This window comes from Mauremys reevesii, linkage group 2 (assembly GCF_016161935.1).
Source record: "Mauremys reevesii isolate NIE-2019 linkage group 2, ASM1616193v1, whole genome shotgun sequence".
Lineage (NCBI taxonomy): Eukaryota > Metazoa > Chordata > Testudines > Geoemydidae > Mauremys > Mauremys reevesii.
The window spans coordinates 219,031,160-219,092,107 of record NC_052624.1 but is presented as its reverse complement, the minus strand read 5'-3'; the positions used below and the strand labels follow the sequence as shown (position 1 = coordinate 219,092,107).

The window sequence follows — 60,948 nt, the reverse complement described above, 5'->3', positions numbered from 1 at the left end:
CAATGGGAGGGCTTCTGCCATCAGCATAGGTAATCCACCTCCCCGAGAGGCGGTAGCTAGGTTGACCTAGCTTCTTCTTCTGACCTAGCACAGTCTTCACTGGCAGTTACCTCGGTATAGCTACCTTTTGAAGGGGTGTGGATTTTTCACACCCATGAAAGACATAGTTATCCTGATGTAAGTTTCTAGTGTAGACCAGCCCTGAGTGAACGTTGCACTCTAGTGTTCACAGAGTAAATTCAAGGTTACAATCCAGGGATTGAGATATTTCACTTTTGCTGAAGAAAATGTAGTAAGACGCTTTAGCATATGATTAGTGCACATAATTGGACAATTAAAATTATAAAAGTAGACAAGTCATTATGCTCAGATTAATTATAGCACAAAATTCTGTAGGAAATAGCTGGGAAATTTTAACAGAAGTCTTAGCTAATACATTAGGGTCTAGCTTGTTCATACTGTTGAGCACTCACTCGAACAGGGAGTCCCACTGGCTTCGGTAGCACGGTAGCAACTTGTGTAAGTGCTTGCCAACATAAGGATTGGACAATCCTGCCTTAAAGAAGTCATGATACTTCATTGAAGATTAATAAGTCTCTCTGTCAAAAGAGGACTCCAGAACACAGAAATCTATGACAGATATTAATTGAAGGGGATGCATTACACACAAATTCTGATTCACTTCTTCATGTTGAGTAACACCTTACCTCATTTACTTCAACAGGAGCACTCATGGAGTAAGGTGCTATTTCATCCTGACAACCAGAACCTGGACAGAATGATACAACATTTTAAGATATATGTAGCTGTGTCCAGGTTTGACAGTATGATGAATGGAAGTGAGATTATATCGGAGGAGTTTGCATGGTCTATATTAGCAAATTGGAAGGCAAAAGGGAATCGGCAGATGTACTTATATTATCTGGATTTTTAAAAGAAATTGTTTGAACTATATCACAATAATATAGATCTACAAAGTAAAAAAATAAAGTACCCTGGTAAAGGTAATTACTCTCGTTTTCCTAACTTTAGATCAATTTGTATCAGTTAAAGGTGACAAAGTTCCAGAATGGTAACAATCTGGGGCATAGAAAGGATTAGCACTAGATCCACTTTAATTTGTCACATATACAGTAGATGCTTAGAGAAATGTAGGTTTAAGACATCAGTAAATCACTGGGTCAGGGGCAACTTAATTTTGGGGAGACTGGCCTTGGATTAAAGTATTTCTGAAAAAAACCCACTCTTGTCATTCTTATGTATAATAAATTTACCTGCTTGTAGGTGTATGAGCCCTTGTCTTGTTGTTCTAGGGCAGGGACAATAGGAGAAGCGGGTTCAGCTCTAAAATGGGTGCACATTTGGGTAGCAAAGCGAGCTAGTTACAATCCTTATGCTTCTGGTCTGCACAAGCGCACTAGACAAGAGTAAGTGCAGAGGCTCATGCACTTTTGGAAACTGAATTGTGCCCTTTAGATACTGGGCCATTCTAGAGACAGTATGAAGCCTCACAGTGCAAAGCTGGCAGAATGTGGGAGCATTGTGCTTCCCTTCTCAAACTTCTCAGTGCATAGGAGTAATGCACAGGCTGCATCATTCATTAGGATGCTACAGCCAGCATTCATCAGGACATTACACAGCCCTGGTAGGGCCACAGTCCTCCCTCTTCTCCTGGGTCAATGGGTACCCCAGGGTACACAGTGTGGGTAATTCATAGAGATCTATGAATTCTGAAAGTGTACCAGGATGTGTTGTGGAGGGAATCTAGTGTAAGACTGGGTCAGAAGTCATTCTTGAGCTTTCCCCAAGCCATGTTGTGTTTGTCTGCTCTCCATCTGCCAGTACAAAAAAAGCAAACATAATTATGTGATGTATTAGCAGGCATGTTGTAAGCACGAGAAGTAATTCTTCCACTCTACCCTGCACTGCTTAAATCTCAACTGGATTATTGTGCCCAGTTCTGGGTGCCAAATTTCAGGAAAGTTGTGTACAAATTGGAGAAAATCCGGAGAAGGTTAAAGATCTAGAAAACATGACCGATGAGGGAAGATTGAAAAAGTTGGGTTTGTTTGGTCTGGAGAAGAAGAGACTGAGAGGGGACATGATAACAGTTTTCAAATACATAAAAGGTTGTTACAAGGAGGAGGGATAAAAATAGTTCTCCTTAATCTCTGAGGATAGGACAAGAAGCAATGGGCTTAAATTGCAGGAAGGGCAGTTTAGGTTGGACATTTGGAAAAACTTCCTGTCAAGGTGATTAAACATTGGAATAAATTGCCTAGGGAGGTTGTATAATCTCCATCATTGGAGATTTTTATTGGCAGCTTAGACAAACCTGTCAGGGATGGTCTAGGTAATACTTAGTCCTGCCTTGAGTGCAGGGGACTGGACTAGATGACATCTCAGGGTCTCTTCTGGTCCTATGATTCTGTGAATTCATTTATCCTTTGCTCACAGAAAGCTAGATTTTCTGATACTCATTGGTAATGCCAGATCCATTACAGTTTCAGGTTGGAAAATCTACTTTATTGGCAAAAATAATTATTTTGTTTATATAAATAATGTTTACAACTGGCAAAGAAATCCCTAAATTTCCCTTAATTCATCTCACATTCTTACCCAGACTATCATTAAAATGAATTGATTACATACTGTATGTGCCTCTAAATCTTTCCACTGATATTTTCTAATAGAATAATAGAGAGAATATATTCAGTATACTGTATATTAAAGTTGGAGTTATATTAAAAATGTAGGGCTTAACTGTTCAAGATGCTGGGAGCTCTTAATGCGCATCAAAGCAAGTGACAGTTGAAGAAGCTTAGCACTAGAGATAGTAAAAGCAAATAAATAAGAAAAGAGAAAATAACTTTATTAAAAAATTGGAAGTGTTGACGTTGGTTCTCTTTCTCCAGATTTTAAATGCAGCAATTTTTTTTTTTTCATTAAACTGTTTTTTGAAATTTTTTTACTATTTCAAGTTTCGGTTCCAACCTGCTCTCCACTGAGTGCAACAAAACACCACCCAGGGTCTTCTTGTTCTCCCTCCCTGCCCTGCCTTTTTTTCTTCCTTTTTCCACTCTAAATTTTTTTAAACTTCCTCAGCTTTTTAAAGAATTGCAGAGGGCAAGTTAATAGTTTTTCATTTTTGCCACTCTAACCTTTCCCAAAGTAGAAGTTATGAATACTGAGAGAGGAAAAGGAAAAAAGAAATAGGACTCACTGGACAATGTTCATTTTATTGTGCTTAGTGGTGAAAAAGGAGGAGTGGTGGACAAAAATAAAACCAGTATAACCATACCCCCAAATTGGAAATTTATATAACAAAAAACATTGCCTTCAAAATGAATGGAAAGTACAATTTACAATGAAATTAGTTTTTTCAGTTTGATATTAAAATCCCCCTAGGAAACAAAAATAAAAAACATTCTAAAAAAAAAAAAGTAAAGAAAAGAAAAAACTGTTTGACAAAACTTTATTTTGGTGGGAATTGTTTTTCCCTCAGTCACAAGCTACTAATCAGCTCTATTCAGCACTGAAAGAGATTAAGCTCAAAAGGACCCTCAGCAAGTTAAAGTGGCAGAAAAGAGTAAACATTGGTAGCAGACTACTACAACCTTTCCTAATTCTAACACAAGAATATAGCTTCTAGGGCCAGAACGGACCACTGTGATCACCAAGTTTGACCTCCGGTATAACACACACCATAAAACCTCCTCAAAATAATTCCTAGAACCAGGGCCAGCTCCAGGCACCAGCATTCCAAGCTGGTGCTTAGGGCGGCAATCTTCAAGGGGCAGCAGTCCCTGTTTTGCCCCCAACAGCGTGCCGAATTGCCGCCGCGGACAGCGGGGGCAGTCCGTGTGCCCTTAGGGCGGCAGGCTCGTTTCCATGGCGGCGGCAATTCGGCAACAGCTTCTATGTTTAGCTGCGGCTTCAGCTAAACATAGAAGCTGCCGCTGAATTGCCGCCGCCGTGGAAACGCACCTGTCCTCACGGTGCGGGATCGAAGTCCGCGGCTCCCCCGTCGACTCCACCACCGCCGTTCACGGTGGTGGAGTTCCGGAGTCAATGGGAGCACGTTCGGAGTTCGATATATTGCGTCTAGATGAGACGCGATAAATCGAACTCCGAGAAGTCGGTCGCTACCCGTCGATCCGGGCGGGTAGTATGGACGTACCCTAAGAGCACACGGATGGCCCCCGCCATCCGTGGCGGCAATTCGGCACGCTGCTTGGGGCGGTGAAAACTGTAGAGCCAGTCCTGCCTAGAACGTGTCTTTTAGCAAAACATCCAGTCTTGATTTTAAAATTGTCAGTTATGGAGATTCCATAATGAACCTTGGGTCAGTTGTTCCAATGGTTAGTTAGTTCCACTATTAAAAATTTAGACCTTATTTCCAGTCTGAATTTGTCTATAAGTCAGCATTAACGTGGGTACCTATGGCATCAAAATTTAATTTTTATTGTTGCCAACTTTACTGACAGTATTATTGTGTGTGTGAATTATTAGCCTAAGGGACTGTATGGTATTTTGTATACTTCCATTTTGCCTCTGGTAGGAAAATGCCATTACCAATAAATTCATGTAATATTAGAAGGTATCAGAAACCAAACTCAGTTATTGCACAATGTTGCAATGTCACTAAACTAGATTTAACTGAGCCATTGTAATAAAAGGCTGCTTAGATATCATCCATTCAGATGATCACAGTAGGAAAGATTTTCCTTCAAGCTTAATTTTTGATTGTTTATTCTGAATTATCCTTATATAAATGCAACAATATTTGATTAGATTCAGTGGTTCCTATATTTATTATCCACATATATATCATCCACTCTTAGCTGACAAGGTGTCACGTTTATATAATCAGTGACTGTCAGCTTCTTGTGAACTGGAGCTTTTCTATTGAGCTGTGAGTAAAGAAACAGTAGTGAGCCATTGGATGTTATTAGTCACCAAAGTATACAAACTTTATCCGTTCCTGTATCTTATTGCTAGGTATAATTAGAGTGTAACCATGTTATATATTTAGTTTTTATAGGAAAATGATCTTAAAGAATCTGCCTATTTCTACTTTTTCCTTGCCCAACCCTACATATAGTTGTTGTAGTGAATGTTTCTCAATTCTGAGTTATAAGATATTTTTTATGCAAGTGAGGACAAAAAGAATGCAAGTCGTATGCCCTGCAGCTTTGTCCACCTGAAATAAAGAAAGCCTATGATTAAAAAAAATGCTGGGTGTCTGCCACAAATTTAAAAATAAGTCACATTTTCCTTAAGCAAAAATTAATTCAGTTCTGCAGAGAAAATTCACCATTTTTGCAATACCAAGTTGAACAAATGTATGCAATACATAGGAAACCAGCCAATTGGCCACTGCTACCCATGTTAATTAGGAAACAACATAAGACTGGTTAGCTTTGTTTTTGTATTCTAACATAGTTATCACAACTTAAGCCATACTAATTGGGATCTTTACTGAAGATAAAACAGGAAAGAAAATGTTTCCAACTTTTACAGCCAAACTTGTTTCATATAGGACTTTCTCCACTTGTTCTCACTTTCTGATAATCACTCTGATATATTGTCTTCAAAATTATTGCCTCCTTCCTCCCAGATAAAAAAAAAAGTTTTTAATAGCTGCTTTAAATTCAGGAAAAGCAAACATCTCCACAACTTCCAGTGTTTTTTCTGTAGTGTTGGCTGCCCCATGCTTAGATCTTCCTGGAACATATTTGTGGACTAGCCATCTAGGAAAAACAGTTGATGAAAAAAAAAATATGTTAACAGTACCAGCACCAGTACCTAGCATTATAGAAATTTTCCTTAAAATACAGATAATTCCCAATAAGTCACTTTGCAAATTATTTATAGATAGGCTTTGAAGAATTCAATTATTTTTAAATAGTTTTGATTAGATCAATGCTTATTTTGAAGCACTTTTTTCTGGTTTTGTCTATTTATGTTTTCACAGTTGCACAAAATGGTGTGTTTTAAGCCTTTTTAAAAATTTATTTAATTGTTCACAGTTGCAAGGGTTAGGTCAATAATTATTTAATGACAGTTGTTGAGATTCAAAAAGTTAAAGCTTTATAAGCCTTAACACAAATTGTCAACCTCATAGGTCAAAATATATAAAGTAAATATCCTTCAATCAAACTAATAACTTCTCAAGCAGCATTTCCCTCCTTTGTGTATCTGTAATTTTTTTCATTGTTGATGGGAATATTTTTTGGTAGTTTGTGGTTGTATGGTGAAATTGACATTTATCAACATTTACTGATAAAAATCTAATTCTTCCAAGCCTATGTATAGAGCTAGGAAAATCAAATTATGTTTGATTTTCTGGGCCATTTTGGATGGATTAACTAAGTTCTTGTAAGACTGAATCTATATTCAAACTTTGAGAGACTCATAAACACAATTATCTATTATGTTTGCATTTGTTATAAAAGCTTTTTGAGACTGGGTAATTGACCCCTATGGAGACATTCTTCTCCAAGAGATATTCCTTTCCCGTATGTTTTACTCAGATAAATGAAGTCCAATGGGAATGACCTGTTGTCTTTTGGACATTAGATTTTTACTTTAATGGCCCCACTGGTTCCTCTAAAAAAAGGGCTAATCCACTTAAACTTCAACCAACTTGATCTGTTGGATAACCATAAATGACCCCAATTAGCTTGCTGAAACCAGATTTCCTGTTCTTTTCTAACATCCTTCAACAGTTTTATGACCCTTAAAACAGAAGATGAATCTGATGGAGGTTAAAACTTCTTTTATAAGGCCTCCTTTTAATGAGTAAATACACATACAGAGTTTAAGTTTGATGTTGTAATCTAATAGCTGGCCCAAAGAGAAGATAGAGAATCTATTGTTATCAAATATGGAAGATCTCCTTAAGTTCTTTCAAATTTAGATTTGTAAAGCTGAGGAAAGACATTTTTATCCTAGTGAGTGCTGTACTTTTTGGTTTTAGTGCCTGACATCTGAAGAAATGTGTCTATCACATCAGTACACTGTGAACAAAGGGTATTTATGGTCTGCACACACTATTCAAAAAGGGATTGACTGAAAGGGTAGAGGAGCAGGTGAACTGGGTATTCAGGCAAGAGTTAAATGGCTAGAATTTTTATCTTCATTCAACAGATTGTGCTGCTGCTAACCTTCTCCTGAAGGCATTTCCATTTTAGCTAAGATTTATTGTTTCATGGAATGAATCCACTAACTACACTTTCTTATTTATCTCCATGTGTCTAAAATATTAAGTTCTAACCCTCAAGGCTGAATTAAAAACATATGGTAATAATAGCTGGAAGCAACAATAAAATTATGTATTAAGTTAGAATGCTAATGCAAATGCTAGAGTAGCCTAGATATTAAACAAACATTTTTGCATAATTTCTGTAGGAATGTATACATTGAAGCATTGTTGGATTAAAGTGATCTTTTAATAAATGCTGTACATCACCTGTCACAATACTAAATGGCCCAAACTATGTTGTTTTATAATTGGGAATCTTTACTTCACACACATTTTTTCACATTCAGGATTAGAGGTGTGTGGGCGGGGAGGCGGAGGGTCAAACAAAATATATGTATCTAAAATGCTCTGACACTATATTAACCCTGCAGCTCCTTTCTTTCTATCGCGTGATAGTGTAGGTGTCTCAGAGCAAGAGACGCAGTGCAGGGCTACTAACAGACATTATTCAAAAACTTCTTAATCATTCAGCCTGAAACAATAACAATATTGCAAGCACATCAAACAGGACCTCCAGTAATATGCACCACACATATAGGATAATGCATCAGAACTGAAGTTTGTGTTTTTGGAATTATAATCCTCCATGAATGGCAGATAATGTTGGCAAACATGGAAGATGGGAATGGATAGCATTTAGCACATGGCAGGGATAATTGATTTTGATTCTGTATAATACTGTGCTGTTTCCCTCTCTCCAGCTGTTTACATTCATGTATATGGTATCAGTCAAGATCCTGAAAGGTACAGAAGTGCTAACTTCCAGTAGTAAGTGTGATAGCTTATACCATCAGTTTGATATAAACCCTTAACTATAGTGTAACAATCTTGGGGTTCATTAAATAACAAAGTAGTGAATGAGAAAGGAATAAAACTTCAGTAAAACAAACTGGAGAGCATCTCTGGTGAACTGCTGCACACAGCCATGTGGTGCTCCCAACCCCCTCCTCCAAGGCACATTTCCAAATTCACACACATTCTCAACATAATCTCTTACAAGGGAGCATCTCCAAATCACAATCTTTCATAAAGATATCTCAACCTATAGACTGCAGTTTGTATTATTCCACCACATACAACTTGTACTCAGAGCTCTTTGAAACGGTAACACTAACCAGATCATTCACGTGCCAGGAATTTGTGTTACTTTGTGTTTTTATTGCAGTTCATTCAGCTGCTAAAAATATTTAGTACCACCCTGAGCGAAGGAAAATCAAAACTCATTTACAACAACCAACCCCACTCCGCTTTTAACCAGGGACAGCAGGATATTGAGTGAAACTGCAACCATAAAACTGTTGGAAAGAGATTGAGTGAGCAAACAGCAGCAGCTTGGGAGTGATGAAAGTAGCAACATCAATGTAAGAATACTATCAAGGTAGCAAACTTCAAAACATATTAGAAGAAGCTAAGTGTTTGAAATTTTATGTCCTCAGAATTATTGAAGTGAGGTGGACAGGTATTGGGCATATGCAGTTACAGCATGGGTCTGACTTGATTTATTCAGGTGGTGAGAGGTACAAAAAGAGTTGCAATAATGTTAAAGAAAAACCTAGCCAATAGTACAAATTTGGCTGTTATCTGATAGACAATGGTGGGTGAGAACGCTTCAATCAATATTTGCATGCTAACGTTTACACCCCCACAACAGGTGGAAGAGAAGATGTGTTGGACACTTTTAATGATGAATTGAAAAAAGTTTTTTTTTAAAGCAGAGATATGTTGATAGTGATGGGTGACTTCAACACAAAGATAGGAAAAGGTTGAGTAGCTGACATAGCTGGAGACCATGGATTAGGATGTAGGAATGAAAGAGGAGACAGATGGATTGAATTTGCAAACAGGAAAGATCTAGTCATCTGAAATATGTGGTTTCAGCATCGCCTGAAAAGATTGTATATAAATGTGAAGGGATGTACAAACCCCTATCATGGAGATGAATGGGTTAAAGAGCTACTTTGGTCCATGTAGCACCACCCCACCACACTTGCAAGTCATACATGATTTGAGGAGAAGCCTAGGCGGGAGTAGAAGTGGTCAGAAGCAGGCATCCAGTGAAGTGAACTGATGTAGGCTTTTAGCTCTTTAGAGGAAGCATTACTGGAGGTCCAGCTACCTGGGGCACCTACCTGACTTCCAAAGGGAAGACTGATTCTAGACACTTATGAGGTCTGGAATTCATTATTTTTTATTTTATTATATCTTGCTTTGCCTTGAGTGAGGAAACTTGTAGGAAGCAATCCAGGGGAGCAGGGTACAGAGCACAGGACCCTGGATTAGAACCTGAGGAGAGAGCTCTGGATTGGAACCAAAGGAGAGGGTGGGCCTGAGTTCCCCGACCATTCCCTGGTTGGAGCAGAAAGTGAAGAGACTGCCACAGATACAGGGGAATATGGACTAGGAAGACCCTATAACTCAGAGTCATGAGTCTGGGACCTTGGTCTAGTGAGGTCTGGAACCCCTTGCCTGACAATGAAGATATCCATTGTGGGAATCTTTCTATGTCCTGAAAAAGGTGAACACAATTAGTGGCCTGGCTGCAGGATCAAGTCACAGAAGTGGCAGTCCACTGCAGTATCAGAACTACCAGGGTGCATCAGACAGAGAGAGTTGCTATGTCAGCACTAAACACAAGGAGGTCCTCTTGTGGCATGTGAATCCCTTCACAAAATGGTGAAGCCCTGGAAACAAATTGGGACACTAAGGAATCAGATTAGATTTTAATTTTAAATTGATTTCATGAAGCCATTTTTGATGCTAGAATGTTCCCAGCAATAGACTGTAATAGTGATAAACTGTTTGCCATACAGCTGAGTCTGCAGTTTAAAAAGAACTACTTACACTACCTAAAAAAGACGACAGACCGATGTGGACAAACTATGCATGAAATATACTTCCAACGTCTTAATGTCTCCCATGAGTACAACAATGGAGACACCTTAGAGGAAAACTGGAAAGAGTTTAAGACAACAATACATATAGCCACTATGTCGGTATGAAGAGAGAAAGGACGTCATGCCAAGCAGCCCATGGATGACTGATGACAATGTAAGCTAAATGCAACATGAGAATGCAAAGAGAGAAGCGAGGGATAATAAAAGCAACACAAATTCAAAAAGCATGCAAAGAGGTAAAAAATGGCTAGAACAAACACAGGGCCGGCTCTGGCTTTTTTGCTGCCCCAAGCAAAAAACAAAAAAGGGGAGGGGGACTGGAGCAGCAAAGCAAAAAAACAAAACACCACCTGTGGACGCCCGGAGTGGCAAAGCACACACACACATACACAAAACCTGTTGGGTGGCCAGAGCGGCAAAGCAGAAGAAAAAAAAAACCCTGCAGGGCGGCCGGAGCCACGGTGCAGGGGGACTCCCTATGCTGCAGATGTGCAGTGGAGTGCGTGCCCGGTCTAGTGTGGGGAAGGAGCGGGGGAAGAGAGAGAAAGGGGGTGGCCAGGGCTTCAGCAGGGCACTTACCACGTGGCCCCTCCCACCATGCCACCTGCCTGGAGGGCTCTGCGCCGCTCCGGTTGGCTGGGAGGGAAGGACGTAGGCTGCCCTGCCGAGTTTGCTGCACAGGGCTCCCCTCCGCCGCACCGCCGCCCTTTACAGGGTGGCCAGAGGGGCAAACCAAAAAGAAAAAAAAGGGGGGGGGCCGGAATGCCGCCCCTTGGAATCTGCCACCCCAAGCACGAGTTTGCTCAGCTGGTGCCTGGAGCCGGCCCTGAACAAACAGTAACTTGGGGGTGGAAGCCATGGCGTGACCTGCATTCTTGTCTGCTGGCTGTCTGTGTCCAGGCTGTGAGCCACAGCAGCATATAATTTAAGTCACCCAGAGTTGCAGGTCAGGCAGTGATCCAAACCTTACTGGTTTGTGCTGAAGCCCAAAACGTCACATGGGAAACTTGTAGAAAGACGTGAGTAAAGATGAAGCATCTATATTGTGCATAATTACATAGAGACATGGCAAAACTACAGTATTATTTTAACTTTGTGCAACTGTCCGGATGGACATACATATACTTTTAAAAACAGCAGATATTTACCTTTAAGTTCTAATACTGTAATTCCAACCAGCAGGGCAACCTTACTGTTTGCTAAGTGATTCCAAGCCTTTAGCAATAAAAGTTATTTCTAGCTTAATAGGTACAATTCAGTGTATGTGTGTTATGAAGCTGTTGTCTCCCGTAGTTCAACCAGGCCCACTTTCAATAAACCACAAGTTAAATGAACAAGTCATGGCATTGCAGCATCAACAGGATGCTTGGAGCTCTGCTTTGGAGCTGCTCCCAGGAGCACCCTGGTGGGCCTGACCAGTTTGTTTACCTGCCGCGTTGGCAGGTTCAGTCGATCGAGACTCCCACTGGTCATGGTTTGCCGTCCCAAGCCAATGGGGGCGGCGGGAAGCCACAGCCAGCACATCCCTCGCCCACGCTGCTTCCCGCTGCCCCCGTTGGCCTGGGACGGCGAACCGTGGCCAGTGGGAGCCACGATCGGCTGAACCTGCTGATGCAGCAGGTAAACAAACTGACCCAGCCTGCCATGGTGCTTACCCTAGCGAGCCGTGTGCCAGAAGTTGCCGACTCCTGATCTATTGTGTTTCCTCCCTCCTGCCTCAGTCCATGCTGCCTTGTAGAGTGTGCGACTACATTAACAACAGCGTATTATGCTCAGCCGAGTGCTAGTTTATCATTTAGCAGCAAGACATTTCCTGAGAAATATCCCACCCTCTGACTCCACTACCTCAACCAAGCTTCACAATCATTCATTGCTGTGTACAATATTAAACTGTTTAAAATTGTTTAAAACTTATACTGTATATGTATATAATGTCTTGTAGCCCTGAGGATTAATTTGTTGGTCTGTATAAAATGTCTTTTTAATAAAAGTGTGTAGGCCGCATAAATTAATAAAATTATTTACAATAAGCTGTAATGCAAAATACCTAAAAACTTCTAGGCCAGACATCCTGGCCAATTTCCTCTGTAACGCTAAAAGCAACCTTTACAACCCTTACTCATAATAGTAATAATAGAATACAAACCTACGCAAATTGTCTAGGGACCTTTTAAATGTCTGCTAATCTTTCACCTAAATAGGGTGAAAACGGGGGAAATTCTGCCCACAAATTTCACACATATATACCGCAAATGCGTATATATCTGTCATCCATATGCACATAAAAGGTCAACCTATAAAAACAGGTACCCTCACCTTTCCATGGGCAAAAACAAATTTGGGCATAAAAGAAAGGATTTCTCCCTATAAAAAGGGTGACAATCCACCATTAGACAGGCAATACACCCATCTTTCTATCTTCCATCGCCTCACCCTGTCTCCCCCACAAAGGCTGTCAATTACTAATATGTCATAGTGTTCTGTCCTTTCACAGCTGTAAGTATGAACAAATTCTTATTTCTAATTCACTTCTAAGCATTTAGTTTATAAAGGGCTAAAACTCATAACTATACTTCCTCTATCAGAGGTGTAAAATTCACTCTAGTGATAATGCTGCTGCAAAGTGCATTTAGAACTGTAATATTTGTAGCTTTATAATCTCAAACTGCTTTTAACATTTTACATTTACTTATTGTTTCATTAATTTTAAATAAAAGGTCTTAATTGACTAGTTCTGTCTCAGTGTAGTTTTCTGTCATATACCCCAATCTCCTTGTATAAATTCTGTGAAGCCTGATTCAAGACGAACTTTATCTTCTAATCACACATATTGGCAAGCCATACCCATATTATTATTAATATCTATTAATTATTATTATTAATTAATTAAAAATTAATTATTAAATAAAACTAAATTAAGTGAATAAATTCCACTGTCCCTACTAACCCTCCCCAAATCAGGCTACAGTCTTTTGTCTGGCGAAAAAAATTTCCCTGGATCCTAACCCCCCTATTTACATTAATTCTTATGGGGAAATTGAATTCGCTTAACATGATTTAGCATAAAGTCGCATTTTTCAGGAACATAACTACATTGTTAAGAGAGGAGTTACCGTATAATCACACACAACACGAGGTGAGAGAGGAATGGATATGCCTCTACTCTAAGAAACAAATTGCTGCAAAGTTTATCTCAATTTCATTTTATCAAGTTGTTTATTGACACCACCACCCTCCCTGGGAGGGACCTGTGGAACCCCCTTCCCAACCTGATCTTAGGGTACAATTATAAAATGATATATCATGTTCTAAAACATATTAAAATAAATGAAGCTAGTAAAGCTATTAGACCTGTAGGCCTAGCAATATGTTGAGGTCTAGTAGCCATGTTAGTAATTTTGATAGTTAACATGACTGCTTAACTTAAGGTTGTAAGATTTAGGTAAGGATGCAATGTGTAGCATGTAACAAATAAATACATCACAGAAGCTTGAAATAAATGTGTAGGCAATTTTGGGGGGTACATGCAACTATGGAGAAAAAACATGTATGCATTGCAGTTATTGGGAAATGCAGTGACACACTTAGCTTATGCTTGCAAGCAGAACCTTAATTATGGTCCCCTGGAATGACAAACGTGGGCTGAGTCATAAATTAAATCTGGTCCGGATGTGTGTAGGACATAAGGAAAAAGCGTATAAAAGGATGGTCAGACCAGTCCCTAGCGGGGATACCAGGAATGATTGAATGGTGGAAGCCTGAAAACAAACAAGCCCTCTTGTGGTGATCTCCACTTACTTTTTCTTGTATCTTTGCTGCTACCTATCTCTATGAGGATGTAAGTATTCACGATCCAGGGGGACATTTTGCTATAATAGAAAATAAGATAGTAAAAAAGTATGTCAATTATACTTTTCTGTACTAAAACTCAAAATTGGTGGGACCCACCAATTTCATCTTAATTTTTACATAACAGATTCCCTTAGTCAGCAGCTATTTGTGACAAATTGCACCACAAATTAATCCAGTCTACAATGGGTTAGGACCTACTTACCCAAGAGGTCACCTTTCCCTCAACAACCAAATGATGTCCCACAAAAATATTTCACTAAAATCATGCAACTCATCTCCATTCTCACAAGTGTGGGAGATGGCCATTTATTGAACGTGGAACTTTCCATACAAGCTTGAGTATCTGCATTGCTCCTGCATTCAGCCCCAGGAACAAAAATTCAGTGTGGAAAAGATGAACACATGGATCACTGGATAGATACGTCTCATGCAGTGAGGAGCAAAGTTTCCTAGTAAATTAGAGGCAGATATTTGATACCTCTGATACCTGAACTCTTAGGCTTAATGATTAGCTGAATAGGACTATGAGCCTTGAACTGCTTTGATGAACAGGGCCTAAGGATGGGCAGAAGCCCTTTGATACAAAAGGAGGACTGGGTCCCAGTTAGTTCATCAAAACACTTCCCTCACCAGCCACCAATTACCAAAAGGGAGCTTGAGCTAGTTACTCTTCTCATATCTGCCTGTTTCTTCCAGGCTGTCACAGGGTAGCCTCTAGCTAGCCCCACAGGCACTCTTCCTTTCTACATCCCACCTAATGAAAGCTTTCCGCTTCAGATATAGCAGGCAGTTCAAAATAATGCTTTAGATAAACAATGTTACTATTCAAAGATCTATGCTTTGAGCCACAATCTTCTCCTGATCTGAAGATTGCTTCTGTTTCCACCTCCTGTGGGGTCTGTAAGGCAGATGACCCTGACTGTGCTGTTGGTTCCAGCCACAACCCTTTTCTACCTGGATTTCTGCAGAGTAACAGAGATGGGGAAGAGGGATTTTGCTGTTTACCTCACTCACAGCCCAGTGTCTTCCTGGCATCCCACTGTGTGGTGCACTCCAATAAACAAGCATTGGAACATACTGGTGATGTGACATTTTTTCAACAGGAGAGGTATATCTGTGCACCATCTGTAAATTGGGAATACTGGCATCCATTGTATCTCAAAATCTGATTGATTTCAGTGGGAGTCAGATAACTAGTGGGACTTTAAAAATCTAGCCCTTAGGAACTTTTGAAAATCTCACTCTAAAAGATTTGGCCCTGAAGCATTTGTTAGGATGAACAACTTGCTTTCGTTTCCTCACAAAATTGTTACACTAATGTCATACTACTTTATAGCCATTCCCTTTGCAGTGTGTGTGTGAAGCTTGTTGCATCTCTCTACATATCAAATGGAGAAAGAGAGATTGAGAGAACTTTAGGGGCCCTAGGAAGTTTTCTCCACTCCTGAAAACTGTGTGCATTGCCTCTAGCCCTGCAGATGTGAGGTGCATGCTACTGTGCCTATAACCAATACCACTCATGTCTCTGCTGAAGGAGTTTCTAGGAAATGCAGGCTGTCAGGCAAGTGTTCATAAATGTTAAACTCCAAAATGCAGCTATGAATCTATAAAACCTAATCGGAGCATTACTTTCCTTTGATGCGGTATCCCCTAAAAAGATTAAAATGAACGCCTATTATATGGTATGTATAGACTGTAAACAATCACTATTTATAGTCCTTCCTATAGTTCTCATTACTGTAATACAGGGTTCTTAAACTTTTGTACTGGTGACCCCTTTCACATAGCAAGCCTCTGAGTAAGCCTTATACAGTAAAAACACTTTTTTATATATTTAACACCATTATAAATGCTGGAGGTGAAGCGGGGTTGGGGTGGAGGCTGACAGCTCATGACCCTCCCCCCGCCCCCATGTAATAACCTCACGGCCCCCTTAGGGGTCCTGACCCCAGTTTGAGAACCCCTGCTGTAATATCTGAACATATTGCTAGCATTAATAATGCAATGCTGACAATGCTCCTGTTAGGTATGGAGAAATATTATCCCTAGTCTACAGATGGGGACAGTTTAAGCACAAAAAGGTTAAATGAATTGGCCAAGGTCACACAAGAAACTTGTAGCAGAGCCCAGAATATAATTCCAATTTCCTGCCTCAAAACCCTGTCATCTAACTACAGCACCTTTATCAGTTCCAAGACTATAACATCCATTTCCATACAAGAGGAGCACAATGACATGGAGATGGGCATAATTCAGTCCATTGAAAGGATAGAGGTTTTGTTAAAGCATATGACAATATCTTAGTAGAAGATAACTTGTTGGGGTCCAGAATATGGGTATTAGTGGGGTGCAGGGTGAAGGTATGGTAAGAAGAGAAGGAGTAATGAAGGTCAGATTCCTATCTGAGAGTTCTTAAGAGACTGAAGTAAGGACAAAGGGAAAGGTGAAGCAAGAATATATTATTCTATGTCAGGGGTAGGCAACCTATGGCACGTGTGCCGAAGGCGGCACACGAGCTGATTTTCAGTGGCACTCACACTGCCTGGGTCCTGGCCACCGGTCCAGGGGGTTCTGCATTTTAATTTAATTTTAAGTGAAGCTTCTTAAACATTTTAAAAATCTTACTTACTTTACATATAACAATAGTTTAGTTATGTATTATAGATTTATAGAAAGAGACTTTCTAAAAACATTAAAATGTATTACTGGCACACAAAACCTTAAATTAGAGTGAATAAATGAAGACTCGGCACACCACTTCTGAAAGGTTGCCGACCCCTGGTCTATGTAATTGGTTAGAGCCACTAATAAGTGATTATTTCCAAAATGAAAGACTCACAAAGAGATGTAATTAATAAAATAAACTGCACATTTTCCCAGACATCTCCTTTGTAGTAGTGGAAGAAAAAGAATGATCGTTTACCTTAATGTGATCAGACACATTGGACGGAGCTCAGAGAGGACCAACAAAAATGGCTAAATGCTTAGGAGAGTTACATGTGCATAGCTGGGCTAAATAATTAATCTGGGGAAGAGTGTATAATAGTGTAGGAGTATTTTTGAAAAAGGTTTTTAATTAAAGCCATGTAGCTGGTCATTGACTTTAATGGAAATGATGTGTATCAATCTCCTATGTAACAATTTGAGTAACAACAATTTTGTGTAAGTAAAAAAAAAAAATTCTTCATAATCCAGCTTACATTAAGTCAATTGAAAGGCTCAGATTGATTTCAATGGAAGCTGGATTTTAAATCCCAAAAGACTCCTATGAAACTAATAAATCCCAACTTTATGTGAAATATTTTATTTGAGAAGCATGACATCAATTACACTGACATTGACAGGAAAATACTCTTGCTGAAATAATTTTGATCTGGAGAAGGTTTATGAGATTTTGAATGGCTTATACAGGGAAGGAGTAAGCAAAGCATATTTGTGAAACAGGAAACTATTTCTTGCTGCATATTCTCTAAACATTGAGATTAAATGTTAAAAGTGCAAGACAATTGATTTTTTTTTTATTAAAAATAAAGTATAAAAAATGTTCAGGCTGGTGCATGCACAAGAATAAAAATTTGGATGATTTTGGAGGGGCACTTTCTGTGCCCCACCCCATGGCCAGAATAGCTGGCTCCTCCCCACCCATGGCCGCGGGGCCAAAGGAGCTGGCTCTCCTCCTTACCCCCTGGGGCTGGTGGAGCTGGAGCTGGCTCTCCCCTGGCAAACCCAGGGCTTGAGGAGCTGTCATCTCCCATCCAGGGCCAGAGGAGCTTGCTCTCCTGCCCAGCCCTGGAGGAGTTCTGTGCCTCCACTGATTGAGGGGGCCTGTGCCCCTGCTCCCCCCCCCCCCGTGCACATGCCCCTGGTTCAGACATAAAGCACATGCATTCCAGGTACTATTTCTGCTAAGACTCTTTGCCATGTGCTGTTAGGGACATACTGAACAGACTTCATGGTGTATGACTTTAAAAATGAGCTAGAACAAAGACACAGGGCCAGATCCGCAGCCCTTGCAAAGGTCTCTTTGCACAGCTAGAGTGGCCCAGAAGGATCTCAAAAAAGCCCTAATGGGATTCCATTAGTGTGGGAGGCTACTGGGCTAGTGTAAAGCCAGGTACACCAGCTTTATACCACCCACTCACACCTCTGGTTTTCTTCTACTTCCTACCACTGCCAACTCCCTTCCTTCCTGGGTATGGGAGAGGGCAGGAGCAGAGAATCCAGCCTTCACCCAAGCCCTTTGCCTATGGGACTAATCCCGCTGGTGCAATTTATAGCTACCCTGTCCTAAATTATGTCAAAGGCAGTTTCAGCCTCTGGCATACAGAGGATTGACAGAGGCAGAAAGGTGACTTTTAGACAACTTCCTCTGGCAGACCCAATTATGAGTTCCATACAGCTGAGGAGCAGGTCCAAAATATAAACCTCATTGCCAGTCTTATTTTTGTTGAGCTATTTGGTAGCTTTCTTACCACCTGCATAATGCAACTGCACAGCACTATAGCAGATGGCTCCACTTTGCTAAAGAACTGATTAAAAGAGAAACACGTTTTGTTTGACATGAGTGATTGGAAAAAGGTACAAGACAAGTTTTGTGAAGAGATTAAAATGGCTGCAATGCCAGTCACAATTCATTTGCTTAATAGTGAGCATTATAATTGCCAGGAAGAAATAGCACTCCTCACATTAACAAAAAGAAAATAGTCCTACTGCTGGGAAACTGAGACAAATGGTGTACTGGGGATGACTCAGAGGATTGGTAATATGGATCCTTTAACTCATAGGCTATTGATTTGAATATAGCCTAGTTCAAAAACTTGGTTCAAATCTGAGAACTAGGTGGCCTACACTATAGGAATAGAGCTGGAGGTCCTGGACTGATGTCCACAGCACGACCACTGCCTTTATAATCATCACCCTTGTTGACTGCCTCAGTCATGAGACCAAAAGTTAAATAGCCATGGGAGAATCTTTCATCTCTAGAAGGGATCGTCCTAGTCACACTGACTAGGTGAGGTGGAGAAACTTCTACTGCTACGACTCTTGTTGTATGCATTGTTTGAATAAATGGTGAACATCATTGCTCAGTATAGTCAAGTCCTTTCCTTATATGAATGCAAGTTGGCTGGCCGCCTCCTGAGCACCCCCTTGTGGCCTACGGTTGCCTTGCAAGCAGCATGCCTCAGTTGTTCCACTTTTTACTTCCAACTATTTCCCCAAACAGCTGGAGTGGTTCCTCTGAAGGCTTGTCTATACAGACAGAAAAAGAAGAGCCTGAGATTTTCCTCATGGCTCACCTATCCCAGAAAAAATAGGCACCTAGTTTTATTTATTGTTTTTAATCAGGGAAAAAATCTCTCCCCGGCTTTAAGTGAATGTTGCTAAGTGTGATGCTCAAGGGCTCAGGAGCTGTCTTCTTTGCAACCCACCATGACAGGGCCTCTCTCTCTCTAGTCCCTATTTGATTCCAATTTCTTCACAGTGGCCATTATAGGTATGATACCTGCAGCAATGAAAGACATATCAAAAGTCCTGTTCTTTTGCAACCAGTCCTGTATGGCTGTGGAATCCTCCAAAAGCCTGAGCCCTCAGGCTAAAATCCTGAGATTAGGTAGGCTTGGTCCTGTGTTACCACCTGCCACTGATTTGCTCTGGACTTCCTCTTTCAGTTTTCTCTGTCTCCCCTCCCCAAGGCAGATGTTACGTTGCAAGTCCTCAACCAGCCACCAGCAGAGATAGTCTATAAAATACAAGTCAGACATCTGAGTCACACACATTTTGCTATTTACCTCACATCCCCTGGGCAAGTCATGTGACTTGATTTGAAGGGTCAGCTGTGCAGGCGCACACACCATCAAATCCTCTCCTCAATCTACCAGGTCCTTTTAATTCCTACACTGCATTCCAGCCTACCTAACAGCTAATTAGCAGTACTGCACATAATGTCTCTCTGTTCTGCCACTACAGAGCCTTATGGGATCTAAGATTCATCTGCCACTATCCACACACTTTCACTCTTGTTGATAAACTAACTCAGATTGAATCTCCTTCATGGCTTTGAATCTTTGCAAAAGTGTTTTACTTACAGTTTCCATCAGGGATTGGAAATGCCAAAATATTGTGAAGGCAAATGTCCTACAGAGCGAAACCCAACTGTTGTTTCTTAGGCCAAACTCTCAATGCCTTCAAATGAGGAACAAGTGGAAGAGCAAAAATCTCATTAGAAAGCATTTACATGTATGATTTCCAGATCAGTTTTACAGACATGAGGTTTGGATAGGATGCTTCTTCAAACCCGAACTTTTGAATCTCTCTGTCTTTAGCATAGCAGAAGCAGTAATGAGAAGAAATGTAAGGAGGGTGGTTGGAGGAATATGGTGCTGGAGAAAAAATTAGAAGGGGATGAGAAGAACAATAACTAGGCATATAGTTTCAGAAATTGAACTGAAAGGAACCCCAGTGAATTTAAATGAACTGCTAAAGCCCCTCCAGACTTTCCTATCTTTGGTGCTAAAGTTGTGGGCGTCAGAATTGTAATAGCTTCTCAGTGAGCCCTGATACCATTCTGAATGTCCACACCCAATGCATTTTGGGAGATCCCTGACCAAAGCCGCCTGATATAAGTAGCACAAGATTTTCATTTGGATTGGGTTTGGAGCAGTCTGTCAGGGACTGTAAGAGTGTCAAGAGTTTTTCTAGGTTTGATTTTTTGTAAACCACAATCTGTACCCCACTGCTACCTGTTAATTTCTCTACTCAGTCCAATCTGTAGCATTTCACACACTGCATAATTTTAAAAGTATGTCTGCATATTTTTGGATTTTTTGCATATGCAATCTATTTACTATTTACAGGTGGTAAGGAAAGAAATGCTCAACTATCAAATTTTCCTCTTATTTTCCCAACTTGTGTTCAATAGGTCTTTTCAGACAGGAAAATAAGTATCGATCATGATGGCTTGAGATTAAAATAAGCATTAACATTTTCAACAGTTTTAACTGGTTAATCATTTAATCTTATATTTTCCATAGGATGTGACAGGCCAAGTGACAAAAACAGATAAACCAAATACCTTATACTCACATGTTGGTATAGAAAGCCATTACTAATTAAGGCTGTGGCTTTTTTATCTGAAATAAAGTATATGAAATCGAAGTCTAGCTCATGTTTTGCAGTTAGACAATCTAAGAAACTATACTTTTTAGTGCTGAAGAACAGTGACTACAGACATGGACACCCTCTTTGTAGTTACAAGAAGAAATAGAGAGTTAGAAATCTTAGAGATATGATTCCTCCCCCACACCGCTTCCCCAAGACCCATAGAATTAAAATTCTCACATTTTAGAGGCGTGAGCTCCAGAAGGAGTAAATAACCAGTCTCATTTTTAATCACCATTAGGCCTAGAGTTTATCAACACTGAGGCTAATCAAGAAAACTTAAACTGCTTAATTATCAGAAAAATTCTCTTGTCTTATAGACCTAATGTGCCCTGGCCTTCAAAATAATCATTCTCTAAGGAATGAGATCTGTAGCGATCATGTTTTGAATCTGCTGTTTTCTACAGTTTTAAGTTCCCCTCCGTTCAGAGGCTTAGTTTTCTGCAGGCATGGCTTCTTAGTAGTCTGAATTATTGTGATGAATAACTTGCCTACCATGAAAATGACAGATCTCACAAGTCTGTGAGTGTTCTTCTGTTTGTTTCACAGGGAATAGTTGCCTGTCACCTCATTAATGTGTTTTACTTGACTGAATTGCTTACTCAACAGCAGGTATACTGATTTCTAATTGTCATAGTGACTCAAAGCATATGAGGAATTTAATACTCACATTAGATTTCTTCATCTTTCTTATTGCCCATAATGAAGGTAATTGCAAATAATTGAATGAAATGTCCAGCATCATAAAAATTTGGAACATATATTCTGATTGCTGTACAACACAGCCCAAAATATTAATGGAAAATGTACTGCTTAATCCCTATGCCTCAGGGAAATGGAAAGGTATTCTGCAACCCTGAATATGTTAAAAGCTTTCCATTCTCAGTGAAAGCATCAAGCCCAGGCTTCTAATTGCACAGACAAACTAAGAAATTTGGAAAGCCCTCTTGTGTTATTAGCCATTCTTCACTGTTTTGTAACCCTCATGTTCTACTGTTGAGGAGCCTTCTCTAAGGGGCCTCTAAACTTGTCTTGCAATGATTTCCTATCAAAGGAATGTGAGAAACAGGTTTGCATGAACTGGCATTATTATTAAAAAAAAATTGGAGATATACCTATCTCCTAGAACTGAAGGGACCTTGAAAGGTCATTGAGTCCAGCCCCCTGCCTTCCCTGGCAGGACCAATTTTTGCCCCAGATCCTGAAGTGGCCCCCTCAAGGATTAAACTCACAATGCTGGGTTTAGCAGGCCAATGCTCAAACTACTGAGCTATCCTTCCCCTCAATTAGTTCCAGATCAGCATTAACATGACACTCATTTCCAATTAAATACATCAGCCCTTAACTTTTTGGGCTTCTAATCCCTAACTGTCTCTATTTTACTGTCCTAGGCTTTTCTACCTCTCTTTTTGTCTCGTTACTCTCCCCCCCCCTTTTTTATAGCAGGCTGTTTCCTCTATTGGTTGCAGCTGTGAGTGTCTGCCTTCATGACTGGCAGCTGCGTGGGGATGTAATCAAGCTGCTTGCTTGTAAACAGGTGAAACTCTCCTCTCCCTCTGTTTATGTTCTATATTGGGTTTGTAGATCCCATTACAAGCTCCCAAGTTGAAACATTTTGGCTCTAGTGCCTACATTTGGTGGATTCCTCCTATCTTTTTCTCTTATCTCTGATGCTAATCCCAATGTTCAGTTTAGATATCTATATGACTTAGTTGTCATACACAGGCTCTTTTGGGTAATATTTATAAGAGGAACATATTTATTAATCCTCGTTTTTCCCCCTTGGGGAACTATTATTTTCCTTCTCTGCTTAAGACTTGCATTGGTAGCAGAGTGGAGGTGTTGATGAGGATATGATTGGAGACCATCTGTTCAGATAATATGATGAGGGGACCATACATATGCATAATCAGAATTGTCCCTGCTTTCCTCTAAATGATTTTGAAAGCAAGGAAAAAATGTTAATCTTGACACAATGCTTAAAAGAGGAATCTAAAGGATACGTGACATGATCCGATTGAAAAGTCAAGGAGATAATGTTAATAAGAATGGTTTGAAAAAAACTGTGTGAGGATGCGAGAGGCTGAAGAGTTGGAGATGACAGTTTGTCATTGTTTGTCATTGTTATATTTATTCCTATATTTGATCCTAATTGTACTTTTCTCTTGCTATAGTAGGTCATTTTTAAAGGTGTAAACTACAATAAGACATGCTGTGTTGTTGTAGCTGTTTCAGTCCCAGGATATTAGAGAGAAAAGGTTGATGAGGTAATATCTTTTATTGGACCAACTTCACTCACATTGTCTCAGGTAAAGTCTTGAACTTCACTGCATAACCACTTTACTGTATCATCTTTTTAACTAAAATGCATTTCTGTAGATTGTTTTTAAAAGGAAAGGATGAATTTTATAAAATACTATATAGTCAGGTTGCCATTGAAAGTAGTATGATGTATTAAATTAATCACATAATTGAACTAATACCAGGTTCTCTGAAACTATCAGATGTTTTCTTTGGACATGGTATAAAAGAATGAGATGGCACTCTTCAAAAAAACATAATAATTCAAAGAACATAACTAAATAGCCCAGCTCTATTACACTTGTCATTAATCAACAGTTTTACCAAAAAAGCCTTTCAGCTACCAACCATCTGAACAGAATTCTGTATCAATTATTGTGTCATTTTGAACCACTGCCTTTCTAAGAACCTCACTCCTCCCATCTATATTTAATGCTGCCTATCATTGTAGCCTGCTCCAAAAGTAGGTATCAGGTTATTAGCATGTGAGAGACTATGTAAATGAAGTGGCGTAATGTTAGTATGGAACTGTGTACACAAATGCTTGGGTTAAGTTTTTGAGCATGCCCAGATGTTTCCAGAAGCCTGAGGATATTCAGAAAGAGCTGATTACTTGTACAAGTAATATAAATACAATTTATCTTCTGATAAACCATCTCTCTGGATTTCTTGTCAACTGTTGCATCTTGTTGCTACCTTGAAAGCTAAATTTCTTCAGGTGTGAAAGTCAACATCTTGTTGGGAGCAATCTTGGACACACTTCAGCATTCTTTCTATTAGTCTCTATGGCAACTGTAATATGGCATGAAACTCTCTGCTGAGTGATGGCTTGTCTTCACCATGGGGGTAAGTTGACCAAAGTTACAGTACTCCAGCTATGTGAATAACATAGTTAGAGTTGTAGCTTAGGTCAACTTACCCAAGTCCCTTCACTGTGCGGTGTCGACAGGAGACGCTCTCCAGTCAACTTCCCTTACTGTTTTCAGAGAGTTGGAGTACTGGGGTCGACCAGAGAGTGCCCTGCCATTGATTTAGCGGTTCTTCACTAGACCTGCTAAATTGATCCCTGCTGCATCAATTGCAGCAGGGTCGATCTCCCCATAGTGAAGACCAGCTACGAGTCTGACTGCTAACATCTCTTGTTTCTGTGACTCATGGGGGAAATGAAAACAAGATGAGACTCCTTCTTAGAAGTAGTTCTTCAATTTTCCTCTTATACCTGGAGGTAAAAGTTGTCAGGGTTCAGAAAGGTTCCAGGATCCATAGCAAGATATGTCTTTAGAACATATCAAAATATGTTGAACAGACTTTAAGGTACTGTACTTCCTGGAGAAAAAGACTGGAAAAAATAGTTATAAAACAGTGAATATTCTTTCTAAATAGGGAAAGGATTAGTGAGGCCCTCCCCTAACCTTGTCACGGGTCTACCATTTGAAGATCCACAGTATGGCTACTCTTCTGATGGCAGAATGTATCACATGTATCTTAGGTCTGGTCTATACTATGCGTTTAAACCGATTTTAGGAGCGTTAAACTGATTTAACGCCGCACCCATCCACACTACGAGGCCCTTTATATCGATATAAAGGCCTCTTTAAACCGATTTCTGTACTCCTCCCCGACGAGAGGAGTAGCGCTAATATCGGTATTACCATATCGGATTAGGGTTAGTGTAGCCGCAAATCGACGGTATTGGCCTCCGGGCGGTATCCCACAATGCACCACTGACCGTTCTGGACAGCAATCTGAACTCGAATGCACTGGCCAGGTACACAGGAAAAGCCCCGCGAACTTTTGAATTTCATTTCCTGCTTGCCCAGCGTGGAGAGCTCATCAGCACAGGTGACCACGCAGAGCTCATCAGCACAGTTAACAATGCAGTCTCCTGAGAATCGAAAAAGAGCTCCAGCATGGACTGCACGGGAGGTACTGGATCAGATCGCTATATGGGGAGAGGATTCAGTGCTAACAGAACTGTGTTCCAGAAGACGAAATGAAAAAGTATTTGAAAGAATTTCCAAGGCTATGATGGAAAAAGGTCACAGCAGGGACTCAGTGCAGTGCAGAGTGAAAGTTAAGGAGGTCAGACAAGCCTACCAGAAAACCAAAGAAGCAAATGGAAGGTCCGGTGCAGGGCCAAAAATATGCCGCTTCTACGCTGAGCTGCATGCAATTTTAGGGGGCTGCGCCACAACTACCTCACCCCTGTCCGTGGATTCCGAGGTGGGGGTTGTAATCTCAGCCATGGCTGAGGATTATGCAGACGGGGAAGATGATGATGAAGAAGAGGAGCACGAGCTTGCAGAGAGCACACAGCACTCCGTTAGCCCCAACAGCCAGGAGCTTTTTCTGACCCAGACGGAATTACCCTCCCAGCCCTCCCAAGCCACTATCCCAGACAATGAAGCCATGGAAGGGACCTCTGGTGAGTGTACCTTTGTAAATATAAAACATGGTTTAAAAGCAAGCGTTTTTTAATGATTGATTTGCCCTGAGGACTTGGGATGCATTTGCGGCCAGTAAAGTTACTTAGAAAAGTTTGTTAATGTGTCTGGGGATTGAGCGAAAATCCTCCGGGGACATCTCCATGAAGTGCTCCTGGAGGTACTCCAAAAGCCTTTGCAGAAGGTTTCTGGGCAAGGCAGCCTTGTTCCGTCCACCATGGTAGGACACTTTATCATGCCATGCATGTAGCAAGTAATCGGGTATCATTGCATGACAAAGCATAGCTGCGTATGGTCCCGGTGATTGCTGGCATTCAAGAAACATCCGTTCTTTATCTCGCTGTGTTATCCTCAGCAGAGTGATATCGTTCAGGGTAACCTGGTTGAAAATCAGGAATTTAATTAAGGGGACAGAGATGCCCATTTTCCTACTGGGTTCATGGCCTGCTGCTTAAAAAAAATCCTTCCTTGCACGTAGCCAAGCGCGGGGAGGAGAGGAGTGAAATAGCGATGAGCTTTTTCGCGTTTGGCTAGCAGGGATCTTCCTAGCTACTAGCCACGCGGTGGGGAGGAGGGAAGAGGGGTGATTAGCAGTGACCTTTCATGATACCAGCCATGCGGTGGGGGGAGGGGTAAAGCACTGTATATATGAAGGCTGAAGAAGCCGAAAGACAGTGGTTTACCATGGCCACATGCAAGCTGAATTCTGATGCCCGGACTTGCGTCTGTGAGATCTGTAACACCAGAGCCGCAGGCACTCAATATTAAGATGCAAAATGCGACCTTGTAGTGAAATCACATGTGCTATGTAAGGTGAATAGTGCTGTTCACTGTGAAAGAGTATAACCATTGTTCTGTAAAATGTATCTTTTTAAATACTTCTCTCCCTTTTTTCCCTCCCTCATGCAACTGCAAATTTTTCAAGCATTCCTACTCCGTCCCGAAGGCTATCTCAGATAAGGCGGCGGAAAAAAAAGACGCGAGAAGAAATGTTTTCCGAAATCATGGAAGTGACCCACAATGAAAGAGCGCATCTGAATGAGTGGAAGGACGTGGTAGCAAAGTACAGGAAAGATGCCAGTGACCGTGAGGACAGGAGGGACGCTCGAGATGAGAGGTGGCGGCACGAAGATCAGCGGTGGCGGGATGCAACTCTGGGGCTGCTTCGTGATCAAACTGACATACTCCGGCGTCTGGTGGAGCTTCATGAATGGCAGCAGGATCACAGAGTGCCGCTGCAGACCCTGTATAACCACCCTCCCCCCTCACCATGTTCCTTAGCCTCCTCACCCAGACGTGTAAGAACGCGTGGGGGGAGGCTCCATGCACCCGCCCACTCCACCCCCGTGGACAGCCCAACCAAAAGGCTGTCATTAATGTGAAATTTTTGTAGTGGACTTTTCCTTCCCTCCTATCCTCCTCCCAAACCACACCCGGGCTACCTTCTCAGTTCTCTCCCTCTTTTTATAATGAATTAATAAAGAATACATGATTTTTAAATGATAGTGACTTTATTTCCTTAAGCAAGCTGTAATCAAAGGGGGAGGGTGGGTTGCTTACAGGGAATGAGTCAATCAAGGGGGGTGGGGGTTCATCAAGGGGAAAAAAAACACAGCAGTCACACCCTACCCTGGCCAGTGATGAAGCTCGTTTTCAAAGCTTCTCTGATGCGCACCGCTTCCTGGTGTGCTCTTCTAATCTCTCTGGTGTCTGGCTGTGCGTAATCAGTGGCCAGGTGATTTGCCTCAGCCTCCCACCCCACCATAAAGGTCTCCCCATTACTCTCACAGAGATTGTGGAGAACACAGCAAGCAGCAATAACAAAGGGGACACTGGTTTGGCTGAGGTCTGAGCGAGTCAGTAATGTGCGCCATCGCGCCTTTAAATGGCCAAAGGCACATTCTACCACCATTCTGCACTTGCTCAGCCTGTAGTTGAACAGCTCCTGACCACTGTCCAGGCTGCCTGTGTATGGCTTCATGAGCCATGGCATCAAGGGGTAGGCTGGGTCCCCCAGGATAACGACAGGCATTTCAACATCCCCAACTGTTATTTTCTGGTCTGGGAAGTAATTCCCTTGCTGCAGCCGTTTAAACAGAGTAGTGCTTCTGAAGACACGACCGTCATGAACCCTTCCCGGCCATCCCACGTGGATGTTGGTGAAACGTCCCTTGTGATCCACCAGTGCTTGCAGCACCATTGAAAAGTAACCCTTGCATTTAAGGAACTGGGTGCCCTGGTGCTCCGGTGCCAAGATAGGGATATGGGTTCCATCTACCGCCCCCCATAGTTAGGGAATTCCATTGCAGCAAAGCCATCCACTATGGCCTGCACGTTTCCCAGAGTCACAACCTTTCGTAGCAGCAGCTTAATGATTGCTTTGGCTACTTGCATCACAGCAGCCCCCACAGTTGATTTGCCCACTCCAAATTGATTCCCGACTGACCGGTAGCTGTCTGGCGTTGCAAGCTTCCAGAGAGCTATTGCCACTCGCTTCTCCACTGTGAGGGCTGCTCTCATCTTGGTATTCTGGCGTTTCAGGGCAGGGGAAAGCAAGTCACTAAGTTCCATGAAAGTGCCCTTACGCATGCAAAAGTTTCGCAGCCACTGTGAATCGTCCCACACCTGCAAAACTATGCGGTCCCACCAGTCTGTGCTTGTTTCCTGGGCCCAAAATTGGCGTTCAACAGCTAGAACCTGCCCCATTACCATCAGGATCTCCAAAGTGCAGGGGGCCGTGGTTTGAAGAATTCTGTGTCCATGTCCTCATCACTCTCATCGCCGCACTGCCATAGCCGCCTCCTCCTCGCCTGGCTTTGCAGGTCCTGGTTCAGCATAGACTACACGAGAATGCGCGAGGTGTTTAAAATGTCTACGATTGCGGTATTGAGCTGAGAAGGGTCCATGCTTGCTGTGCTATGGCGTCTGCACAGTTCACCCAGGAAAAAAGGTGCGAAACAGTTGTCTGCTGCTTTCACGGAGGGAGGGGTGAGGCTGTACCCAGAACCACCCGCAACAATGATTTTTGCCCCATCAGGCACTGGTACCTCAACCCAGAATTCCAAGGGGCGGGGGAGACTGCAGGAACTATGGGATAGCTATGGGATAGCTACCCACAGTGCAACACTCCGGAAATCAACGCTAGCCTCTGACCATGAACGCACACCGTCGAATTAATGTGCGTTGTGTGGCCGCGTGCACTCGACTTTATACAATCTGTTTTACAAAACCGGTTTCTGTAAAATCGGAATAATCCCATAGTGTAGACGTACCCTTAGCTGGTACACTCAGCCATGCTATATTGTCTGTGGTATGTCAAGCCACAGTAACAAATTTCTAACGTAAATACTAATCATCTGAGTTATTCTGGATAATTTGCCTCTACAAACAAATACCAGGTTGACTTTTTGTTTCTTTAGATAACAGGGTTGCTCTTTGGATACCCTGTCTAACTAGAAACAATTTATCTGAAAATTTAACCTTATTTCAGGCTACGGCCCAACAAAGAGGCATCATTAATTAAGGTTACTAATGATGAAGTTCTGGTTTTAGCAATTTATCAATACTCGTCCTATTAGACATCAGTACCATATCTGATAGGCCAGAAAAAATGCCAAACTTGAGATTATCTTGTAGGTAATTTCAGCCTACAGGCTTAATGCTTGCCTGAGTCAAATACCACTGTCCCAGATGGATCAGATTTATTACTTTTATGGGATTTTTCTCAAGCATTAGAAGTACACTATAATTTATCAGGATGCCCTTTGGTTATCTATTTCAGAGTTAGTATTTTATACCGCTTCTTCTGGGTATGTCATGAACAACCTTGATATCTGTAATTTGTGATTTCTGTACCTTGCTGCTTATAGAACATCATATCATATTTGATGGCTGTCCTTGAATGTTGTTAGTGTGAATAATTCAATAAATAGTATGCTTAAAGTCAAATTCTTATAACACTCGATGTAAAAGGTATTTCTCTACAAAATAGACAGAATTAATTTGAAGCAACAGTTAACATTCCAAATTGTTGCATTTCATTATAGAAGATTCATAGAAACATGGGTGTAGAAGGGACTCAAGAAGTCATCTAGTCCATCCTTCCCTGCACTGATGCAGAACCAAGTAAGCCTAGACCATCCTCAACAATTGTTTGTCTAACCTATTCTTAAAAATCTCCAATGACAGGGATTCCACAACCTCCCTTGGTAACCTATTCCATTGTTTAACTATCCTTATTGTTAGAAAACTTTTCCTAATATCTAACCTAAGCTTCCTTGCTCCCATTGAGCCAGGGGTAGGCAGCCTATGGCATGTGTGCCGAAGGCGGCATGTGAGCTGATTTTTAGTGGCACTCACACTGCTCGGGTCCTTGGCCACAGGTCCAGAGGGCTCTGCATTTTAACTTAATTTTAAATGAAGCTTCTTAAACATTTTAAAAACCTTATTTACTTTACATACAACAATAGTTTAGTTATATATTATAGACTTATAGAAAGACACCTTCTAAAAACATTAAAATGTATTACCGGCACGCGAAACCTGAAATTAGAGTGAATAAATGAAGATTCGGCACACCACTTATGAAGGGTTGCCGACCCCTGCATTAAACCAATTACTTCTTGTTCTTCCTTTAGTGGATATAGATAACAATTGATCACTGTACTCTTTATAACAGCCCTTAATGTATTTGAAGACTTATCAGGTGACAGGTCCCCCTTCAGTCTTCTTTTCTCATGGCTAAATATGCCCAGTTATTCTTAACCTTACTTCATAGGTTATGTCTTCTAAACCTTTTATCATTTTTGTCACTGTCCACATCTTTCTTAGTGTGGTGCCCAAAACTGGATACACTACTCCAGCTGAAGCCTCACTAGTGCCAAGTAGAGTGGAACAGGTGCCTCCCATGTCTTACATATGATACTCCTATTAATATTACATATTTATGTGTGTGTGTGTGTGTACCCACATACACGCATGCACGCGCACACTCACACACATTTTGCTGATATGATATGAGGTATGATCCAGCTCCATTGATGTTTGTGGATAATCATCCAAAATTTTGGATAAGTGAAGCTCTCCCAAACTTGTTGAGCCTACCCTATTCTATCATGACTCCCTCAGTGGGAACTTAGAGAAAAATAACTTCAATATATTGGGCCCTGTGAGGAGTAGCTTTTTAAAAGCTAACTTTTCAGTTGCAACCATTGTATAACTCTAGTTGACAGAGTATTAATGGCTGGACCAATGATGAGGTTTGACTCTGCTAGTGTCTGCTAGCTAGGGTTACAATCCTTTAGCTCATGCAGCACTGGTTCAAACTTTTAGATCCAGTAGCCCTAGGTTCAGTTCTCTCAGCCAATTCATCCAGGGACCTTGTTGCACACTGAAAGCCATTTAAACACAGCTTTCCTTTAGACTACACTAGATGGAAATGGTCCATCAAAACTGTCTTTCTACAGAAAATTGAATTTTAAACTAAATCATATTTTTAATAAATGTATCTGCTTTCCACATAAAGATTTGATTTTTATCATCAAACTAGCACATTCCTGAAAAATGAGAAGTTAAACTTTTTTGCCAAAAACCAAAATATTTCAGCCTTAAACTGAAAACCTTTGAGAGATGCTGCTGTGGTACCTCATGGGAGTTGTAGTTCAGTTGCCCCAGGCTCCCCATCCAGATTTCATCTCCAAAGGTACATTGCCTCCCCTCCCGGAGAGAGGAGACAGTTATTGAGCCAACAAGAAGTGATGCCATTTTAGATTCGGTATTGGTGAGCAGAGAGGATATCATAGAAGAACTGGTTGTAGGGGAAACCTTGGTTCAAGTGATCATGAGTGTGGCAAAGTCCCGTCTCAGTCTCCCCAGCCTCTGCTGTTTTTAGCGCTGGTAAGACCAGCTTGGGTAATGCAGTCCCCCTTAGAACTCAGGGGAAGTCTGTCCCCTGTCTTCCCATCAGTCTTAGTCAAAGTATTTTTTTTTGCCTTGTGGGGGGCGGGGCCGTGCTCCTCCTCTCTGGGAGGCTTGCTGCTTGCTTCACCTGGCTGCTGGGCCTCTCTTCTCTCTCTCCCCCCTCCCTCCCTCTCCCTCCGGGAAAAGGAAGGGGGCAGTCAGGCAGCTCAATCAAATTGGAATCAGCTGGTCTGGTCCTCCTCTCTCCCTCAGCTCATTCTCTTTTGATTCTAATTTGCTACCTTCCTGAACCTTTTGGAGCTGCCTCCTCTTGATAAGGAGTTGGGGGAGAGGGCCTTGAGGGAGAGGGCCTTTTAACCCTCCCCTGACTCCTCCTCCCCTCTATGCACTTACATGAGCTAATTCAGTTTAAACTAAAGGAAGGATAAACAAAACTAGATCTGCAACTCAGGTTCTTGATTTTAAAAGGGCAAACTTTAAAAAATAAAGGGAATTAATTAGGGAAGTGGACTGGACTGAAGAACTCAGGGATCAGAATATGGAGGAGGCTTGGAGTTTAAATCAAAGATACAGAAACTATCTGAAGCCTGCATCCCAGGCAAGGGCTAAAAATCATAGGGAAGGGTTGCAGACCGAGCTGAATGAGTAAGCATTTCAAACAGGCGATGAAGAGAAATCAGAAAGCCTAGAAGGAATGGAAGATGGGATGGACCAGCCAGGAAAGCTACCTCTTGGAGGAGGTCAGAACATGTAGGGATAAAGTGAGACCTGCCAGAAGACAAGCAAAGTTGGACCTTGCAAAGGAAATTAAAACCAATAGCAAAAGATTCTATAGCCATGTAAATAAAAAGAAAATAAGGACAGAAGAAATGAGGATGGAGTGGAGATTAAAGATAATCTAGGGATGGCCCAACACCTAAACAAATACTTTGCCTCAGTTTTTAATAAAGGTAATGAAGAGCTTAAGGGTAGTGGCAGGGTAGCTTAATGGGAACAAGGATATGAAAGTAGAAATTACTACATCCGAAGTGGAAGTCAAACTCAAATAGATAATGGGATTAAATCAGGGGGCCCAGATATCTCCAACCAAAAATATTAAAGAAACTGGCATGTGAAATTGCAAGCCCAATCGCAAGGATTTTTAATGAATCTGTAAACTTGGGGGTCATGCCATATGACTGGAGATTTTCTAATATAGTTCCTATTTTTTCAGAAAGGGAAGAAAGTGATCCAGGAAATTGTAGGTCTGTTAGTTTGACCTTAATTGTATGGAAGGTCTTGGAATTAATTTTGAAAGAGAAAATAATTAAGTACATAGAGGTAAATGGTAATTGGGATAAAATACAACATGGTTTTACAAAAGGTAGATCAGTTTAAACTAAAGGAAGGATAAACAAATCAACCTGATCTCCTTCTTTGAAAAGATAACTGATTTTTTTAGACAAAGGAAATGCAGTAGATCTAATCTACCTGGATTTCACAAGGCATTTAATACAATTCCACGTAGGAAATTATTAATTAAATTGGAAAAGATGGGGATTAATATGAAAATTGAAAGGTGGATAAGGAAATATTTAAAGGAGTGACTACAATGGGTCATACTGAAAGGTGAACTGTCAGGCTGGAGGGAGATTACTAGTGGAGTTCCTCAGAGATCAGTCTTGGGACTAATTTTATTTAACATTTTTATTACTGACCTTGGCACAAAAAGTGGGACTGTGCTAATAAAATTGGTGGCTGACACAGGAGACATTGGCAATATGGAGGAGGACTGGAATATCATACAAAAAGCCTTGGATGACCTTGAAAACTGGAGTAATAGAAATGAGATGAAATTTAATAGTGCAAAGCACAAGGTCATTTAGAGGCGCATGAGGCACCTAGACTACAATCCCCACAAGGCACTGCAATGTCATTGCTAAATTTTTGCATGTTTTGGTTTTTTTGAAAAGTCAACATTTTGACAATTCTTTTGTTGTTGTTTTTTAAATTTTCCTCAGAGACACAAACATTTTCCAACCAGCTCTATTGTAGACATTTTATAAGTAGCATCATTCAATGTCCAACAATATCGGTAATACCTCAGCCGAGTTGTGTGAATTAAGAATGGAATATCAATCAAACACTTAGCTTTCAGTCTGAATATATTCAATACTGTGGGTCTAACTAAAGTTACTTCAAAAAAATTTCAGTTGAACTTTAGAAATATTTAAGATAGGAATATTAAGCTTTCAAGAATGACTATGAAAATAGACACAGCAGAATAAACTACAATGTGACTGTATTCTATTAAAGCAATTTCTGAACTGAGTATCACTCTATAAACCACACATGTTTATTTTTTAGTACTATCAAAATATTAAGATAGGCATATTCAAAAGCCTTAAGAAAAAAATGTTATAAGACTTGCAGTCCCTGTTATTCAGCTGTTCATCAACCGTATTTTAAAATACCAAAAGGGCATCACCTCCATTATGTAATTACTAATGCTTCCCAATATTTCACTTTCAAAAGCTTAAGTCACTTTTTCCTTACCTGGCAATAAAATATGTGCTTGAACACCTGTTGGTGGTATACTCCTGAAGTATATATTACATGGATTTTATTCTAATCTTTTCAACTGCTTGTATATAGGGACCTGAAATGTTTTGAGCTGAAAAAAGTTTATATGGATGAATTACAAACCCTTGCAAATGTGAGTTTGTAGTGTAGTGGCAAAACAACAAGGTTAACCTATAAAGCTTTGGCAATGCTAACAAATGAATATATTGCTAATTCTCATGCATGTACAATAGTTACATTAAACAAACAGTTACATCAGGGCTGTCCCAATGAGAATAAGTGACAGGAGAATTTAGCCCTGGAATCACAAAGAGTCTTATCCTGCATTCCTTGCACAACCAAAACTACCTTAGACTCCAGGGGGAGTTGGGATGCTCATGTAATGCACGACAGGAAACAAAGCGAACAGAGGGCAGGTTGGAGACACACAGGCAGAGGCATTGCTGGCCCCTTGGGGGCCCTAAGCAGGAATATCCCCCCCCACACACACACACAATGCATAATACAAAGTGAATAGTGGGGGCCTTGAGCTGCTTGGGGCCATAAGCAATTGCTCAGTCTGCTTATGCCTAACACCACCTCTGCACACAGGCTAGTGAGGGCCAAACCCTTTCAAAAGAAATGCATGAAAGGCTCCTTCTGAAGTCCATTGAAACTACTTGTTTGTCTCCAAGCAATTAATCTGGCACTTCAGATGTTGCTAATTAATTAAATAACTTGTGCTAGATTGGCCTGTTTTTGCTGTTTTCCATTGTTCCAATGGCATGGAGCTTCTGTACACCTATTTTTAACTAGCTTGTTAAACTCTTTGTATGGCTGCTCTGTGGCTCCAGCACGGTACAAAGCAGTCAGAGCCTTTTTGACAGACCCGGACCTGGTGATCTTTTCTCAAACCATGCACAACTTTTGTTTCCTGGACCATTAAAGAAAATTGGAAGAGCCAGATTACACACATCTTGATGCAGTATATGAGAATGAGGCAGCAAAAATGAAAAGAGAAATATTTTAGCTGTCATATATAAAGTAATGAAATTTCACATCCTTCCTGAGTAATTCAATACCATACATGCTGTGGCATAATTGATTCTGGGTTTAATTTACACTGCAGTAGTTCAGTACTTGAACATACTGAAAATGTTATTTTAAATTTTCAGATAGATCATTTTAATATAGAGAAAAGTTGGCTAAACCACAAATGTAGAGCTGGTCAGGAAATCTCCCTCAACCATAGAATCTTAGAAATGTAGGGCTCAAAGGTCCAGCTCCCTGAGCTGTGGCAGGATCAAGTAAACTCAGACCAAACCTGATTTGTTTTTTACATGCTTCCAATGATAGGGACTCCACAACCTCCCATGGAAGCCTATTCCAGGGCTTACCTACCCTTATAGTTGCCAATTATTCATTAGGTTAAATAAGTACATAATCTAAGGTTTAGTTACAGTGATTCAAATAAAAGAAAATATGTATTATTCCAAAACACAACAATGGTTTAGGCAAGGATACATTATTCCTGGTCCCTTCAAAAGTGAGAAGTCTGAAGTTGCCAATTATTCATTAGGTTAAATAAGTACATAATCTAAGGTTTTACAGTAGTGATTCAAAAAAAAAAAAAAATGTATTATTCAAAACACAACAATGGTTTAGGCAAGGACATTATTCCTTCCCCTTCAAAAAGTGAGAAGTGAGAATGAGAAAGCTTTTCCTAACATCTAAACTAAATCTCCCTTGCTACAGATTAAGCCCATTACTTCTTGTACTACCTTCAGTGGTCATGGAGAACAATTAATCACTATCTTCTTTACAACAACTTTTAACATATTGGAAGACTGTTATCGGGTCTCCCTTCCACCTTCTTTTATCAAGACTTACATGTCCAGTTTTTTCAACCTTTCCTCATAGGTCAGGGTTTCTAAATCTTTGATCATTTTTATTACTCTCCTCTGGACTCTTTCCAATTTGTCCACATCTTTTTAATGTTTGTCACCCAGAACTGTACACAGCACTCCAGCTTGGGGCTCACCAATGCTGAGTAGAGTGGGACAATTGCCTTCTGTGTCTCACACACAAGACTTCTGTCAATATTCCCCAGAATCATAATAGCCTTTTTAATATTAATATTAGCCTTTAATAATAGTGTGTAGCTAGGTAAAAGGGTAGTAGCTAGGGCTTCCCTTGACTCAGCGATTCCTGGGCTCTCAGCACACAAATAGCCTAGGATCAGAGATGTGCAAAAATGGCTTATAAACTTAAAGCCACCTATGCTTCTTGCTGTCCTGAGTTCTGCTGTGTGCTCCTCAGATGCACTAGAGGAACTAGGTCCCTGCCCATTTAATTGTCAGCACCTACCCCTTATAGACCATGATGCTCACTCTCTCTGTCTGTAATATGTGAATTACATGTAATTACAAATTTCTAAAGTGGGGGATAGAAGGCTTCTCAGAAAAACTAGAAAGAAAACATAATCATTTCTAATGTCACTGAACTATGTGGGTACCTAAATGAGAAGGGGTGTACAATGGGCTTGTCTTCCTTCCATGGTCAGTGGTTAAAATCCTCATGAAATTCAAGGGAACTTCAAGGCCATGGTGGAGAAAAGGGAATTTGCTGTGAACAAAGGTTCTAAAAGTGGAAAACAATGCAGAGCACATATATATTTCATGGAATAATTATGAGACTTCCCACCCACCCAAAGGCAAAAGAGAACAAAACCATTTTTCCAAATCATCTATTCATCTGAATTTATAACAGGATGCCAATGGCCTCACGTGAAGTAAGAATTTAAAGGAGGCGTGTAAATAATTAAAAGTTTAATAGAATAATACAAGACAAATAAATTATACTTTTTGGTCACTTTGCTTAGCATCAACTCTTCTGATGTGTTTCTATAATAGTAGCTTTCAAATTGCTTTCTGACCTCACACAGAGAACAGCCCAGAAGCTCCTGAAGCAGTCACTGCTGTCATGGAACTGGAAATTAACTTTTTGCTCTATTTGCTAAACAAAAAGTATGTTTTTTTTAAAGCAAGCTAAAGTCAGAAATATATATACAAAATAATAGAAATGTTAGGGGTAAGTAGGGGTTGTCATGGAGCAGGGCATGGGTGTTCAGGCCTAGTGCTCAGAGCCAAGACAGTGAGTAACCAGGAGTTGGAAACTGAGCAGGGTCTGAAAACTAGGCAAGAACAGGACTGGAGCAAGGCTGAGCATGAGAACGGGGAGGCATAGGCATGCTCATACCTGCAGTATAAACATTGAGCAGCCACTGGCCAAGTTCTACTACTGGGTTTAAGAGCAGTCCTGGCAATGCTGAAAATCAGGTGACCTGGCCAATGAAGGGTTTCAGCTGTAGTTAGCTAGCTGATCCCAGGCCATCTGCAGACCTTCATTCCTGACAGGGGTCAAGCAGTAGTGCAGCCGAGGGAAAATGTGGGCAAACGGAGTTTATCCACTGGTCCTTTGGGGAATATGGAGTTTAGTTTAGGTTAGCCGTTTCTGGGGTAAAGGCACAGAAGTGGGAGTTGGGACACCTGGATTCTAATTCTAATCTTTGAGTAAGTCACTGAACCTGTCCCATTTGTAAAATGGAAGAAATATTACTTTTGTATATTATGAGGCTATGATGATATTTAATTCATTATTGCTAGTTGAGCACTTTGAGATTCTCTGCTGAAAGGTACCATATAAGTGAAAAATATTGTTATTATAATGGGCCAAAGTATGGAAAAATATAAAGCAATGCAGAATAAAAATATACCCCTTTTAAGGCTTAGAGTTAAAGGCCCTATTTGTATGTGTTCTGCATACAGGTTATATTTTAATGTTCCAGCTTCTATAAAGCAACAGACTTTAATGTGGGAATAATATATGTGCATATACAAACCTTAATGATGATCATATTTTAAGTAGTCATCATTACCGCATCAAAATAACATTCCAGAGACAGGTAATGAGGGTTTAAAGCCATCCACTTCTACATTTCTGGTTCAAAGGTGGATCTTAAATCTTTAGCATCTGACAGTGATTCGGGAATCCATATGAACTGGAAAAATAGTCTGTAGAGTAAACTACGTCCTCAAGAACTGAGTTGTTGCTCTTACGTTAGTTCCTCATGTTCACACCTACTTATTGGCTTAGTCAGAATGGGGACAAAGATTGGGCATACGGAATACATGAGCCTCAGACTCCCACATATGGTCCTTTCAAAACAGGTTTGAGGCAATCCGGTGTATGGGACACTGGCATTTCTGCTGTCCATGTTGTACCTGAACTGTGGACAGCTGGAGATCTTAAACACTTTCTGTCTAGCTTTATTCACGGGCATGAAATAAAATTGAAAAAAACCTTCAACTATCATTATTCTGGGATGTTTCAGCACATACCTTTGATAGCCATAAATGAAGTTTTCTGTCATATCTGAAGATGATAGAATAAATGTATACTCTTTGTAATTTTGGACAGCTATGTGCTTTTGATGTGAGCTTTGTATTTCCTGATGGCTTTCACAGATGTTGTTCACTTGGTTTTATTTTTCAGAGACAATTAATGGCTACAGCATTGTCAATTCAATTTACAGCATTGTCAATTCAAGTTGAAAAAATAATTGTTTAGGTGTTTTAACTTTAAAAAAATAGAGATCACATTAATTTTCATTCTCATTTGTTTTTCATTTTCTGTCTGCGATGCAGGAGAAAAAAAAAGACATTAATTGCCCTATTGAGTATCATTTGTTGTCATTCTACAACTCCACCAGTATGTTAAATGTCTTGTAAATAAGCACCAGTTAGCAATGCAAAAAGTGATATTTCTGATCTTAAGATGCCATTTTTCAGTTATATTTCTTGTCCCTTGTATTTTTGAGAGCGAGACTAATAAACTGGTATGTGACTGAGCAAATGCAGTTAGGGAACAAAACAGGAGAGTCAGTTACAAATAAATAACACTGAAAATTTAATAAGGTAACTCAAGTAAACAGAATAAGCCAGGTTTTAAATTAGTGATACACAACAGATTAATATAGAAGGTTATTTAGCTGGTAGCGTCCTAGATTTGTATGATTAAAAAGAGAAAATAATTAATGAAAAAATGATAATTAATTAGTGTTCTCCTGGCAGGACATCCCATACGTAAGGAGAAAACAATGGAGTTGGGACATTGGGCTGCAGCAGCAAGTTGTACTGTAATCAGCATGAAGTGCAGTAGACAAAGCAACTCTTTTTTTTATATGTGCATTGTCTATCTCAGATAAAGATACATCCATATTGGGCCAAATCCTTAGAGCCAGCAGAGACCAGTGGCACAAGATCAGCGGGTGAAGGTGGCTTAAGGACGCTTTTTTGTGCATGCCCAATTCTGAGGGCAAGTGGAGGCTTGTTCAATCCTCAGAGCAAGTTAAAACAGCTTCAGGGTATAATTATTTGTTATAGAATTCAAATGTTAGCACATACGTGTTTGAAAGTCCCAACTGTTGAATAATGTAGCTAACATACATGTGTTACATTGTATATAACACTTTCAGATGCTGGATAAGATCTGAGTAGTGTTAGATACTGTACATTGAGGCTATTCGCACAAATGGACATACCCCTGCATGAATTTCTGTTGATGCCCATTTTTAATTCTCAAAGCTGCTTCCTAGGTGGTAATACTTTTTAATATGTATGTCATTTTTTTTGCCTTGTTTGCACAGCCCTCCAAAAAGTGGTGGGGAAGTTGCTGGATGGAGCTGCACAACTCCAGAGAGAGCACACAAGGCAGAAGGACTGCAATTTTGCCTGGCTTTTATGCTGGCAGTGAAAGTGGGATGGTAGGAATCACTAGGAGTTCTAATATGTAAGGGTTTGGGCGTAGGGATATGCATATTATCTATTCAGGAAAACTTGGCGAGTTATGCAAGCTTATTGCATATTTGTTCTATAAATAGTGACAATGCCACATGAGAGAGACCCATAGCGGTTTGAATAGTTCATCCAAAAGTAATCATGACTCAGACGTAATGAATCACACTTCATCCAACCCAAATTAATTGATCTTCACCAACAAAAAATGCCTGATATTAAAAACTAACCGGCTACAATAAGTGACATGATCAATTATTATTTATTCATGTGACTGTTGTGAATGAGGAGGGATCTTGGACAGTTACAAAAAGACAATGACACCTAGGCATCAGATAAATCTTAGCATTCTTGTACCATGATGTACCAGAAAACTAAGTGTTTTAAGAGTCAATATGTTTTTATTAACTCTGTTTCCCAATTATTGTTTTACAAATTACAGCATATTTAGGTGAGATTCACAGTCATGTAGTGTTGACATTGGAAGAAATGAAATAACTTGCTTTGAGGAAATTGGACTTGCCAGAGTTGAATCACTTGCAGACAAAGCCTTCAAGTGTCTTTAAAAAGAGTAGGCTCCATGTAAACCTATCAGAATATTTGTCCTATCCACCTGCAGGGAATGATGCAAAAAATTGGACTAGGCCTTTGAAATATTGGCAAGTGACAGTAATTAAGGTAATTAGGTAATTAAGTCCCTCAAGAATACCAAACCAGGAAAGTTTACATTTAAATAATGGGAGCTAAAAAGACACATTCACAAATTCATACAAGAGCTGAAGAATTAGAAAACTTAACTGGCATTGAACCCACAGTAGGCGCTGATATGTGCTCAATCTGTCTGAAAATTGGATTGCTGATTTGGAAGGCAGAATATTGTCTTGAGCATCTAAATATAAGCACCCACTTAAATAAAAACCTCTGCCACAAGAAATAGTGGTATATTATATAACAACAGTTCTCAATTGGGGGTCCGCAGCCAGCTGGCGGTCTGTGAACCCTTTCAAGGGGGTTGCAGGGCCCTGTGGCTGAAATTGGATGCCCCAAGCCCCAACACCCCCCATAGGGCTGAAGCTGGGAGCCCTGGTGCCCCTCCGAAGGGCTGAAGCTGGGAGTGGCCTGGGGCTGAAGCCAGCAAACCCCACCCTCCCTCAAAGTCGGGAGCTGTGCAGGGCTGAAGCTGAGGGTGTTACCCTAAATTTTAGATGCCAATTATTTTACCTACAAATTTGTGTGGGGCTCTTAGCACCTTGAACACAAGCCTGCTAATTATGTTAGCCTATGATAGTGCTTCTAATTTAACAAAAGTGTAACAAGGTTGTGGCCTGCACTAAAGGAATTGCCAGGGTGTTACCAGGGGGCTTGTCTCCGACACGCAGAAGGCTCCCCAGAGCAAGCTAGTCTTGCTAACCCCTGAAAGGACACGGATACAACCTTTTGCTCAAGGATTGACACGCAAGCGGAAATTCTTCAAAAACTAAAAAAGTATGTATTTAACAGAAATAAAAAAATACTGAGAGTTTAATAAAGCAAGAAAATATACATAGGATTTAATAAAACACAATAGAATTACATTTAAGAATAATACAATAAAGTGTCGCAGCAAAATAAGACACAGACTACATAAAATACTTAACACGTACATTGAAACTACTGTATTCTCTGTAACATTCATATAAAGATTCCGCACACACAAAGGCTTTTAGTCTTAGTGTTACAATCTAACCCTGTACTTAATACAATGTAGTATACGCGGCCTCTATATACACATGAGAAACCATCATCATATTCACAGACTAAAAAGAAAACATTTATGTAACACTAACATTAATACTTAACACTAAACATTTAATATCTAACATCCTGTGAGTGGTGACCAGAGTAGTAACAAGGAGGACATCTGCAGGCAAGTGAAAGTGAGGCCACCTGAAAACAACATGGCAAAGAACTGTGGAAGCCGAGCTGAAAAACCTTGGGGCACAGCTGGGAACCATTGAAAGACTTGCCAGAAACAGACAGGAGTGGAGGAGCTTCGTTGCTGCCCTAAACACCAGAGGTGTAATGGGAACATGATGATGATGAGGAGGAGGAGGAGGAGGAGGAGGAGAAGGGGTGATCAGCCAGTCACAGGATGGGTAGGGGAGATCTCATTCAGAAACAGACACACCCAGGCACTCTTAAATAATAGGTAGAAAGAAGATCAGACTTACACTGGTACCCAAATTCCCTATGAGTCATCTGAGGGTCCTTCTGCTCTGTCAATGTTAAGGATGACCATGTCAGTGCCTGGAGATGATGGCTGTTGCTGTTTCCCTGGAGCTGGTGCTGCTGCCTTAGAAGCCACTGCCTTTGTAGCAGTGTGCCGCTGGCCTTAGCTGCTGGCAGGTAGCTGCTCTGAAGGTCATTGCTAAGGCAACCTCAGAGTTGTGCTGCTGCTCTCAGGAAAGTTCCGTCTTTGCTGTTGCTTTCCTTCTTCGTTTCTTTTCAGGTAGCATTCTCTTCTGCGGCTGTCTCACCGCTTCTGCTCTTCCAGACACCCCAAATCTACCACTACACTCAGCCTGCTAGGTATCAGCCTTATATACTGATTACTTAACATAAGATAATTTATTAGCCTGTCTCAGCCAATCAGCTTCCAGATATTAGCATATTTCTAGAACCTTCCTATTACATCATACCTATTTTTAGATACAGAGCTCCTCCCCCGACACCATCTTGGGTAAAATCTCTTCCCTCTAACCTATTTTTAGATAGCAGAGCTCCTCCCTCTGAGTTGCTGGAACCTTCTTGAATTTTCCACTGTCTAAATTTAAACTATGTCATTCCTGTCGCCACCATTTTGATTCACCATGTTGGATTTTCTAAATTTAAACTATCTTCAATTTCTGTTTATTTAGAGCAGGGGTGGGAAAACTACGGCCTGCAGGCCACACCTGGCCCGCGGGACCGTCCTGTCCGGCCCCCGAGCTCCTGGCCCAGGAGGCTCACCCCTGGTTCCTCCCCTGCTCTCCCCCCCCCCCCACAGCCTCAGCTCGCTCCACTGCTGGTGCAATGCTCTGGGTGGTGGGGCTGTGAGCTCCTGGGGCAGTGCAGCTGCAGAGCCCGGCCTGACCCAGTGCTCTGTGCTGCGTGATGGTGGCAGCAGCAGCGTGGCGGGCAGCGCGGCTGTAATGTTGCCAGCTACCAGTGCTCCAGGAAGCGCGGTAAGGGGACAGAGGGAGGCGGATAGAGGGCAGGGGAGTTTGGGTGGGTGGTCAGGGGGTGGGGGTGTGGATGGTGGTCGGGGGGAAATGGGGTTGAATGGGGGCAGAGGTCCCGGGGGCAGTCAGGAAGGAGGCGGGGTTGGATGGGGTGGCAGGGGCAGTCAGGGGCAAGAGTTCTGGGGGCAGTCAGGGGACAGGGAGTGTGGGTGTGTGGATGAGGCAGGAGTCCCGGGGAGGCAGATAGGAGGTGGGGGCCAGGCCACGACCCCCTCCCTCCTAACCAGCCCTCGACCCCCTCCCCAGCCTGCCCTCAGTACAATTTATGAAACTCGATGCAGCTCTCAGGCCAAAAAGTTTGCCCGCCCCTGATTGAGGGCCTTAATCTTAAAATCAATTATTGTTTTATGCAAACCAAAGTGTCCTGATACTGTCACCACCTTAATTATGTTAATTGGGAGAAGTGAATTTTATGGTGTTTTTAACCCCCCTCCAAGATTTATCTGTAAGCGTCTATTAAGGTGCTGCAAGGTATCTCAGAACATTCAGAGCAAAATCTCTCATTACAGTGTCCCCCCTCCCCAAAGCTGGGAGCGACACAGGGCTGAAGGCGGTGACCCCCCTCACCCAAGCTGGCAGCCCCCACCCACCCCGAGCCAGGAGCCCCAGTGCCCCTCCCCCCCACTGAAGCCGGGAGCCGCGTGGGACTGAAGCCCGAGCCCCGGCGCTCCCTGCGGGCAGAAGCCCTAAGCCAATGGGCAGAGTTGGGGGGGGGGCACAATGGTGTTGGTTTTCAAACTTTTTGAGCTGAGTCCCTCCTTTACATTATATTTTTTGGTTGCAGCCCCCCCCCCCACCCATAACCCAGACAGGGGTGGTCTGCTGCAGTGAGTCAGGGGGTGGAGTGACACTCCCTCCCTGGACCCCACTGTATGGAGCTAGCCCGAGTCCACCAGCCCTTGCCCCCCCCAATAGAAGTCAAACTATGCCTATGCCCAAGGGTCTTCCCCCCCACTTCAACCAGAGCCCTGAGTACCCCCCTTCTGCCCCCACTGGGCCCTGGAGTTTTTATAGCATGTTGACTGGGGCCTCAGCAAGAAAAAGGTTGAAGACCCATTATATAACATACACTCCATGCAAAACTGCAAAAGATTTAGCAGTTCTGCTGGGTATATAAATACATCCCTATATTTTTTTTTGAACTGCTTGACTAGTGAAGTCTTTTTTTCTGCTTCCTCCTTCGGCTTTACCCTCTCTTTTTTTGCTCTTCTCCCAGCACGCCTAGATCTTGCTCTCTTCCAGTATGATTCCACCAGCTCCCTGAACTTCAGAAATCTTTTAAGCAGAAGATGGGCTATCCTGACGCCATTCAGTGTGAGCAAAGCATCCTGCAGCCTCAGGGTTGGTGGTCAGAGAGAGAATGGGTTCCCTTTCATGGTGGATTGGCTGGTCAGATGGGGTTTGGGTCTGCGTTAGTTCTCGAAGTGGGACAATCTCTTCTAACTACTAATAGACTCTCCTAGTTCATGTATGGATGAGGTAACAGGCTGGTGTTTCCAGCCAATTACATCAAGGTTACGGGATTTTATTATGCACCAGAGGAACCATTTTCTTTCAATAATACATAAATCTATTTGACTGTAATATGAGAAGGCGTGATCCTTAGTGCCCACTGCACAAGGCCTGGGCATAAGTGCTATCTTTGTATACTCCCAGGTCAAGGACTGCTCCTTTCTGGTGCCCTTTAGTTCTTTCTAGTAGAAGCCTCCCCAAAGAGGGTAGGAAATGGGGCAAAAGGAGGTGGGGCCATGATCATGCCCTCCCCACTACACCAGTCTGCAGGTGCCCACTCCACCTTCTTAAAGGATGATACTGTGAGTGTACTTCCCCTGCAGATCTGGGAGCTGTGACATGCAATCCCTCCCAGTGCTTAGCATAGGTCAGGGCAGCTTTGCAGAACCTCTCTGCAGGACAGTTAGCAACTGCCAAAATTGAGCACTTAATTTCTCTATGTTGCTGTCACCCCATCTTTTAAATGGGAATAATAATGTCCTTACCTCACAGGAAGACTGAGACACAAAGTTACTTCAATGTCTTTTCAACTATTAAATCTCGGCTGCAACGTCCTATAAAAGTGCAACAAAAATACTTACTATTGCAACACTTCTTCACTGAAATGGTAATGTTGTATAATGGTAGAACCTAAACACTTCATCCAAGTCTGGGGCCCCATTGTGCTAGGTGCTGTACAGATGTATAGTGAGCTTACAGTCTAAATGGACAAGACACACAAAGGATGGTAGAGGAAACGGGAGGCACTGGAGTGAAATCGCTTGCTGCACTGTGTTTCAGTCCCAGGAATAGAATGCAGGCCCTAGAAGTCCCAGTCCAGTGTCCTACACATTGGATCTGACTGCCTCTCCTTTGGGCTATTCTTTGATTGGGCATGTTTTGTAATTTGCACATAGTATGTTGGTACTGCAGTTTCCAGTGCTGTCTGCTTAAAACATCTTGGACCTCTGATATGCATAGAGCCAGGAAGGTATGGAAGTTGTGAAAAGACTTTGGCAATGTCTGTAGAACTTAGGTGTACTGTAACTACAAAGAAATAGAGTCGTTGTTGCTGAACTACTTTGAAGATGAGACACCGTGAAACCTTTACTGTTCATATTACCAGTTTGCCAACTTTTAACTGTATCTTTAACATTTTTCTCTGTACTGGACATTTTGTCAACATGAATCAGAGATATTAGAGCTAGCACAGATCCATTACATAATCTGCATGCCACCTTCCACTACTGTAGACTTGTTCCCGATGGTACATTTCTAATTGATTTGTCCAGCTACTTTAAATAGATCAGATGAGGAAGCTTTCATTACTCCTCTTGGTGATCAGTTCCAAAGACTTTTAGCTTTTGCTATTAAGTAATTTGTTCTGTTATTCACCCTAAATTGCTTTTTGTTTAATTTCATTCCGTCACTCCTAGTTATATTCCCTTTTACCTATATAACCAATTCTCTCCCTCATCTGTATTTATAGCCTTCATATACTTGCACACAATCAGAGTATCCTTTCTGTCAGCAATTTGCCAGGCTAAGCTTACTTGGCCAAATTCATCCCTGCTGAAACACAATTCAGTTCATTTCCCCTTATGTAATCCAGTGTAATGGAGTCAAGCCAAAGATGAATTTGCTCAAACTCAAATGAACTAATTTGGAATAAGGTATTACACAGCATAACTAGAATCAATCTGTAATTATTGGAATGCTGTAGATATCAGTGAGGGAAAGAAACTGTTGGTAAAAAGGAATACAATTAGGAGTGATGGGATGAAATTAAGCAAAGGGCAATTCAGGCTGAATAATGGAATAAACTATTTTATGGTAAGGTCTATCAGCCTTTGGAATTGCTCACAAAAAGAAGTACTGAAAGCACCACCATTTGAATCATTTAAATAGGCTGGACAAGTTATTAGAAAATGTACTGTAGGGAACAATTCTACAATGATGCATGGGATGGTGCCATTTTGGGTTACATTGGCAAAATCCATCTTTTTGAACAGTCTTGTTCAGTAGGTTGTACATGTAGGTTTATTTATTTGGTACAAAGCATGAAGACTTTGTGTTGTGAAATGTAGGTGAGAGAAGCATGCAGTCACAATAAGTAACTTAAAAATCCTAGTGTTGTGTGTGCAAAATAACTGAATCTTTATCGTACACATTTCAGGAAGGATAATAAACAGGGGAGGGGAAAGAATTTTCTGAAGGACCCTTGAGAATGTTAGGACCTGGCCTAATATTTGCAGGATGAGGTTTTGCTTTTAAAACAAGGTTATACACAGAGGGGAAAATGCAGAAGTTCAAAGTATGAGAATGTGATTAGAAAATAACAATAACATAGGGAAGCGCCAAGAGAAAAAGTGGGGAAGGAAACTAGGGCATGATCTCATTGTGCCACTTTCAGGGAGCCCAATAGGAGGCGTGAACAATACACTGGGATATATTAATAGGTATATCAGAACATGGAAGAAGAGAATGTAATATGGCCTCCTATTAATAACCACATTGGCCTCAGACTGATTTGACTGTTACAACAGCTCCTAGGATGTATCTACACTGCAACTGAGACTGAGCACACCAGCATGGGAAGACACATCTGCACTAGCAGGGCTTAGGCTAGTATGCTAAAAATAGCAACATGAACATTCTAGTTCAGGCTGGAGCTTGGTCTTTGAACCAAGGGGATAAGGCAAACTTGAGACCCCAAACTTTTGCTCCAGCCAGAACATCCACATTGTTATTTTTAGCATGCTAGCTTGAGTCCTGCTAGTGTGAGTCTGTCTACCCATGCTGGGAGACTTGCTCCCAGCCCAGTGTAGACACACACACAGAGATCCTGATCAAGGTCCCATGGTGCTAGGTGCTGTGCAAACACATCTAAGACAATAATCCCTGTCCTGTAGAGCTCAAAGTTTACAATAACAGTGCCATGCAACCGTGGCAAACAGCAGGGGAAAGGATAAGGTGGAATGATGGGAGGATGAAGTAACAGTAAAATGAATGTTTATACATAATCGACAACAATCCAAGGTTACCACCAGCCTACCTCACCATATGTTATGGAGACAATACTTTGTCCATGGCCACATATTGCACTGTGGAAAAATATGTGACATAAAATAAGAAGGTAAGTTGTTGTCACAACTACAATAGTAACTTCCAATTGTCTTAAATAAAATTACCTCAGTATTTGCACTATTCCCTGGAATGCAACAAATGCTGAAGTAATCTTGTCTTGTTACTTAAGGCAAAGTTGACATGATTATTAAGAACCTACAGTATACAAGCAAAGATGCTCAAGGCCTATAAAGCTCTTCTCATCAGCTCTATCCAAAATTCTCCTCAGCATAGAGGGTAAACCAGGGGGACAGGGTTCGGCATGGAATGAGAAGCATCTACACCCATTGTATCACTTTTCCAAGAGTTTTTTTAAATTCAAACTGTGTTCTTTTTTGTTTAGATGCCAAACTCCACGTGATGCTTCAACAGCAGGAAAGGGAAATTTGAAACACCTGTTGAGAAGGACTCAGTTGTGAGTTGTTGCTTAGCAACCCTCAGCAGGAAAATACTTGGCTAATATGTTCAGAACTTAGGGGAAGATGGGGTTTTGCCTAAAAGTGTTGTTTACATTAGAAAGTGAGGACAAAAATGCTTTTTGAAAATTATCATTTTTGTTATACAGTGATTACACAGTAACGTTTGATTCATGCTAATGTGAACATTCCTGGAAATGCTGTGTGTGTACTTCTGAAGAATGGTACAGACCCTTTAGGACCAGTGGTCCTAAATCCCCTTTCCTCAGTTTCTCTAGTAAAGTGAAGCAATGTTCATGTGGAAGTGGGGAGCTTGGAAATGGAGAAAGCCTTTAAATAGGTCAGTAGGAAGAAGGCTGCACCCAGTCAACAGACCCTTGGGTGGCTAGTGCAGTGAAAAGTGTCAACTTTGCTCCCCTGGGGTAAGATCAACTGTTCATTCCTGTGAAAGACTTCCTTCAGTATCGGCATCTTTTGTTTCACTCCTTTTTGGGTTGAGACTTTGCTTCACCAAACAGCTCAAAGCTGAGAATCTTGTTTTGAAGTTTGTTATGCTGCTTGTCTAAATATGTCAGCAGATTTCTTTAATATGAAAAGCTAGGTTTTGGAGTCTTGAGCTGTGTTTGCTTGTTTTGTGAGAAGACAAGAAAATGTACACAATACAGAGAGAAACACAAAAGGGTACAAGGTTAGACGGTGAAATATATGAAAGATGACGACTGAAAAGGTTAAATGGAAGTCTGCCGAGTTCACACAGATGGGGGTAAAAAGAAGAATGATGTTTTAAAGCTTAACAATAACCCCCAAGCCCCCAAAACTATTTGATGTGCATTACAAAAAAAAACAACAATAAAAGGAATCTGTCAGTGGAAGAGACTTTCAAATGAAGGTACCATCAATGTAGATATTTGGGAACAGATCAGAAAAGCCATTTATGAGTGGTGTTGCATCAATGTAGGGGCATCAGCTTAGACTTTTTGAGTATGGGGTGAGGGATTATGCTCCTGCTTTCTGTCTCTATCTTTGATCAAAAGAGAAATAGTGTCAGAAATATAAAATGAGGGATTCACTTCTATGGCATAAAAAACTTTGCCTATAAACTCCACATTCAGATCCAGCATTTCTAATAAAAATCTACAATAGCGGTGATTACAGATTTATGAGGGACAGAGGTATTTTTCATTATTAATGTGAGACAGCCCTGGGCATCCAAAATATTAAAGGATAATTTAGATCTCTGGGGCTCTAAATGTAGTTTGCATAACTGAGTTGAGGACTTGATGTTGCCAAACAGATTGCTAGATGCCTTTCTAATTTACAAAGCCTAGAGGACTGAACAATGAATAATACAGCCATATGGTTTTTAGGCCAGTTTTGCAAGGCCATTTGTTTATATGCCAATTGTATTAGCATCTGTTGAGCAAAGCTTTATGAATCAACTAGAATCTGAATACTATAGGAATGTTATTGATTTTGACTACCATGTTTCATGGGTCATTTGTAAAGCAGCAAAGCTACAAAATGAGGAGGATAATCAGGTAGTGAATGATATTTCTTGCGCCTCGCATTTGGAGTGGCAACTGGGATAGTAAAGAATTCTCTTCTTGAGATGGGTCACTACCAATCATTTTACATATAAATTAGTGCAATCTGTCTCATTTTGAGATATCCTCAACATGTCAGCTACAATATTTAGTGTGTTCTTTTAATTCTACAAGCATTTTCAAAAGAATGAGGAATATTCTTCTCCCTTATGAATGACTTATGCTTTGCATCAGAAAAAAGTTGACCAAAAAAATCTGAAATATCCCAACTACATGTATAGGCCCCTAAATATAGGAAAAATAGGTAAGATGGCACATTGTCCACACTCAGCTTGGATAGGCAATGTCAGCCAGGAAAGAAACCTTCCTTCTGTAGCAGCTGATAATTTAACAAAGGGATGGTATAAATCCTGCTGCCCTAATAATGTCCAGATTCTAGAGAAGAACTGTGAGAAATCAAGATATTTAGGCCCAAATCATATGGACACAGAGATTCTGTGCTCCTCCTGTGAGGAGCTATGCATCAACCTGACTCCTGCTCCAGACAGTTGGAGACTATAAGATTGTGCTGTGGAGTAGCTGTTTAGTAGTCATGTAGTTTGGACCCACTGTGGCTCAGTGGAGGGCTCAGACAGGACTTTTTCCAAACAATATTAGGTAGCTGGAGGAGTTGGAGTAGGGGGACTGTATGGGCCATGAGCTCTCTCCTTAGACCCTGAATGCCCTGTGGGGTAGCTGTTTGGTCCAATGAGACCAATTGCTGCATTAAAGTTCCTACTACTACTACAAGAAGGCCACTCAGGTCTCTGACTATGTTCCCAATTCTTATTCAAGTGGGGAGATCTCATCAGCTATGTGGCCATGTTGAAGGAGGCATCACTCCCCAGATAATTCATTGCTATATATGGCTAACTGGCTGCAAAAACTCTGTGGCCATTCCCTGAGGTTGATCCAGCCCCAAAATTCCATTTCTACTTCCCTGAGGAGTAGGATGGTGGATGGGATTCATGCTCGTGCAGTCAGAGAGTCAGAATTTGACCCCTCTTTTGAACCTCACTAAAGGAGGAAGTATTGAAATCCACTAGAGTGAAAAGAGGCTGTGGGATCTATTGTGGTAAGTGGGCCTAGAAATTTACCCTAATTGTGACCGCAGCTGTAAAAAGTATGTGAAAATTCATAGGATATTAGAATAATCTATAACAACAAATGTTGGTGAGGAAAGGTACAAAGGGGAGACAGACTGAATTAGTCCAAACAAAAAAGGCCAACTGATATAACTCAAGAATTATGTTAAGATAAAACTTGGTAAACAAGGAAATGTGGGACTGGAAATTTAAGAACCAAAATTGGTGTATCAGATATTAGGCCTAACTGGAAGACAAAATAATGAGGGCATCATAATAATTAATAATGGGTTCCACCCATCACTCCCTTTCATTTTTAAAGAAAGAGACTTTGGTGGGGGGAGGGGGAATGGCTACAAGAACGAGCTTCACCATCATGGCAGCCACCCCCAGCATCTCCTGGGATCTCCTGCCATCTTCATCCTAATCCTGAGCGATATCCTGCCCAGACTGGGGGACCAAGATGATATCACCACCTCTATTAGCTGCAGATGAATCCCAAAGAACAGTTGGGTTATGAGACTGTGTCTTTCTCTCCCGTCCCACCATGCGTCCACTCTTTCCCCATCCTTATTTCTTTTCTTTTCTCTCTCTCTCTCCTTTCTTCCTTCTGTCTGATAAGAGTCTGGTTAACTGGCCAAGATTGCATATTTTGCAACATTACTGTAAGACTGTGAACAGAAAGAGGCAACTAAAAACAACACCCTAAATAGCCCAGTGCTGGTACGAATTTGCCAGGTCTGACAGTGGCTGATTGGACCATGTGTTGGGCCTATGTTTCTCCAGAAGTAAGATTGTGGGTAAGAGTGAACACCAGAGACATATGCAGCATCTTGTGTCTTTGCTGTTTTTTTCCTCTCCCTTTTTGTGTTTGCCTTGTTTTGTCACCATAGGAAATGGGATCAGACCTTAACAGCAACAAAAACAGCTCCAGGCCATCTCAACAAACTTCTCTTTCCCATAAAAGGACTGTTATTACTATCTTTAAGAGCATCTAAGAGACTGTCAAACAAGGGAATTTTCCTTCTAAAAATTCTCCCCAGCTAAAGGGAAAAGGAACAAGGAGTGTTGTTAAAATGAATGACTTATGTAATACGTTGCACTTTAACTGTTCTTCTTCTTTTCTGTATCTTTAATAAAAGGTCAAAAAAGGATTTTAATGGTGTGTTTGCCATGGCACAAAGCAGGCTGAGGTCTCTGTGCACCAGACCCCAAACCTTGCTGAACACTGTTTAATGTTGGATGGAGACTGGGTTATGTTAACAGCTTTAGCCCATATAGTCTATTTAAATTAATACAACAGATCCTAAAAGACACAATCAAGATTCAACAGATTACAATTCTTCTAAAAAAAGAAATATACAAGAAAAAGACCATGTGGCTTAATGAAAGACTGTTCAAAGAGTTTGGTTTAAAAACAAATAAAAAAGCCCCCCAAAATCCTAAGCCATAAAGAGAAAAGGAAGGAAGCAACCAAAAAAGAATAGAGAGTTAGTTAAGAAAAAGACAATCACAGTAGGCAGGGAGAAATGAGCAGGTTGTTAATGCTAGCCAAAGGGCTTAAAGAAAATTACAAGAGCTCTTATATCAGTGGAAATAAGTCCTAGAGAGAATGGATTGTAGATCTGTTAGGTTCACTCCCTCTGGGGAACCTGGCATTGGCCACTGTCAGTAGACAGGATATTGGGTTAGATGGACCTTTGGTCTGACCCAGTATGGCCGTTCTTATGTTCTTATAAGTAAGATAAATTGAATTAAATCGAGGATTCAAAAATAGTTGAGGTGAATAGCTTTTAATAATCTTTCCTTAACAAAAAAAAAGTCTGAGCAATTAGCTTTTTTATTATATCATCCTCACTTTCTCTTGATTAAAAAGCAAGCGTGAGAGTACTTGGAAAAACTAAATATGTCCATAACATTTTCAGAAAATATAGACCCTAGGGCACTGATATTATTTTTGAAAAGTCAGTGACCATAAGAAAAGCCAGATGATCGCGTTTTAGAATTTTAGAATCATTTAGAGATGCTGTGGAAATTTTTCAGTTTGTATTTTCTTATATCAAAAGAGCAAGCTATAGCCTTGTCCCTTCTCTCTCCTTCTGAGCTTCTCCAAAAGCTGGTGGATGGGCACAGAGGTCTTGCTTTGGCCCCTGGTGAGGCCTACTGCCCTGACAGCGTAGCTCTTCTGGAAGTGCCTGGCAAGAACACTCTACGGGAAATACAATACAGCTTTGGGCTGTTTTATCTTGTTGAGTAATCTGTGTGGTCAGGGGGAGATGATATACAGGTCACAGGCTCAAGTAACTGTTTCTTCTCATCTACTCAGCCTATGCTACTTCCCATTTATCTCATGCAGACACTGGATCCCTGGACTGCTCTTCACAGGCTCTGGGAAATGAAGTGTAAGGGATGACACTAGCTAGGTACGACAGAAATGAGGCTGACTATTGTAGAAGCTGGTATGTAAAAATCTAAGAACATTGATGTGTCCCCTTGCTATTGTGAGAGACCATGTAACTTGTATTGGGGTAGTAGAATGTTTATGATATACCATAATGCTTGAATTCAGTAGGGGCTGTGGGAAGAACAAATAGGGGAGCAACACTGTGACTCCCCAAATAAGAACATCTAGGTACACACAATGGTACAGAGAACATTTAGGTACATACAAATAAGAACATCTAGGTACACATTTGAAAGACAATGGACAAGCTGTTAGCTTCAGAGACCCTGGCTCCTGTTTTAAACTTTCTTTAGTGAGAGTTGAAGTTACCAGATCAAAGGGTTACACACTATTAAAAAATGTATTGATTACTGTGATGAGGAAGTCAATGGTAAGCAGCTTTCTAGAGAGACAAAAACAGACAGGTGGGTGGAGTAGTTTGAAGGAATTGGGATTTCTCAGGTCCAGAGAGTGGGTCCAGAGAATTAGGACTTCCAAGGTCCAGAAGCGGTGACATTCCCCTCGCTCAGCTCCTAGGTGGAGGCGTGGCCAGGAAGCTCTGCACGCTGCCTTTGCCTCAGGCACCAACCCCACAGCTCCCATTGGCCATGGTTCCTGGCCAATGGGAGCTGTGAAGCCAGCATTCTGGATGGAGACAGCACACAGAGTGGCCTGGCCATTCCTCCGTCTAGGAGCTGAGCGAGGGGGATGTCACCACTTCCAGGGAGCCCCCCCAGGTAAGCACCACGCAGAGCCCGCCTCATCCCATCCCGTGCCCCAATCTTCCGCCCTCTCCCACACCCAAACTCTGCCAGCCCTGCCACCCCATCACACCCAGCACCAGCAGAGGTCCTGGGCTGCATGTCACCTTCTGCCCACCCTCCTGCACCAACAGGGGTCCCGGGCTGCATGCTGCTGCCTGCGTCCCCGCCTCCTCCCAGCACTAGCAGCATCCCCGGGCAGCCCCCACCCACGACCCCAGGATTTAGTCAGGGGTATATAGTAGAAGTTATGGACAGATCATGGGCTGTGAATTTTTGTTTACTGCCTATGACCGGTCCATGACTTTTACTAAAAATACTCATGACTAAAATGTAGCCTTACTGATGACCACTGCCATTGCCCTGGAAAGAACAGAAGAGCAAGGTCTGAACATACCTCAGACCTGCTGAGGTGATCACAGTTGATATACCGGGGACTGCAACCCAACACCTAGTCTGACAGTGGGAGAACTGTAGGATTCCATCCCAACAGAAGAGAAAGCCCAAGGCCTTAAATATTAGGGGGCACATGCAGGAAGGTCAGAGGTGCAGTTTTCCCAGTAACTGTGATGTCATGCCCGGAAGTTACTCTGTGCACTTCACTTCAGCTGATGTGGGCCTTGGCTATTATAAAATTAAAACTACCTGTACTGATAAAAACTACTAATTCAGAGCAGATTTAAGTAAAAATGCAGGTAGAAATGATTTATTTTCCTGTCTTTTCTCCCTAAGATGGGGTTTGATTTATATATGGCAAGGTGTACTATATACATATTACTGTAAAGGCTGAGATATAAAAGCACTCTAAAAATCAAGAAAGATAAAGTTAAGGCAAAAGCTGCATCATATTCACTCCATTCCCTTGTGCTTATACCAAGGTCCCTCCATATGGAAAAACTATTTACACAACTCTTTAAAAAAAAAAAAAGCCCTCAAACCAATCAACACTATTTGGATATCAATGTAAACAAGCAGTAGCCAGGAGGAAAACTCAGAATACTTTTGTTTGGTTTAAATAAGCATGCAAAATTTTATCTCCACTTACCTGAAGCATATCCAGACCTCTTGACTGGAACTCATGAGAACATGGGCTCTTGAAATTTACAGTATTTCCTGCATCTATTTAGATTACAAATACCATGAGAACTCCCTCTCTCAAGGTATTTTTACACTTCCAATCCTTGCTAGAAATGGGATTTGCAGAGGACGTGTAACAATGAAAAATTATTTAATATTTTTAAAGTTCCACCTCAAAGGAACAATTGTTTGGGTAGTGTTGGATTTGGCTATAGGCAAGAGTTTCGAACATAGAGATTGCAGGCTAGATCTTGCCTACCTGATGTATTTATGTGTCCCTTGTGACTTATTCAGGTTATGCAGAATCTCATCATTCATTTAAAACTATAAAAGTAAGTTTCTAGCCTTGTGGGTGAAAAGAAAACCTTCCAAATGTGAACCTAGAGTAAACCAATACAGTGTTGTCTTTCTGAGTCTGTAGACAGCCTAAAACAAAGGCTTGGGGAGGCATGAACTGCTTTGTCCCCTATTCAGCTCATTGGAATCTCTGCTAAAATGACACTTTATTGTCAATATGAGCTATTGCATTGCTGGTCATATTAGCAGAGGGAATGGAGAAGATGGTGGGAATGAAGCCTGGAGGGATAAGCATTGCTACAGGGAAGGAAATGCAGAGAGGGAGACCAAGACAAACACAAAGACAAAGAAGAAGTTGAGAAACCAAGAAACAAGGGTGCAGAAAGGAAGAGAAACAAAAGGTGAAAACAGGAGTGGCCTAAAACGGGGTGGAGTGCACATTTTCCAACTCAGTGATACTGATTGTGCCAATAAAGTACTAAGAACAGTGACTAAAACTTTAGTTTCTATACAAAGGCCTGATTCTACTCTTGATTTCTGTGCAAACCTCCCATTGACATCAGTGGACATTCTGCTGTGGATGGTGGGAGATTATGTAGTTCTGCCTGGGCCCACAAACTATAACTGAAAGTGGAATTCAGCCCTCTTTACTGAATGAGTTTGACACCCCCAGTTAAGGCCCACTTAGGGGTTCTATATAGTCCCACACTTAAAGGGACACCACTCTGTGGTTTGGGGCTCTTTTGTTTTGCTTTTACATTTACTCACTTTTGTGCAAACAGGGGGGGAAGGGGTGGAATGAGGTGGCTAGCAATAGAGCCAAACAGTTGAAGACATTGGGCAGGGAGAAATGAGCAGGTTGTTAATGCTAGCCAAAGGGCTTAAAGAAAATTACAAGTGGTGCTCTCTGACTAGTAGAAGAGCTGTGCCATATCACTTATTCCTGCCCGGTCAGGGCCTCCACTACTGCCTGATATCAAAGAAGCTGTCCTGTTCACAGTGGTTACAGACAGATATAATTAAAGGATCTGTGGGCTGGCCACTGGTGCTGAAGATCCCTTACTTTGGAGAGCAAAGGAGAGCAGAGCAGCAGGAGGAGGAAGATCCATCCCTAGACTTCCTTCCTCTTAGGAAGTTGCAGAGTGATAGAGGCAGATTAGGGGTTTGTGGGGCCCTGGGCCAGAGCAAGTGTGGGACCTTTCCACCTGTAATCTCCCCAGCCCACCCTGGTGTTCCTGCCAGGGGAAATGGGGTTGGGACACGGGGGCTTGTCCCGCTTCACCTGCCTGGCGCTCCTGGCGGGGATCAGGGTTGGGGCACAGGGGCTTCCTCTGCTCCCCCAGCAGGAGTGCTGGGTGGGCGGGCAGAGCAGGGAAAGCCCCTACACTCAACCCCATTTTCCCTGCAAGAGCATCAAGTATTTTTCCTGGGACCCCCTCCAATTGGCTGAGAGCCCCTGGGCCCAGTGGCTAATCCGCTACTGGTGATAGCTTCAGGAGAGGTGTGAGGTCTGGGTGGAACAAAATCACCAGCCCAAAGATTCATATGCCCAGCTTGAGCCCTCACTATACTTGAAGCTTCCTACATTCTGTGGGAGATGAAGCTGTGTGTATATGCATGCAGCATGAATTCAGGGTGAGCATGTGCATAAATGCAGGGAGAGTGTGAATTAAGGAGAAACGGGTAAAGGAGTGAGAAATGGTGGTCGAGGAGGGAAGGAGACAGAAAATATGGGAGACTTGGAAAGACAGAAAAAAGGAGTAAAAAGGGGAATGAAGTGGAAACAAAAGTACAGTATGTAACTGGGAAAGAAGAAAAATGGGTTAAATAAAAGGGAAGGGTGAAGACATTAGTAAAGACACAAGGACATTCAGGTACCAACTCTACTCTTTATTTTAGTTAGACTCCAGCCTGTATTTGTTAGGGAGTGGTTCTTAAGGATGTGATATAGACTGAAATTATATTTCCTTTTTCCCTGTCAGTATGGAATGGGAGAGAGTCAACAAAAATCTTCTTCCCATAAGGAAGATGGCTGTTTGTGTCATGTTTTGCGGGGTTGCAGGGAATTGGCAGGTGTGACTGAATGCGCACTTGCATTCAGACCCCTGTATTCACAGTATTGTAATAATATTTCTACAGACTATGCCTTTTGAGGGATTGTTTGAAAACTAATAACTCACTGGTCAATAATATCATAGTGAAATGTATGTAGCAACATTATATGTAATGTTATAAACATAAAATGAAACTATGACTGAAATGTGGTTACCAGACAAGTCTGGGGAGTAGATAAGTGTGTAAGACAAAGGATGAGCTGACACCTCAAACCAGGTGTCATCAGCTTTGATGGGCAATCACCTGTGGTAAGAAATTTATCTTGAAACAACTCTAGTTTAAGTTTTAGCACTAGAAAGATTTTTTTCTTGTAACCATTTCTGACTTTAATGCCTTGTACTTGTACTCACTCAAAATCTCTCTCTTTGTAGGTAAATAAACTTGTTTTATTCTTTAACCAAACTAATCCATATTGCATTCAAACTAAATTGTTTTTTGGGTAACTATTTAAAGTAGAAAGTTGTTGGACATTGTTCCCCTTCTAAGCTGGGGTGGCTGATTTTTTTTTCCTGAAGCAATTCTACCTATTCTAATTAACATGTCAAAGAGCTCAGGGCATTGTGCATAAAGAACATGCATTTATACTTCCTATACAAAGATTCTAATTAAATTGATGACATACAACATTGGAGGGGGGAAATATCTGCATCACCTTAATTGGCATGTTTGTGAATGAAGGTTTATTAGTGTAAGCCACATGAACGTATGATATTATGCATATCTGATAGAATACTGAGTACTGTTCCAGGGCAAAGTGAAAGCAGGAATATATCATCATTAGTTCACATAAAGACCCAGGCTTTTAATCAGTGGCAAAGTGACTGACTAACACAAAGACTGGTGCATAGCAAGCAGACCTAAACAATTAGATACATTCTTGGAGGATAGGCCAATCAATGGCTAAAAGGAGAGGCCCCGAGATAGGACAGATTGTTCTGCTGGCCTAAGAGAATAGCTGGAAAGATTAACAATATTGTTGGGTGGGTTAAAGGAGCTACTGTTGGGGCTCCTTGTGCCATGTAGCAGTTTAGACAGTTTAGTGTCCTTTTTCTTTTGTAGAGAAGCAAAATTTGTGTTGTGAATGGCTTGTCTAGTTTTTGTAAAGTCTATCCATGAGGAAGTTTGTGTAGAAGGTTGGTTTTTCATGAGAATATCTAGTTTTGAGAGTTCAGTCTTAATCTTCCCCTGTTTGCTGTATAGGATGTTGATCAGGTGGTTTCGCAGTTTCTTTGAGAGTATGTGGCACAATCTGTCAGCATAGTCTGTGTGATATGTAGATTGTAATGGATTTTTTACCTTTAGTCCTTTTGGTATGATGTCCATCTGTTTGCATTTGGAAAGGAAGATGTCTGTCTGTGTCTGTACGAGTTTTTTCATGAAGTTGATGGATTTCCACTCCATACGGCTAAATGCAGTGCCTTGCATAATGACAGGTTTCAGAGTAACACGGCTGCTACTCTGAAACCAATCAATGGCTATTAGCCAAGATGATTAGGGATGCAAATCCATGCTCTGGCTGTCCCTAAACCTCTGACTGCCAGAAGCTGAGATTGGATGACAGAAGATGGATCACTCAATAATTGCCCTATTCTGTTCATCCCCACTGAAGCATCTACCACTGGCATCTGTTAGAAGACGTGATACTGGACTAAGGGCTTGGCTACACTTACAAGTTGCAGCGCTGGTGGAGGCTTTCCAGTGCTGCAATTACACCCCGTCCACACTTGCAGGGCACAACCAGCGCTGCAACTCCCTGGTTGCAGCGCTGGCTGAAAACCCATCCGGGTTGGGGTATAAGGAGTGCAGCGCTGGTGATCCAGCACTGCTCATCAGGTGTGGACACTCACCAGCGCTGTAATTGTCCTCCAGGGAATAAGGAGTTATCCCAGAATTCCTGTTCAGCCACTCTGCACATCAGTTTGCACTCTACTGCTCTTGCCTCAGGTGACCCGCCCTTTAAATGCCCCGGGAAATTTAAAAATCTCCTTCCTGTTTGCTGCAGCCAGGTGTGTGTGGAGTGCAATCAGTTAATCTTTACAGGTGACCATGCCTCCACGCGGCAAACGAGCCCCAGCATGGAGCACTGGCGAATTGCAGGACCTCATTAGTGTTTGGGGGGAGGAAGCTGTGCAGTCCCAGCTGCGCTCCAGCCGTAGGAATTATGATATCTTTGAGCAGGTATCAAGGTCCATGCTGGATAGGGGCCATGATCGGGACGCACTACAATGCAGGGTTAAAGTTAAAGAGCTGCGGAGTGCCTATTACAAAGCCCGTGAGGGCAATCGCTGATCCGGAGCTGCCCCCACGACCTGCCGTTTTTACAGGGAGATGGACGCGATACTTGGGGGTGACCCCACTGCCAATCCCAGGACCACGATGGACACTTCTGAGCAGGGTGGTGGACAGGAGGAGGAGGAGGAGGAGGTGGAGGCGGAGGCGGTGGGGGGGGGAGGAAAACGCGAGTGAAGCTACTGGGATGGGGGAAGACACCCCAGACTCCCAGGAGGCATGCAGCCAGGAGCTCTTCTCAAGCCAGGAGGAAAGTACCCAATCGCAGCATCCAGCAGTTGCAGAACGACAAGCAGAGCAGCGGGTTACCGGTAAGCGGCTTTTATTTTCTGGGTGGAAATGTTTCTGGAGAGGAAGGGGGGTTAGGGCTGCATGCATGCCAGCCTAGATGTGGAATAGCCCATTGATGTGGTCTATCACGTTGCGGTAATCAGCTGCAGTAATCTCCTCAAAAGTTTCAGCCAGAGCGTGGGCAATATGCCTGCGCAGGTTTATAGGCAGAGCCACTGTGGTCCTTGTCCCAGTCAGGCTAACGCGTCCGCGCCACTGTGCCGCGAGGGGTGGGGGGACCATTGCTGAACACAGGCAAGCTGCATAGGGTCCAGGGCGGAATCCACATTGCTGTAGAAGAGCCTCCCGCTCTTCCCTAGTGACCCGCAGCAGGGAGATATCTTCCAGGAGTAACTCCTGTGAAAAATGTTGGGAGACTCTTTAGTGAAGATAGTGATAGAGATAGGGAGATAGTGAAGATCACCCCTGCAGCTGCATCTTCAC

At 41.7% G+C, this 60,948-nt stretch overlaps 2 long non-coding RNA genes across 3 annotated transcripts; one reads left to right on the top strand and one right to left on the bottom strand.

Annotated features, from left to right (window-relative positions):
• Positions 1-4,145: 4,145 nt before the first annotated feature.
• On the bottom strand, positions 4,146-42,850 carry LOC120396604. The gene is made up of 3 exons (XR_005593248.1): positions 42,442-42,850; positions 13,960-14,030; positions 4,146-5,753 (listed from the first exon to the last, which is right to left on the bottom strand). It is a non-coding gene; the product is annotated as an uncharacterized LOC120396604 (long non-coding RNA).
• Positions 42,851-42,935: 85 nt separating this feature from the next.
• LOC120396605 lies at positions 42,936-48,656 on the top strand. Of its 2 annotated transcripts, none has more exons than XR_005593250.1 (3): positions 42,936-42,950; positions 44,708-44,805; positions 48,452-48,656. It is a non-coding gene; the product is annotated as an uncharacterized LOC120396605 (long non-coding RNA). The 2 variants fall into 2 exon arrangements; XR_005593249.1 differs by lacking the exon at positions 42,936-42,950 and adding an exon at positions 43,264-43,434.
• Positions 48,657-60,948: the final 12,292 nt, after the last annotated feature.